Source organism: Chelonoidis abingdonii, chromosome 5 (genome assembly GCF_003597395.2).
Source record: "Chelonoidis abingdonii isolate Lonesome George chromosome 5, CheloAbing_2.0, whole genome shotgun sequence".
Classification (NCBI taxonomy): domain Eukaryota; kingdom Metazoa; phylum Chordata; order Testudines; family Testudinidae; genus Chelonoidis; species Chelonoidis abingdonii.
In genome coordinates, this window is record NC_133773.1 from 107,572,115 (window position 1) to 107,644,203 (window position 72,089).

Here is a 72,089-nt window from a genome sequence, read left to right on the forward strand (position 1 = left end):
AGGTCCATCAAAATAATCAAAGAAATCCCAGCCATAAAAAACATGCTTATCCTCCACTCTTACAAAACAGGAATAAAGCAAAAAGCTAACCTTTAAATTATCCTCCTGTACCCCCTTACTGCTGTTCATATCAGTTCTTACTTTACTTATAGTGTCAGCTGGATGTAACACTTTTTGAGAAGCTTTCATTAACAAAGTGTCCTGCCAACACCTTACAAGAAATTGTCAGCAAGGAGGTTCTAAAACCCAGTCCAACTCCTCCCCCTGCACCTCCCACACTTCACTCAATTAGTCTTTCTATCATCAAATTGGCAAAAAGCCAACCCGCAGAGCAAAGGTCTGCAAACACAAACTGCACCTGGATAGCCTGGTTTCTGAATGGTGCTAACCAATCATAACTTCACTGAAGGTCATGGGAGCTGCAGATGCTCAGGAGCTAGTGGACTAACATTTTGTCTTTGGCTTTCTTATTTATATATAGATATGCTCATTGTGCTTACTAATTCTATGCTACTACTGTCAAATTTGAAGTGGTTTGAACCTTCAAACTTGAGAATATTCTAGTAGCAAGACAATGTCTCACTGGTTGCCAGTAGGTATTTTACCTGTAGGATTGTCCACATGTCAGACTTCAGGCTGTTAGCAGTTTTGCGCTTTTATTTAAACAATGAATTGATGAACTCTCATATATCAGTCATGGTCTCAGGAAAGCAGTGTAGCATATATAAGAAGCAATCTGTATTATGCATTCACAGCCAGTTCCGAAAAGCCTATGAGTTTTAACACTTCGCTGGGGCTTTATTGTTTTTATGATTTGTATTATGGTAGTGATTAGGAGCCCCAGGCGTGGACTAGGAACCCATTATGCCACACACTGTACAAATAAGAACAGAAAGTCCATGCCCTAATGAGTTTGTAATCTAAGTATAAGACAAGAGACCTGTAATACACAGACAAATGAGGAGCACAAGGAAGCAATGAGATAATACTGGTCACCTGTTAGGCAGTGGTTCAACCACACCAGCTGCCTAACTATTGACACATAGGGTTTGTGCATGCATCATGGCAAAGGAGATTGTTAAGGAGGGATTTGAAGGAAGATCTTGGGGTGGCTTTGCAGATGTTTACTGGGAACTCCTCCAAGCATAAGGGACAGCATGAGAGAATGTACAAAGGTGCTGGTTTGAAAGTTTAAAAAGAGGATGATGGAAGGATGGCATAACTATAAGTATAAACTTGTTATAGAGAACTGGTCACCATACCAGACCCTCAAAGTTTCTGGAACCTGGGTTGCTATTTTAGAAAAATAAAGATGCATAAGTCACTTTCCCTCAAAATACAGCAGTATTTATTTGAGTACCATTTATGGGAGGACTATGGGACAGTTCTCTCTCTGGACCTCCACTAGCTCAGTCAACAAGAGTTGCTTCTTACCACAGAACTCCTTGGGTGTAGGACTGTGACATCTGGAGAAGAAACAAATAAACTAATTTGGAAAGGCAGTAGTCTTGCTTAAGTTATTAGCTCCCAAAATAACAGGGCATTATCAATTTCAGTGCCAACAGATCTATTTATGTTGCAGACAAACAACTGATACAAAACGGGGCAAATCATTGCATGGTTGAATCATAGAAATGTAGGGCTGGGAGAGACCTTGAGAAGTCATCAAATCCAGCCCCCTGGGCTGAGGCAGGACCACGTAACCCTGTCTCATGTTGAGAATACAGCTCTGATGTCAGCTAAGGCAGCTTGCACCAACTATTAGTGGTTGTTTAATAACCAATTCCACTCCCACCCCCACCCCAATATTTGGTATGTAATACATTCCACTATAATTCAAGATGATGCAAGTTGCTATATTTAAAATTCCCATAACAAATTAAAGTGACATTAACATTATTTCTCAAGATTAAACATACAGTTCCTACAACATGACATATGTATGTGTGAGAGCTTTTAGACAGCAAAATTTATTTAACATAGGGCTGGGTCAGGTACTGAAGAATTATTCTGTGGCTGCAGTTCTCAAGTAAATATTGTCAGTTCTATTCACACACACACACACACACACGCACACACACACGCACACACACCTCTCTATGTGCACACACATACATGCTGTCTACCAGTCATCTAATGGAGTTCAATAAGTACAAGACTGCTGAGGTAGAGACATCCCTCTAGAATTAAAAATTGGAAAAGAAAAGAAAACCCACACAGATTACATTTATACAGGTTGCTTGTTGTGACTTGTGTGGTCTTATTCAACTGCAGGAAGCTGCTATGTGGTTGAAAAGATTAACTGGTGGTCTGACCTAGGAGGAAGCACAAACCTCATTGTCAGGCATGGTGGCATTGCATAGGCAGAGAGCAACAGTAGCTTCAACAGGCAAGCAAGCCAAACAAGCTAAAAACACAGAAGTAAAGGCCAACAATCAGAGTCCTGCCCTTCCTTCAGTCTTTGAAGATGGTGGCTTGGCTAGTTTCACTTCCTTGGAACTCCTCCTCAGGAATATCTGGTGAATCAGAATAGGGCACTTTTCTTTTGAGATCACTGGCACCATCCAATAGAATTTGATTAAGTCAATTTTATGCAAATGAAGAACTTCCCTATTCCAGTAATTTCCTGCTCTGTCAGTCAGTAGGTATGTAGGTATTTTGGGACACTTGAGGTTATGGGTCAGCCCACAGGCATTATCTCAACAATAGGAAAACACCAATTATATATTCATTCAGCCATGCACATAGTGAGACAATTCGTGTTCTATGGAGACTTATAACTTCCCCTTTTATATTTCTGTATTCAGCAGATCAGCTTTGAACAGTATTTTTGACATTCAAAGTCTGAATGAAAGATCAGATTTTTAACTCAGTGAGAGTAAAATGTATTTTCCTTCTAAAATCATAACTGTAGGATTAATGTTTTATATTCAGGCAAACTTGGCAGAGTGGAGGCAGAAGTCAACATCTCAGTAATATAAGGTAGGTTGTGAAGGGCTTTGAAATTGAAAACAGTTAGCTTATGTTTGAAGAGAGGCAGAATGGAGAACCAGTGTAGGGATACACAGAGAGTTGTGATACTGTCAAAGAGATGAGGTAATGGGGTAGTATTGATTTATATAATGATATTATAATAATAATATTTTCTATATACTTTTTTCTGTTCTATGCAGGTTCTATACTACCTCACTGTACACCTGAATATCTTCTTGTAATGCATTAAGGATTATGACTATTCTGTTCTATATAGGTGCAGACTCTGCAAAATGCTTCCCTGTGTCCACCAGCATCAGTTCTGTCTTGCTTGAGATTAGCTTCAGTCAGATTAAATTGGAGAGAACAAGAGAGAAGTTGGACAGAACAACTTAGAAAAACGAAGAGTAGATTGTGAAAGGAGTGAGACTAGGGAGAGGAGAGGAGAGGAGAAAGAAAGAAAGAAAGAAAGAAAGAAAGAAAGAAAGAAAGAACAGTTCTGTACCATAAAAGAAGAAAATGGAAAAAAAGGGAGAAGTATATTTTGGTATATATCTCAACTGATGGAAAGAAAAAAGGAGTGAAGGAAAGGAAAGGGACAGAAGGAAATGCCAACACAGAGAAGACAGAGTATCTATCTATCTAAAAGTTACTTATTCAAAGTTTAATGTTAACTTGCTAGGTTGAATAATAATAAAAAAGCTGCCTGTAAAAGAGGGAACATATGAATGGCTGGACACGATGGGGGTGGGTTTGTTTACCTGCCAGAAGGGCACCAAATCATTAGGTGCCAGCCTGGTTAATCTATCCAAAGCAGAGAATAGTGGAGTGGAAGGAGCCAGGCTGACACTAACAGGTTTGTTAAAAGAATGGAGCAGAATAAATGAAATACTTTAAAAAATACAGTTCTTTCAAGTAATCTGAGTACTTTTCAGGCCAAAGAAGAACTTCAATTACTTTCAGTTATTTTTCTTGCCAATCTTGTCTTGATTGTGAACAATATAATGGTAGTCATGGTAGCCTGCACAGCAACAGTCTTACTGAGCAAAGTAATCAGTAATCAATTACTTCCAAGTAATCAGTATTATGTACCTGTAACACATTATTTTTCTGATCCAGTAATCAGTAATTTGTAATAGATTGCTTTTCTCAAAGCAACTTTGACAACTGTTTTAGTTTTTCAGCTACTATCCTGCCAGTGTGAAGTTTCATTCTGTAATTCTGGATATGAATATACATCTCAAAATCTATTCATGTAGAGAACCAGTGAATATCTCTTGTAAGTATGTATTGGGTTCAGGTATTGTGATTAACACAGCAACAAGCATGTACTGCTGTTATACTTTTATATTTAACTGTTACTGTGAAGCAGCCTGAAAACTGCTAGAAACAAAGTTGCACAACTAGGATGGGTTGAAGTATTTTCAACTGACCAGTTTTCTGTCAGAAAATGTTGTTTCATATAAATGGAAATATTTTGTGGGAATATGTCAAATTTTGACACATTTTTTTCCAGTGGAAATGTTTTGAACTGGAACATCAATTTGAAATGAAAGTGTGTTTTATTTCATTTACTCTTTTATTTTGTATGGACTTCATGTTAAAACATTTTGTTTCAATGGTTGGTCAGTTTTCCTGTGTGTTCTTTCACTGGATGAGTGCACATTGTGAGGGTGTCAGGTTGGTTCAATGATGTTACAGTGAATGTAGAAGCTCTCTGTTAGTGACCTGGCTGAGTCATTGGGAGCAACAGTAAGGACATGACTGTATGACTATGAAACTATCTTGGGCAAAAGGGAGCAAGACTTACCAGGTTTTCTCTCTGTTTGACCCCTTCAGAGGCTGAGTGGAGTTATGAACCCATGATTTCACCTCGTAAAGCCTGGCCTTCTGGTAAGGATGGCGAGGAAGTGTAAGCAGTTTAGATCAGACTCAGCATCTGTCTAGTGACTCCCAAACAATACCAAAAAAGATCTTTTCTGGACACTGCTCCCACTACAAGCAGCATTACATTATCTCTCCCACAGACCCCATCTGACAGCTTTGTTACTGAAAACAGGAAACTTCATCATAAAGTTGCTTGGAAGCAGTATTTTGCCATGGGGAAACTTAGACTGGAAAAAAACCCAGCTCTTGAGACTTAGGCTTGCCCAGCGGAGAAGCTAGTATGGAAGCTCTGCACCATGAATCTCAGAAAGTGAAGAAAGGGAAACCAGATTGCCAAGAGAAGAAGTCAGCAGTATCCACTTTGCCTGAGGGAGAAAACTCTGGAAAGAAATGTTTGCCTAAAGCACAACTGACCAATCAAGATGCTGATGTTAGTGATAATGTTGATGAGGAGGAGGAAGGTAGCAAGCTCCAGTTAGTCCAATAGCACATGAGGTTGATTCTCTCTTAGAGGCTGACCGTCAGCAGACCAGCACTATTCATCAAGAAATATTACTGTCTCTCTTCATTCCACAGATACATCATAGACAACTTTCTGCATGCACAGGGAGAAATCTAGATAGTAGAATTACAATTATATTAAAATATTCTAAACAGGATTCTGTAGATCAGATCCTCATCTGGTGTAAATGAGTATAGCTCTATTAACTTCAGAAGAATGGTGAAAATTTAGAGCAGCTCAGGATCTGCCCCTTCATTACCTTCTAGAACACTATGCATAATATATTTTACATAAATATATTATGTAGCTCTTTCTCCATATCCATCTCTGGTTTCATCTACATCCAAATAGTAATTATCTACTGCTCCTCCATGCCAATAAATGTTTAAAAGCGTAGGAGGTAAAAATCACATCTCACTGTGCAGACTTAATGTTATGTGTTATTAGGCGGTTTAGCTCCTGCAAATTAACCAACATGGTACATGTCTCAGAAAATGTGGTTTGAAATGAGTGGCGTGTTTTAGTAGTGCCTGGTGCTTTGGAGATGATGTGCACTAGCTACTTTAAACAACAGGTAGGGTAAGGCCTGGTCTACACTAGAAACTTAGGAGGACATAAGCCGTGTTAAGTCAATCTAATAATCATAGAATCATAGAATATCATGGTTGGAAGGGACCTCAGGAGGTCATCTAGTCCAACCACATGCTCAAAGTAGGACCAATACCAACTAAATCATCCCAGGCAGGGCTTTTTCAAGCCAGGCCTTAAAAACCTCTAAGGATGGAGATTCCACCACCTCCCTAGGTAACCCATTCTAGTGCTTCACTACCCTCCTAGTGAAAAAGTTTTTCCTAATATCCAACCTAGACCTCCCCCACCACAACTTGAGAACATTGCTCCTTGTTCTGTCATCAGGTACCACTGAGAACAGCCTAGCTCCATCCTCTTTGGAATCTCCCTTCAGGTAGTTAAAGGCTGCTATCAAATCCCCCCTCACTCTTCTCTTCTGTGGACTAAATAAGCCCGGTTCCCTCAGCCTCTCCTCATAAGTCATGTGCTCCAGCACATAACGTGTGTTTTTATACTAACAAGTCCATTTGGCTGACATAAGTGCCCTGTAAATTAAATTCTGAACTCTGCCTCCATGAGAGGCATAGCTCTTGATTCCGTGGGTCAACATGCGGATAGCACAGACACTGCATTGTGTAATTCGAATGAATTGGCCTGCAGGACGTGTCCCACAGTGCTCCGCTGTGACTGCTCTGGAGAGTACTTTCAGCTCCACTGCATGTCAGCCAGGTATACAGGAAACAGCTGTGTGGAATTTTCATTTCCTGTTTGATCAGCATGGAGAGCTCGCCAGCACAGCTGATCATGGAGACTCAAGGCCAAAAATGCACACCAGTATGGACTACACAGGAGGTGTTGTATCTTATTGCTGTGTGAGGAGAAGAGTCTGTGCAGGCAGAGCTCCAGTCCAGTAGAAGAAATGCTGACATCTATGCCAAGATTGCACAGGGCATGGGGGGGAAAGGGCTACATCAGGGGCACACAGCATTGCCGTGTGAAAATAAAGGTGCTTTGGAAAGTGTACCAGTAGACAAGGGAGGCAATTAGTCATTCTGGCTCTGCTCCACAGTCATGCTGTTTTTATGAGGAGCTGCAGGTGATTCTTAGCAGCGACCTCACCACTACCCCAAAACACTCCTTGGATAACTCCCAGAAGCCACGGGCAACCTTGAGCAACAATGAGGATGACATTGTTGACAAGGAAGAGGAGGAGGAAGAGGAGAAGGAGAATGTGAGGCAGGTGAGCAGAGGATCCATTCTCCTCGACTGCCAAGAAATGTTTTTAACCTTGGAGCCCATCTCTTCACAGGACTAGTTGGTGGCAGAGCATAATGCTGTGGAAGGCACCCCTGGGGAGTACACATTTCCAATATAACTGTAGGGTTACATGCTATTATTTTTTATGTTTAATCTGAACAAAAAAGTAGGTGTAGTGGGTATTGGTTGCCACTCCAGTTATACAGAGGGTGCTCTCAGAAAAAGACTGTTTATCTGCATTGAGGTGACCTGGGAATCCTCCACAGAGATCTCTAGGAAGCTTTCATGGAGGTACTCTGCAGTCCTCTGCAGAAGGTTTCTGGGAAGGTCTGCCTTATTTTGTTCACCATGGTAGAACACTTTCCCGTGCCGCCCCAGTATTAACTCTGCTGGCAACATTGCAGCATAAGGACCAGGTCTGTACCCAGACACTTATATCTGCTCTCTTTCTGCCTCTGTTACTCTGAGGAGAGTGATATCACATACAGTCACCTAGGGGAAACGGGAAGTTTTCAGTGCTAGCCCTTAAACCACAAACAATTCAACAAATTATCCACCTCCTGTTTGCTGAAATCTGGGTCACAAAACCATGCTTTCTTAAATGTGCCATGGTTGTGATTGGAAGGTATCGCTGTGTATTACAAGCAGCATTGAAAAAAAAGTGGGGGAGGCTTCCTGTTTGTCTCCCTTCAGCTCCAACCTTTGTAAAAAGCACATGACACATACATATAAAAAGAACATGACACATAGGAAGAGATGCTGCGGATTATGAAGGAGCAATCAGACATTTTGAGGCATCTCACTGAGGTTCAAGAAAGGCAGCTGGATGCTGGAGTCCCTCTGCAGCCTATGCTGAACCTGCTGCCATCATCACTCAGTTCTACATCCTCCTCCCCCAAACGTCCTATGAGTCAGTATCCCTTGCCCTCAACATCAGGGAAGGGTACAAGGGCAAAAAGGGCATAAAAGTCTTGGTTTGTTTGCCATTGATTTCGAGGAGGAAGGGATGGAGGGACGGAGGGAGGGAGGGAGATAATTGCATCATGGGAAGCTAATGCCATGTTCCCATAACCACCCAAACTAATATTTTGGTCCCATAAGACACTGCAAGCCCAACCCAAAATTCCAGTCGACTTTGTGCACTGTAGGATAGCTATCCACAGTGCAGTGCTCCATGCATTGATGCAAGCCCTGCTAATGAGGATGCACTCCGTCGACACAATGAGCATCGTGTAGACACACAAGATAATCTTGCTTAAATCGGAGGTTCAGTGTCGACTTACATGAAGTCGACTTAACTTTGTAATGTAGACATAGCCTAAGAAACATCCACCAAACTGTCTTCCTGAACTCTCTTCACAATGCTGGCTTCATTATTTTTAACAGTGCATCTGGTCAGTTCTTACATGTATTATAAACAGTGAACCCAAGCCCCTTAGTTATAGATTTTCTACTTTTTATGATGTTGACTACAGGGAAATGATAGGCATGCAAAAACAATCAGGGATGTCAATCAAGTGGTCTACTATGTGAGAACCAGTCCAAATAACTATAGTGATTGCAGTGGCTAATAATGCTGACATATTATGCCTCTCCAAAATCTCATATTTCTTCTGATATTTCAACTGCTGCTAATTTAAGAGAAGCATCTATATTTGAGTCCATCTCTAACAGGAGTTTGTCCTTGGGTGAAAGATGATTAAAAAGTTCAAAAAGTAATTAATAATAGAATAATTCTGTATCATTAATTGTATTGAATGTATGTATTTATTTAGAATGATAAAGATGCAAAAATTTTAAATGTGATTTTTTAATAAATATAAGAAATAAGGCATTTTTAATGAAAAAAATCAAGAACTTATACACTAAAGATCCAAATTTAATGACAATACAATTGTGCTTAGTGAAAATTATACCTTCTTCATGGATAGTCAGTAAGAGCCTTGGATGGCAATTAATAATTCCTCTTCAGAATTCTAACTTGATGTTCAAACAAATTGAAAAGTAATATAGTACAAGCAGCCTTGATAGTCTGCTTCAGAAGTAGTCCATTTCCAGTACCACAGTCCAACAGCAAACACCGTTAGTAGTGCCATAAAGCTGCAGTGTTTTCGAGTTATACAAAATGTCCATATTTCTTACAGCTGTGTATGCATACAAGAGGCAACATTTGTAACAACCATACAGTCTGCTGGAGGTCATAAAATATTTTGGGTCCTGATGTGGAAGAACATTTTGGAAACCACCTGCTTCATTTTATTACCAGTTGCTCACCCAGGCTTTGTTTAGTGTTATGGATACTGTAGATATGCTATGCTTATGATTTCTGATATTTTTTTAAAAATGGTTATTTTAGAGTCCAAAGGTCAGATTCATCCCTGAACTCAATGAACATTAGCAATGAATTCTAGGGATAAAGCCTGCCCTTACTTGGTGAAGTTGCACAGGTAATGTGGGGAATAAAAACAACAGCAGGTTACAGAAGATGATCCACATATCTGTGATGCACACCATGACAGGGTTACGTGTTCTGTGGGCCATTCTGTTGATGCAGGATAGAACTGGTCAAGAAAAGCAGGAATGGGGAGAAGGTTGGGGTGCAGAGTGAGTAGCAGGTGTAAAATGCTTCATAATACTCCTCTTTTAGAAGGCCACTGTCATCATCCTAGTTAAATCAATGGAAACACTCACAATGATTTTAGAGAGAAAAGAATCAAATGCTAAAGAGCAATGTGTGTCCCCAGCTTGTACATGGTGTACAACTTATGCCACAAAGGTCATGCTAAACCATCTGAAATATATATTTCATAGGGACTGTGAAGCACTGATGGATCTGATAACCAGCATCTCTCCTGGTATGTATTTAAATAATAGACATCCTGCCTTGAAGCTACACATGCTTTCTTTCCTTCCAGAACACCTGTGTAAAATGGGACAAGCTTAGTCCTATCTCTCTTACATGTGTTTCCCATTTCGTATATTATGTTTCAATGCCTCATTATTCCTTATCCTCTTCCCTGAGTCCTTGGTTTTCCCAGATGTTCATCCTCAAGGTCATCCTGTGGTGAGACATCTTTGCTGAATTAATTATCTGGATATCTGTTCAAAACAATCTGTGGAATTTAATATTCTGGTATTTAATAGATCCAGTGTCTACTAAAACATTTATTTTGAACTAAGCAAGGTTCTCGTTAGACTGATCCTAATTATATTTATTCGTGCTTCAGGTTATGTCACATCACATTCATCCACAATGAAATGTGGAGGAACTCCAAGTCAGCAATGTAGGGTAATGCAATGCAACTGAGATGGCTTTTCTTTTTACTTCTGACACACTGGGGTTTTTTTTGTTTTGTTTTTGTTTTTGTTTTTTTTTTGATTGGTAGCCAATATGTAATATTGTTAACAGAAAGAAAGCAAAATGGAAATATCCCAGAAATCTCTGAAGCAGCTGGAATTATTGATCTTAAACCTCTCCAGTTGAAGTTTGAATTCCTGGTATTTTGATGTGACTATACAGAAGAGTTCCATCTCTTATCTTTATTTTTCTTTGCTATCACTGAAGTTTCGAGGGTGTATGGGTAGTGTTATTAGGATTATTTACTAGCATATGTATGATGTACTTTGCTTTTTAAAGTTTCTTTCTTCCAAGGGAACTAACTTCGCTTTACTACCATTTTGTCCCTTCCAAGATGCTGAAGGTCTAAAAGATATCAAATAAAAATCAGAACAGTCTTCCCTCTATGTTATAGTATAATCAGTGCTGCAGCCTGGGCTGGGCTTCTAGAAATACTACCTTTTCGACTAGATGCAAAAAAGACAAAATATAACAATTTTAAAAAAAATATCCTACACCTTGTTTGTTAAGGGCAGAAGTTCAGACCCAGTATCTTGAATTCAGTTCTTGGCGGTTATGCTACAGAATTCCTGTCTTACTTTGCATAAGTCAAATAACCTTTCTAGGCCTCAATTGCCTCAGTTCCAGAAGACTTCATTAGTCTGTCTTGTGTATTTAGACTACACTTTTTTTGTGGCAGTGTCCATCTCTTACCATGTTTATGTTCAGGCTACAGCTCCTAGCACAGCAGGGTTAGGCTGAGGCCTCTAGATGCTACTCTAATATAAATCAAAGTAAATATTAATAATATAATCTCAGAATTAATAACTTCTAAGGAAAGTCTTACTTATGCAATGACTAAAACCAGTGCTTAATTTGTAACAAAAGAAATGTCAGGGCTCAAACAATTTTTTCACATTGATAGCTGATGTGGCAAGACCAGAGGTTCCGGGGCTCAGCCCTGGTAAGCCCTGACACAAATTAATCACTGCCTAAAACTAACATTGAACTCCTGAAATTATTTGTTTTATCAGAATATTTTCTCATTTTAATTAAATGTAACTTGTCATATATCCTCTTTTGAAGTTTCACACTAGTATTCCTTGTAGAGAATAAGAAGTTGTAGAGCAGGGGTCGGCAACCTTAGGCACACAGCTCACCACGGTAAGCACCCTAGCAGGAAGCCACGGCCAGCACATCCCTCACCCGTGCTGCTTCCCACCTCCCCCATTGGCCTGGGATGGCGAATCGCGACCAGTGGGAGCCACGGTCCGCCGAACCTGCCAATGCGGCAGGTAAACAATCTAGCCTGGCCCGCCAGGGTGCTTACCCTGGTGAGCCGCGTTCCAGAGGTTGCGGACCCCTGATCTAGGGCTAGAATTCATGAAATAATCATTTCTAATGAAAAAAAAATCCTTTTCAAACATGCTGTACCTGCAAGATGAACTTGTAGTACACAGTAACTTTGTGCTTTATCTTGTGTTTCTCACAGTGTTTTGCAATTGGCGTTCATCAGCTATTAAGGATACAGAAAACTTATGACTACTGAACAGACACAGAAATGAGAGAGCCTCTTTTCCAGCTAATGAATTCATGTAACTCTGTGTATGTTAATAGGAGTTACACATGTACATCAGTGGGTGAACAGAGCACAATAATATCCCTAAATATTTGTAACTGGAGTTGTAAAAGGACAAAAATATGCTGTTCCTGGATAGTATTTTTGGAAATGTAAAATATAATAGAACAGCTCACCTAATAGTTACCACACATTACAGGAAAATACATATCTGGAATCAGATATTTGATATAACTATACATCTTGGTGAATATGAACTAAGAATGGGTCACACAAGGGATAGTAATGAATTCAGATTAATCCTAAATAATTTTACAGATTCATATATTCCAAGGCCAGAAGGCACCATTGTGATTATCTCGTCTGACCTGATGTATAAAACAGGCCATAAAACTTCCCCAAAATAATCTCTAGAACATATTTCACAAAAAACATCCAATCCAGATTTTTAAAAAAAGAAAAAAAAAGTCAGTTATGGAGCACCTACCACAATCCTTTCAGAAATAAGTCTAAGATGGTGTCCATACAGAGTAACAATAATCATCCTAAACAGCATATATCATCTGCCAACTTTAGTTTAAAAAGTCTTAATAAAATGGGCCATATTATATTGTATTGTACCAATAGTTCTAAAATTAAATCAAGGAGGAGTTCTGCTTGAATCTAATAATACAAAAAGACCTCATGAAACGTAGACAGTGTTTTCCATTCTCAAATGCTTTACAACTATTAATTAAATACTACTCAACCTCCTCATGAGGTAGGTAAATATTATCTCTATTTTAAATGGGAAACTTTGGCAAATTAATATCTTCAGGGTCACCAAGCAGATGAATGGCAGAATAGGGACTAGACATCAAGAATTCCTGGGTTCTCATTGCATGTTCCCTCCTCTAGAAAATGCCACTTTTCTCTAATATTATACTGGGAGTTTAGAGTAGTACAGAGATTTCACACCATGTAAATGGACATGTTGCCCAAACAATATTAAGTGGAAAAATGAGAACAGAAAAAAATACATAAGGAAGTTTTAAAAAACCATCAAGAAAATAACACCTGAGGGCTTGTCTACACAGTGGGGTAATGTATCCTAGCACATTAATATATTGTCCATTAATTGGTGCGCTTTAGTATAGCACTGTTTGAAACAGGACTGCATTAAAGCATACTAGAGAACCTTTAGTGTGTTCCTGCAGAGTCTACTCAGACCAAATAATGCACAATACACTACTGTGCTTTAAAAATCGAACCCTGTACACCACGTTACCCCACTGTGTAAACAAGTCCTTTGAAACAAGGGAAAGCTCTCCAACAACATGAAAAGATTTAAAATCAAGGGATTATCCCAACTATGAATGAAATAACAAAGAAGTCAGAGTTCTAGCCATAGTAACCAGATAATTTAAAAAAGGCTAATTCATTATTATTCATATTAAATGAATAAAGAAGCCACAGAATATCTCCTAAATGGAAGGAAAAGAATGAGTAGAGCATAAAGATGAAAAATGATGTCTAAAGACTTTCCATAAAAGCAAGTAAAAGTATTGTAGGTAAGGGCCCCAGAAATACATGGGGACATTTAAATCCAGTTGCCTTAATAAAATGTCTTAGTGATTTATGAAATATATCTAGAAAAAATTATGAATTCCACTTTGAGTTTTATGAACTGTCTCTACATAGCTTTATCGAACTGCAAACTCTATTTTGATTATAATGCTAGCCTGCCTTTTCTGTTGTCTTTTTATCCATTTTGGGATGAAATTCCAAAGGGTGGTGACACAGGTTTAACAGCGAAGGATTGTTGAACCTTGATTGTCTTCTATTCAAATAGAAGCCCCTTGGACAAAGAAGATGGCTAGTCCAAGAAAACCTGCTCACCCAGGTAGGCTGGTATTACCTGGTGGATGACTTGGATGATCTGATGAGGATGATCAGAGAGCCACCTGACAAAGGGGTTGGCAACTTTACAGAAGGAGGGCTTTTTTATCAACCATCTTAAGGAAACATAAAAGAGACCAGAAGCAGAAAGCTAGTTTATGCGAAAGGGGGAAGATCCTGAATACCCCAGAGGACTTTAACCTAAGCTGAAAAAATTTTCCAGCGTGGTGAGAATGATGCCCAGAAGGATATGTAGGTGTTTCATTGTTTTGTCTGTACCCTTAGATCTCTTGTGCCAGCTAAAGTAAAGAGCGAATCTTTCAGAATCCCTTTAAATTTGTATTATACGCATCAACTATCACATGTCCTTGGAGAAGTAAACTGTAAACCACAGTGCACTGAAGAACTCATTTTGTTTAAAATAAACAGAGCACTGCTTAACTTCAATTAGTCAGTTTATAGACACAAATCTATTAATACCATTTTTTTAGAACTAGGAAGATTTGGTTAAGCCACCTTCTCCCAATCTCCTATTTAATTAATTGGATGAAGATTAAGGATTCCTCATATTGCCTGTATACCCTTAGACTGTACCCGCTCCAAACACACACATTGTTTACTTGTTGGTCATCTTAGATGGGCTTCTTTTCACTGCTCAAGTTGGCCCAAACATCAATGTAAGTTTATGTATTGAGCCACTCTAGATATATCTACCAATGACACCCATTTTCTTAAGTGTTTTGCTGAATTAGAGCTGCAGTTCTTTACAACCTAAGAAGGCAATATGGTGTGTTAGAAGGGGAGGAGAAAATAGAGTCAGTGGATGAAGTGGCACAGTTATAGCAGATTTTGTAACTTAGTCTTTGGAAAAGTGAGAAAGAACTTGAACAGAAAGGGAAGAAGGAATGGGAAGAAAAGCAATACTTTAGAAGTTAGTCCAAGGGGAGACACTTCTTTGCAGAAATAGCTAGGTTCTGATTTCTGTGGAACTGAACAAACACGATGAAGATCAGCTGACCAGCATTAAAAAACAGGCATTCTGACAACCACACCATTAATTACATACATCAAAAATGTTGAGTTGCATATATATACACACACGTTTTGTAATCAGACATCATTTCTTTCTCTTCTCCTTTCATCTCAGGGAGGAAAGTCACTATATGTTTCCTAAAGGCATGAGGAATTCTCCTTGACACTGTATGTAGGCGGATTTCAAACACGTTCACTTCAGTTGTATGCAGCATTATTTTCTGGAACAAATGATTCTCAATTCCTTTCTTAAATGTTGATGAAAAATCTGAGGCATTCAAAAAACTAAAAGGTGCAATCCTTACTTACTTTGGTGAAGACTACTCATGTGAGTAGAGTCTCATTCATGTCAGCAAGTGCTGATCAATATAATAATGATTGCAAAACTGAGACACAAATAACGTTGTAAATGAATGTCAAGACTGTACTGCTCAGGCAAAGCCCATAGCATTGATTGATGTAAAGTCAAACATCTTCAGGAAGAGAAGGGTGCATGCCTATTATTGCATCCCATTCTGGGATATATTTTATTTCACCTGAACAGCTTAATTAATTAAGCTTCAGTCTTGATTAAACAGTGTTGACAGGTTTAATGTACAGTAAGGGTTTTGATCTCTTTAAATTGCAAATAATATTCTAAAAGACAAAATATATCAAGAGGAAGGCCAAAAGTGCTTGTATCCTGAGCTCTGAACACTTGCGTATTCCATTGTTGTTTAAGCAATTCTACTGCACACACTCAATGTGCAATTTTTGAAATTATCCTCACTTTGTTAAATGAAAATAGGTTGTTTCCACTCCAAACCTCAAATTAAGTAAAGGTTTTGTTCCTAATCCAGGACTGCATTCATGCCAGCTTTCCACTTTCAAACTTCAGCTGTTTTTAATAGCCTTTTTTCAAAAGAAAATGTAGTTAGAATTTTCCTAAGTGAGAAAAATATATTTTCTCTTCATTCATCTATAGTACAAAAACAGGCAAAAGGATTTCATTTGAACTTTTCAAAACAATTTACCTTCAGGCAGAAATCAAACAGGGAAAATGTTAGCCCAAAGCTGAACATTTTAGAAAGTTATAAACAAGTGAAAATAAGCAGGTTATAACAAACATTTTGCTTTATTAAGCATATCTGTCAAACTGCTGCAAGAGCATGAATAATATTGAAAGAGTCAACTTCCTTGGTTTAAAATAAGTTTTCCTCCCATAACTATGATAAATACAGAAGTTAAATTAAGTAATGCATTTCTAAACAGGTGATAGTCAATAGTTAACTTGCACATACATGATATACAGAGAATGCAGTGCTCAGTCCATTATCAAAAGCTGTTGTCAAATAGCTTAAGCCCAAGAATAAAACAGTGTGGATATAAAATAGACATCACAACTATTTTTAGTGTGACTAGGTCATTTTGAGAGATGCTTACTGTGGCAAATTGCCGGTACCGTTCTCTGGGTCTCGCGCTTTCTCTTCTCTGGGGTAGGTTCAGGGCGATATTGCTTGCCTCTGAACCAGTTCTTAATCACTCCCCTAGTGTCCTTGGAGGAGGGGAGTGGAGAAGGGAGGGACTGGGGCCCGCCCGTCTACTCCGAGGTCCCAACCCAGGGCCGCTGGGTTGTGGTGAACCACTTGACTAGCCGTTTCTTCCCCTGGAGTTACTTCCCTCTCATAACCCGTCAGCTTTGTGAAGGGCTTCTCTGCCTCTCTTCTAAATACAAGCCTTGGTGCCCCTTACTAGGTTTATGTTGGGCTTCCCAATCCACCGCAGCCTCCTCCAAACCTTCTATTTCTCTCTGGACAAACTCTTCTCTTCTGCACAATCTGCACTCTGCTCAAATCAACCTTATCTCCTTCAACTACCACACCTGTCTGACTGAAGCAGGGGTTTATATCCCATGACTGGAGTCAGGTGCTCTAAGTGGAGTCAGGTGCTCTAACTGGAGTCAGGTGCTCTAACTGGAGTCAGGTGCTCTAATTGGCCACAGCTGTTCTAGTTAATCTAAAGCAAACCTTCCTCCCTTGGCAGGGAATAAGGCCCCCTGCTAACCTCTTATGCTGCCTTCTGGCCATGCTGTATCACATTACATAGTATGATGATGATGAAGGCTGTATAAGTACCTCAGTATGGCTCCAAGTACACGGAAAGGCAAAGAATCAGGGACATTGCTCCAGACCTGGAAGAATGCCCTTTTATACCAGACTTTTTGTTTCTATTTTAAAATAAACATAGCATTATATTTCCTGTAAATCTGTTAATTTCAAGCATTTCATTGTGGATGCCTAAGAATTCAAGATGTTCTTGGGTAAAGAGACTACCCAAAGGACTCTACAGAAATCTTGGCATCATCATCCCCTCACTGTCCTGATTTTGTAACAAAACAACAAGGACACATCTAGTAAAGCCAGTAACTGCAAACTGTGCCTTTACGTCCTGAAGGCAAACTAATTAACATTATTTGCTTTGATCACCATGAGACTGGATCATTCCATTCTTGGGCAGACTATAAAGGCCACCCAAATACAAAAGGTAGATTAATACACAATGGCATATGGTAGGAAGAAGAGCACATCACACCAAAGCTCCACATTCTACTCTAGCTGCTAATTCAATATTAAGTCATTGATGTTCTCTTTAAAGCCCTAAATAGGTTTTGAGTTTAACTACTTCAGATCTTGTCTCGCATTACAGACAGTTGTGATTAATAAGTGAAGGTGCCTATGTTTGAATTTACAGGGGCCAGATACACAAAGATACTTAAGGGCCTACACCTCAGATTTAGATACCTATGTCTCAGATTTAGGCACCATAGTGATCCACAAAACCCTTGCTTGTCTGCCACCTAGCCCTGTTGGTGTCTAGGCTTACTTGGTGCCTAAATATTCAGGAATATTGGAAAACACAGACAACACCAATGAAGCAACTCTCACACACATTTATTTCTACTTACAAAACCACCAGTAAGCACCTATCTGGGGCTCTCAAGGTCATTACTAGAAATTAATATTTAATTAACATTTACAATCAGACTAACTGGATGCTTATCATATACTGATAGCAACCTACCTCACAGCAGACATCGTAATAAATAAAACCCGGTGTGTAGTAGCCATGACACTAAAAAACAATAAGACTCAGATCCAAAAAGGGATTTAGGTTGTTGTCTGATCTATTGACTGTATATTGATTATGTTAGTTACTTAAAAATCCCCAATTAACAAAGTAATTAGACATCTGATGTTTGATAGGTTCTAGACCCAGAATCAGGCTCAATAGTATTAGCATTACTGTTTGGCTGGGAACCCCAAAGTGCATGGTCGCAACACTCATACTTAAGAAAAAGTTGAGTTTTCAACAATTTTAAGAACACTTAGTAAATGTAGCAATCTGAACAAGAACGTAGCAGTAGTGCAATATTAATTTGACCTCCTATATCATATCAGGTGTATATTCACACAATTCTTGTAGAGACCTATAGGTGGAAAGGCAGGGGGTCGTCCATGGAGCCCTATCCTGTCTCTGGCATGCCAGCCTAATCCAATTGTTGAGATCTTGGTGGCCTAGATGATGGTTGGACCTATTATAGGTTCTGATAGCAACCTTGAATATTCATAAGAGTGTTCTTCCTCCTTTGCCCATAATTAACTGTCTTATCCTAATAATGTTGGGGTGTCCACATCCTATAGGTTAGTGTATTAATTATCTCAAACTTATTAGCATATGCCTCAATTGGTTACTATGGCAATCTTGCGCTTATACATCTGTTGATGTTCCTATTCTAAAATACCCAAAACTGGTGTCAACTGACTTCTTGCAGTAACTAGTCAGTGTTTTATGAAAGATTTCAGCAAAATTGCATATTACAAAATAATATCTTATGCCATCTTGTGACCTAGGGTCACTGCTGGCCAACTAAGGCTCATAGGCCTAACTGCCTTATGCTAAATACTTAAGATAATATTTAACAGTTTTGAGCCTGTAGGTTCCTTGCATTACTGCCAAACATGATACATTGTTTTAAGCTAACTTAGAATCTATAATGTACCCCAAGATGCTACAAGGCACTACTACAATGCCCCAAACCCCAAATGTCCAGCTGCTGTCTAATTGTGTAGGTGCTAAAACTCACCTGACACCTACATTTCTACTGTAAAATTTTCTACATGCTTAAATGTCTGCCTCTGGTCATGCACACTGCTGCCTGGGGCAGGCATCTAGGAGCCTTTCTCACGCCTAAACTCTAGAACAGCCCTCAAACCAGGTGAAGATAAGTGGGGCAGAGCCTAGCTTATCTGTGCACTCAGAGCATGCCTAACTACATACAAAACCAAGAGGGAGAGCAGAGAAGGAGGTGGTGACAGCTTTCCTTATCACCTTTATCCCAGTGATTAAGGCACTCACCCAGGATGTGAGAGACCAGAGTTCAATTATTTCACCTACATGAGGAGAAGAGATTTGAACAGGGGTTTCCCACTTTTCAGGCCTGTGCCATAACCATTGGGCTATGTGCAAAAGTAAGTGACTCCATAGTCTAGTGGTGAGGGCATTCCTCTGAGAGGTATGAAAGTCATATTCAAATCCCATTTCCTCATCAAGCAGAGCTGAGAATTGAAGCAGTGAATCCCACATCCCAGATGAGGGTTCCTGACTATGGATCTCAAGCAGAGATAGGCACCTCCCTCATTCAAAATTTAGATACCTAAATCACAGGTAGGTTTAGGACACACCTCTTTTGCCAGTATCAGCTACTAGTTAACATAGGCAGTTCTCCACCTAACACGCTGGCTTTTGTGGATCCCATTTTCAGGTGCCTGTCTTTCTCCATGGGTATTTATGGAACCTAGACTACTGACCCAGGATTGGTGGAGTTCATTGGATGGCCTAGGTGTCTAAAGGTTAGATGCTGCAATGCTGAGCATTGTGATGCCTAAACCCTTTTGTGGATTTGTTCTTGTCCCTTACAATTCCTAAAGCTCTTGAATAGATTCTGCTTCTAAAGACACAGTCTCTCTTGCATGTTGTCCCTGGAGAAATCTACTTCTTTACCCCTCGGCCCCTTTACTTATAACTGAGAGTCAATTGCACCATCTGGTCTTAATACGAAAAATATGGTGGTCCTTCTTAAACATGCTTATTGCTTTAAATACCAAGTTAGATATGAAATAACTTTTACCTGGGGATTTGCAATATTAATGCTATTCCTTGCAGTAAGTTTGCAAAAGTTTAGGCAATTCTGCAAATACTAAGGTAAAGGCATCTATTTATCTAAGGCAAAATTGGCATGTTCTTAAAAGGCAACCTCTGTAATTTTAAATTAATTATTAGCTTAGTATTGGGTGACTAAAAAGGTAAGCATTCAAAATACAAGTACAATTCTGTAAATGCAGGGCTTGGAAGCGGTGGAAAGACAAAATAGTGTTTATTGAAATAATTATGTGTACAGCAGTTTTTGACATTATTTCATCAGGCCCTCAGTAGCCTGAGGCATACTCCCACACAGTGTTTGACAGGCAGAATGAATACTTTTGAGTGATGAAACACCACTTTTTTAGCAAAATACCATGTTCAGTTATTTGGAGGAGTGTGTGTGTGGTGGGGAGGATGGTTCAATTAGATGCATAATGGATGATGCCAGAAATTAAACAATTTGTTAAAAGGAGTTCAAACCACCTTTATGCTCTGACCTTTTATATTAACTAGAACTAATGCGTAGTTTTTGGATAATGTAGCTCACATTTTCATCAATAAGGATACATCCTAGTAGAGAAAGTAACTAATTTTTATTTGGTCCTTTACAGCAGAACTTGCATACAGTAATTGCTTGCACATTTCCCAGTGCTAAATTTTCCTATCTTTATGAGTGAAGCTATTTTTGTGGATGACAGGATGAATTTTTATAGTCTCAGGTCATCTTTGCTGAAATGCCAAAATGTTATTAGTTTCTGATATTTTTGACATCCACTTTCATTCTTTCATTAACTCTTCGTACACAGTTATTCATTTTTCTGCCTTAAATTTGTATATGCATGAGATCCATTTCTGTCATTATCTGAAGTTTTATCTTCCTAGTAAAACTTAGGGGTGTCACAAATCTTCAGTTCATATGTGAATCTTTTTTGTGTATTTGTCTTCAGCTGAACACAAACCTTAAAACCATTCAAAAGAACTAATATTTACAACATCTGGGGGTCCTGAAGGATAATCAACTAAAAGAGCTGATCTTGTAGCACTGTGGCCAAAAGAGCTAATGTGATCCTGGGATGCATAAACAGTGGAATCAAGTAGCAATACAGAGGTTGTTTTACCTCTCTATTTGGTGTGGTCCAACCTCTGCTAGAATACTGTGTCAGGCTCTAGTGCCCCCAATTTAAGAAGGATGTTGATAAATTCAAAGGGTTCAAATAAGAGCCATGAGAATGATTAAAAGATTAGAAACCATGCCTTATAGTAATAGACTCAGAAGAGCTCAATCTATTTATCTCAACAAAGAGAAGATTAAGGGTGGATTTGATTAGTCTGTAAGTATCTGTGTGGGAACAAATATTTAATAATGAGCATTTTATTATTATTTATAATAATAATAAATAATAAATTTAATAATTTCAATCTAGAAGAAAAAAAGTATAACATAATTCAGCGACAAATTGAGACATGGAGATAAGGCATTAATCTTTGACAGTGAAGGTAATTAACCAATGGAACAATTTACCAAGCGTTGTGATGGATTTTCCATCATTGACAATTTTTAAAACAAGATTGGATGTTTCCCTGGAAGATCTGCTCTCGGAATTATTTTGGGAAAGTTCTATGGCCTGTGTTATATAGGGAGTTAGATTAGATGATCACCATGTTCCCTTCTGACCTTGGAGTCTATAAAAATGACTGCCACTACTTTTAGTAAATTTCAGCTCCTTGAGAAAACAACCTGCTAGAACCAGAAACCTCCCTCCTACTGCCCAATTTCCTTTACAGTGCAGAGAATTCCTTCCTTTCTCCTACGGCTAGCCAGATTCCCTCCTCCCCAACCCAGTCTTCCACAGTCTCTGCCTTGCTGCTCTCTAATCCTGCTGCCAATCTCTCTGCATTTATTTTCTCTATGATCTTTTTACACCCCATATTTCACTTTTTTTTAAACTCTGTCCTTCTGTGTTGCTTTTTCAGGTTCTTTTAAGCAGAATTGAAACCTAACTTTTGAATCCAACAGGCCCTGATCCTTGACCACATTCTGACAACTTTGTGTCACTCCATTAGTGTTAAGTGGCCTTAAACACCGTGGCTCTGGTTGCTGTAGAATCTCTTCTATGTAGGGAAATCCTCAGCTGATGTACAGGCTTTGTAGCAGCTCTTCTACCACACTCTAGGCTGCAGGTGTAGGTGGGATTCTCCTATGGCCATCTGATCAGTGGCTGTTCTAACAGTTCCTTGGGGTCCTTGTCAGCTGATGCAGATTAAATCAGCCTTCAGACTACTCTTTTGTGTTAGAACAGCTCAGGGAAGAGCACTGTTATAATTTCCTCTCCTCAGAAGTGCTGAAAATCTTTGCAGCTGTGAATCCAACAATAAATATTTAAGTGGGTTTGACATTAAGCTAAACACATTTTTCTATTCCTAATTGTCATAATGCTTATTAACTAGGGATAGATTTCTGAATAAAAATGTGAACTGTATTTTTTCTAAATAGCATCTGTTTGCCCTCTGAATTCTACTTTTGAGGAATATATAAGTCCAATTTAATTTATTTGTTTGAGGACTTAATGGGCAGTGGCACTGACTTCCTGAACTCCCAGCAAGTGCTCAACCTCCACTCTGCCCGAGGCCCCACCTCCACCCCTTCCCCCCAAGCTCCCACCTCTGCCTGCCTCTTCCCTCTTCTGCTCTGCCATGCCCCTTCCCACCCCTCCCCCACCTCTTCCTGCTCCCACTCCTCCCTCCCCAGCACCTCCTGTATGCCTTTAAACAGCTGATCACAGTGGGCAGGAGCTGCTGGGAAGGAAAGGGAGAAGCAGATCTGCGGGGCTGCTGGTGGTTGCTGAGCACCCACTACTTTTTTTTCTGTGGGTACTCTGGGCCCAGAACACTCACAGAGTTGGTGCCAATGCTTATGGGGGACTTCATAATATCTTTCTGTTAGTTCTCTGCCTAGAGAGAAATTTCACTCCATATAAAATAGATATTCAAAAATGATATTTTATATTTTTAAGGGCTCGGTCTAGACTATAGACTAATAAGTGTATTCTATCACCTTGGTCTGTAAGCGTTTATATTTCCATAAATGAAGAATAGATTGTTACATATGTGGGAAAAATTCAAATTATCTCCCAGACTTATATCTTGTTTTACCAATTTTAGTCCAGAGCAACATTTCATGATAGAACTAGAAAACTCTGTAGAGAAGAATCTCTAATGGAAGTACAGCTTTAACAGAATATTATTATTAATTTGTATTGCAGTAGCATCTAGAGGGCCCCAATCAAGGTCTGCATCCCTGCTGTGATGTGCACTGTATACATATTACAATACTATAGTCTTGAGTCTTGGCCTCAAATAATTTGGTCTAAGTAACAGTGCAACTGGGCTACACTGATTGTTTATATGAAGGATACCAGTATGCTATTCTCTCTCCTTTCATTGTTTGTTTAGATATATGACAGTCATTTGTAGTCATAAGAAAGAGTTATTCTTATTCTCTTGACTCTAAATAAAATGTGTTCAGGACATTTTCTGAGGTTGTCTAAATCCTAAAGAAATTATGCATTCATTTTTCATGAATTTGGATCTATCGTGAATAATTTATTACTTTTTCACAAGGTCAAGAGATACAATGCAATCATTGGATGTGGTGAAAGGATTAAAAGTGTGTCATGTCTAAAAATGTTTTACTTCTTTGGCTTAAAACATATGGCTTATTCATTTTTTATGTGAGTGCCTGCTCACTCCATTAGTAAATATATACTGTTCCATATAGCTGCACATCTCTTTATATGTTATAATAAACTATATTTCCTCACATCATGATCAGTTTGTGGAAACCAACATAGTTACCAAAATATTTCTTTTCATACTAATCTGATCTGCAATGAAGTGCAGTACAGAACCACTGCAGTGCAAAAAGGAGAACAAAGTCTAATATGATCTGATGTTCCCTATCACAATAAGATCAGTGTTAATTATATCTCATATTAGCAAACATTGTATTGTATTACATTATAATACATCAAGTCCTCTGAGGGACCTTATTATCATACTTAAGGAAACAAAGATACATAAATTAAAAGAATAGCCCTTATTTGATCCAGACAAAATTCTTTGTTTGTAAGTGCAGCTCTTAGATGCATTTTGGGCAACCACTCTGATCTTCCTTCATCATCATTTTTTCTTTCTTTTTTTTTTTTAACTTGCCAATTAACAGGCAGTTAATAAACTGTTATCAACTACATCTGAAAAATATTAAGAAATCACAGTTCTATTGGTAGCAATTCCTTCTCTCTGTGGGTTAAAGAAGTGATTTGCTTAGTCACTTATTGAGTGGAATAGGACTGATACTCTGGAAGTCATTCGGACCTTAGAGAGCCCAGAGCAGATTATCATGAAACAATATTGATGGTGGGTGTCTCATCAGGTTCTTTATTCTTCCCTCAGTAATGAAGGTTTACACTATTCACTGTAGGGAATGAAAGAGGGAAACCAAGTAGTCACAAATGCGAAAAGGTGAATTTAGATTAAAATTTTGTCAAAAACCAATGGGAGTGCTCCAAAGTTCATGGAAGCCAATTAGATTATTTCCTTTGATTTAGTGGATTTTGGATAAGGTCCTAGATATAGGTATCTGATGTGTAAATTGGCCCAATTAAAAAAAAAGATAAAAAGGATACAGTGGTCTGAGAAATGTATTCAAAATACTAGGAAACAGCCCTATTTGTCTTTGACTAATCTGGTCAAGTAACTAAAGAATCAACAAAAATTGCTAACAAACCTCTTCTCAGTTCCCAAGCCCTGTTTGTGCTCTAACAACAGTTTTAAACATCTGCTTAAATCTACAGGCTAAAATGTGTATTGTATTTTGTTAAGTCTGACTTCACTGGAGAAGCACATTTCTTGAAATGCAATAATAAGTATAGGGAAGATGAAAAGAAGAATGTTCATTTTAAAGTTGGATATTTCATGAAACATCTAATTCTTCTCTCCTTACATACTCAGAGCTTCAGTGGCAATCAACAAGTTGTTTGGGTGCACTGGGAATGCAGAATGAGCTCCAAAGTTTACTCCAAATAATAGATCATTTTTTCCTGCTAAAACTGATTTTCCACACTTCAAATTCAGCATTCCTATAACTGTTTTAAATGTAGCAATAAAACAGTTTGAGTGAATTCCTTAAATATTTCTTTTAGATCAAGTTTCAAACTAAAGGCCTGTTCCTTGAGGTCACTGGCAAAGCTCTAATTGTTTTCAGTGGCTGCAGTATTAGACCTCTAAATGTTATACCTCAAAACTGCCAGAATCTAACCCAGCCCAGGTTGGAGAAATGTGTAGATTTGTACAGCATCCAGCACGATAGCTCCCAGTTCTACTGGGGCCTTGACATTTTGCCATTTCCTCTGTTTGTGTATCAGTCTATAACCAACCACAACTCCTGGCAAGGTCTTTTGCTTTTGTAGTTCTCTAATAGTCCTAATGTAATTCCTGGCATACTAGTTTCAATTGTGAAAAATGAAGCTGAATGCAGATTAAGTTGGACAAGTGAAACTTTATTGAATCCTTTAGCTCTGTTCATGTTTCTGAGTTACTTCCAACCTAAATTCCTGCATTCCCTCTTTACCCGGTGACCCCTCATATCAGGAATATTGCCCATCTTCATAATCATGCTGCAGCTATTAACAGTATCCCTTTCTTTGGATTAAGAAAAAGAAACCAGAAGTTGATGTTTTACAGGCCTTTTGGTATGTTCTTCCATCACATATGACATTACTGCTCCTATTCCACATGGGGAAGCATTACAAACTAACTTGATGGGCAAAGATGCATTGTAGGGTGTAAGAAAAGTAGTGGTGTCAAGTGGTCCCTCCTGGTGAGGCCACCAGAGGGAGGCCACTCCATCTCACTATGCCACCTAACAATCAGTAATCAATTGGTAGGGGATTTGCAAGGTACAGTAGAAGTCAATGGTTTAGGGCCCCTGACCCTTGTGGTGAGATCTGGTAACCAGCATTCTGTCACCCAAATTCCCTTGCTTGGGAAGTGAGCAAACACAGTCAGGCTCTATTTCTTTGGGCAGGGCAGAGCAGTTATCAGTCTTTAACCCAGCCTCCCTGGCTGGAGCAGACAGCACACAAACACAGGTCTTCCAGCCTCAGGCGGGTAGGTTGCCCCCAGAGGGGTGTGGTCAGCAGCAGAAGGTAGGGGGACCCAGGCCCACCCTACTTCACTGAGTCCCAGCCTAGGACTATAGCAGTGGCAAATGATATCACCACTGAGTCAGCAGGGATCCCACCACAACATGCTAACTCAACTCTCAGTACCAAAGCCAGACTAATATCTGGTTTTCCTGAGCTACTTTCTACCCCATCAGTTTGTAGGGTTCCATTGTTCACAAATCCTCTGTCTCCTCTGGGTACTCAGTGGACAGCAGTCCCAGCAGCTGCTCTGGGTATACAGGGAATGACAGGGGCTTCTGGCTCCCACACAACTGAGCTGGAATCCCCACCTCTTCTGCTTCCTGTCCCACTCTTCTTCTGATGCAGGAGGCAGGCCTGGCCTGACTCCTCCCACCTGGGGGCAGGGAGTTGTTCCTGCCAGTCAGCCGCAGAGGGAGACCACTCCATCACACTACGAGGAACTTTTCAGATGATTTAATTTAGCTTCTTGGCCTTATCAAAGTCCCGGTACAATGTGTGGACCATATCATTTCTGTCCACTATGAAACAGTTTATTTGGAGAATGTAATTCTGTTTTTGTTTTAAGAAAAAATCTATGGTAGTAACTGACCACCTCCAGAAAGGAAGTAACTATAACCCTTTTTTTTTTTTGGTTGGGGGTGCCCTATCAATAGTTCCAGCTATGTGATTTATGGAACCCATTTTTATCAGAGGTATAGCAAATTGAATCTTTCCAAAAGTCACATTTTTGGCTTATTTTCTCTAATAACTTACTCAAACAGCCTTGCAAGTACCTTTTGTGGGATCTCAAGGTGCTCTTCATCACTCACTCCTGTCACCAGTATATTGTACAAGCAACACTGAATACCAGAAATACTCTGTTAACACCTGGTCCATGACTAGCTGCCAAATGCTGGGTGCAGATGCTATTCCAGACTCTAGTTTGTTATACTGAAATATTCCCTTATGTGTTAATTGTGAGGTTAATTGTCACTGTTTGCAATCTCCATTTGGGCTAGGTCAAACATGGAGAAATGCTTACCACCTCCTAATGAGATAAGCAGGAGGAGGAGGAGCGCCTTCATAACTTTTAGTCCAGTGACTAGAGTACTCACTCGGGATGTGAGATCCCTGGTTGTATCCCTTCCCCGTCCCCTGCCCTCCCCTGCCTGAGAAGGAAAAGGGATTTTGAATTAGAATCTCCGACCTCTCAGGTATGTTCCCTAACCACTAGGATGAAAGAAATGAGGGGGGTCCTCTTGCTTCCCCCTTCCCGTTTCTTGTTAAAATATCATAGGCACCTAACACCAAGAGAGGGTTTGCAGCTAAGAATCTCAATCAAGGAGAGATCCCTTCCTGAAGCCCGAACGTAGGAGCTGGGTTCCAAAGGGGAGAGTTTAGCACACATAACTTGACTTAACATTCCCAGTTAGCTAAATTAGGTGAGGCACAGCCCAGCATGCTGGCTTTTTGTGACCCTCATTCTGAGGTGCCTGTCTCTCCTCCTTCACTGTATAGGGAGCCTTGATGCCAAATTCATTGTTTCTGAATCCCAGTAATTTGCTAGGCACCTAAAAAGTAGGGGTGGTGACTTGCCACTCTCTTTCAAGAAAACCAACCTGTGTTCTTACAGCTGGAAACGTTTTAAACTTTTGCTTATTTCATAAATGTTGATAGGGTTAAATCATTTATGAAATGCAAATATTAGCGAGATAAGGTGAGTGAGGTAATATATTTTACTGAGCCAACTTCTGTTGGTGTGAGAGACAAGCTTTCAAGCTACACAAAGATTTTCTTCAAGTCTGGGAAAGGTGCTAAGAGTGTCACAGCTAAATACAAGATCAATAATTTAGCATTAGTAGTTAGCACATATTCTAAGATGCCATTATCATGATCTGTGGTGTAATCCAGACTAGTGAGGGGTTGTGTCATCACCTGTCCTGCAACCCTAGGTGCCTGACAATGCTTTGCTGCTCTAGCTCCCCACCTGGGACTCTCACAAACAGCCAAACAATACCATATTTGTTTTGATTAAAGGACAAAAGAAGTGTATTTAACTACAAAGAGAGAGATTTTAAGGAAGTACAAGTGTAAGGCATTAAAGTCAGAAATGGTTACAACAGAAATAAAGATAATGTAATAAGCCTCTGTCCCAAATCTGGACCTTAGCGTCCAAAATCTGGGGGCTTAGCATGAAACTCCCCCAAGCTTATTACCAGCTTGGATCTGATATCGCTGCCACCAATCAGGATTCAGAGCTCCTGATAGCTCCCAGGTCTCCCCAAACCTTTTCCTGGGGGACCCCCAAGACGCAGAAACCCTGAGTCTCCCACCAAAAGGAAAACAACTTTCTCCCCTTGTCTCCTCTTTATCTCCTCCCCAGCTCTCCCTCCCTGGGTTAGCCTGGGCAATACTGTACTTAAACTCCTTGAATGCAAACCAGAGAGGGCAATTTACCTTCCCCTCCTTCTTCCTCCCCTGAGGCGATGCATTCAAACCTAGTCAAACTAACACAAAGAGATTTTCCACCTCCCTTTGTCCCCTAGCTTTAACCAGAGAAAAACCTCAACCAGGTTTTAAAAAGAAAACTTTATATAAAAAGAAAGAAAATACATAGAATATAAACTCTGCATTCAAGAATCAAATACAGGGCTATTGCTTATAAGAAAATAGGAATAAACAGTCTGATTCAAAAGATATCCAATTTAAACCAGTCCAGCAAAGTACACACATGTAAATACAAACTACAATATCAACCTATTGCTTTTCCTTTTGTACTTACAACTTGGTAACAGCAGGGTAGAAAGAAGCTTGGAGATAGAAAGAAAAGCTGTTCTCTCATAACCGAAAGAAACAAAAAGAAGAAAAGAGCAAAGCCAAAACACACCAGAAGTTCCCACCTTCACTTTGAAAAATCCGGTTTCCTGATTGGTCCTCTGGTCAGGTGTTTGGTTCCCTTTGTTAACCCTTTACAGGTAAAAGAAGTATTAACCCTTAGCTATCTATTTATGACAAGCTCCCCACCTGGGACTCTCACAAACAGCCAAACAATACCATATTTGTTTTGATTAAAGGATAAAAGAAGTGTATTGAACTACAAAGAGAGAGATTTTAAGGAAGTACAAGTGTAAGGCATTAAAGTCAGAAATAGTTACAACAGAAATAAAGATAAAATGTTTTCTGGTAACTAAAACTTAACAAACTAGACTTGGTTCAAGGTAAAATTCTTACCACATATTCCCCACAATAGGGCTGACCTAATTCTCAACTCATAATCTACCCTCAAAGTCCTGAAGGATGATTCCTTTGTCTTTTTAGGTGAGAGAGAGAAAGAGAGAGAGAGAGAGAGTATCTCCATGTCCTGGGACAGACATGGGTGTGTATTTGCACATATGGTAGATAAATGCAAAGAATCATAGAATCACAGAATATCAGGGTTGGAAGGGAACTCAGAAGGTCATCTAGTCCAATCCCCTGCTTAAAGCAGGACCAATTCCCAACTAAATCATCCCAGCCAGGGCTTTGTCAAGCCTGACCTTAAAAACCTCCTAATATAGCTCCTATATCAGGGTGATATAAATTACAAATGTTTTATGTAGCAACATGGAATCTAATGACCTCGCAAAACTAGCCTAAAAGTAATTTATGTATAGAATTTTATAAAAATAGAGAATTAATTGCTGGTCATGCACAAGTAAACCCTCACCCAACTAAGGAAGATAAGGGAAATAATCTTTCCAAAAGTTTCATGTAGAAATTAAAACTTTCTCTAAAGACTTTCTAAAAGTTCTTTAATTTTAAAAGACCATTTTGAGAACTCAAAACTTTTATATAAAGAACAGGAATGTTTGAAATTTAGAAAATAGAATTTCATTTCCTGCCAAACTCTAAAAAAATTGAAAGAATATCTCTGAGAATGGACTGAATAATAAAAAAAAACTTTCAAAGTTTGTTTTAACTTTATTTTCACTGTAAGACTCTTTCCCATTATGAAAAAACATAGCCTTTGAGTGCTGTCTATATTGTGTTTTCTGCTTGTCCCTCAGTTTATTTTCTGCACAGATTACGTGAAGCTGTTGCGTCTCACTGGCATCTTGTGGAAGCTATCTCCACTGATATAGCAATTTAACATGCATGCTTTAGGCTCAAAACAGCCTCATTCAATAACCATTTGTAGGTTGTATCATTTTGCATACTACACTTAAACTAGTTCCTTAGTGCATTATTTAAAACTCTCACCAAACTGACAGTGCTCTGTTATTTTCCTTAGTTCAGCCACATAATTGTTCCATTTTATTTTTGTGCTGTTTATAAAACCAGAAATGCTCCACTAATCAACAGTAGTTTTGGGGATAGGTGATTTTGCAAAATCTCCACAATATTAGAAAATGATTTGCCTTGGTGATTTAATAGGAGCTGTTAGTGCAGCATGTTTTAAGTTCTAGTAGCCCAACTGCAGTCAATACAACCACTATCATTTTCTCTACTATACCAGTTTCTCAATATAGGTGGGCCAATTCTCTACTGAACTATCAAATAAAGCCATTTTCCCAAAACAAGCTTAAGATGGTAGAACCACATAAGTCAAATAACTGCATTTGCTGAATATGCACACAACATGAAAGGTCTAGCTATACATACCCACCCTTCTGCTCTGACTGGGTTCTAGTGATTTCTAAAACAGAATATGGTGAGCACCACCAGAGGGCTCACAAACTACTTAAAGGGATACTACCCCATTCTTATGCATTAGATTGGCAAAATGATCAGGACAGCTTGGTGAGTTTTCATCCTCTCTGCACCCTGGCTGGGTAGTAATTTCATGTTGTTGCAACTTTTCATATACCCAAAGTTGGTATTTGTTCAAAAGGGTCCAGTTGCCTTGTAAAATTGTATGAGAAAAAAGAAGAGAGGAGAGTATCCCCTAAGAAATTAGAGGTAGGGAGATGACTTCAGTAGCTGTGTAGATGGGGGCTATCCCTACACTGATTGCAGGAAGATTGTGGAATTGCAGCAAGAAAGGCTGGAACCAAATTATTGGACTGAGAGTCTTAGGTTAGCGATCCTCAGGTGGTCATGTTTATTAAGGGAAGCTTGGTACAGTTACTAAAGTTGGAAATCTTCAGCAATACTTTAATAAAACTGCAGCCTAATTAAACCGCATTAATGTATCATTATCTGTCTTCCTGCTGTTTCCAAAAAAAAAGGGTCTGGTATTAAAAATCTGCCCTCAAACTTCTCAGAAAATAGTACTCAGAAAAATTAATATACCAGTATTCAGTTTGCTATATGGGAAGAAATTTTAGTAAAAAAAAGTTCTCTTCACTACACTGAACATGGCTTCCAAACTGACTAGTTTTGCTTATGTACCAAAACATCAAGAATATAATTGTAGTGATGTGCCATTTGGGATTTTGATAGACAGTTTAACATTTAGGCTCTTGTTCTAGAATGTCAGCTGATAGCACAGACTCCTGTTCTGCGTAAATTCAGTGAGACTCAACTTGGGGGCAGGGTGTGCCTTGTGGATCAAATTGCCACATCCAGGCCTTACTCTGCAAATAAATATACCATTGGCAATGAACACAATACTACACCTGAACATTGTAAACATGAGGGTTTCCCTTACTCCTACACGGAAACCTTATGACTCCCAGAGACCTCCCAGGGTCTAGAAATAGAGACACAAACTATCTGCTACCCATATGCTTAGGAATTATGATATGGTCCTCTGGAATTACAACAAAATCAATTGGTTTAGATGGATTTACTTGAAGTAAGGGGTAGTTTAACTGGGAGCAGAACTGGAGTAACCATAGTGCATGGGCTCGATATTGTGCAGTGATCCATTCACTGAAGAGTGATAGTAACGGTACAGTAATACACTAATGTGTGTGTGTTGTTACCCACACAATTTAGGGCTCTCAACCTGTATCCTCCTGGGGTCCAGGGTTCCAATAACTCTCAATGAGTTAATGGGATCTTTTCCCAGTGAAAGAGCATTTATTACATGATGAATATTCTTAAACATGTACATGTATTTAGTAGTAATCAACAATTAATCAGCAGAATACACGCGCCATACATCTAATGCTCACCCCTACCAATGACTCTGACTTCTGCGTTGTCAGGTCATGCGGGGGTTAAAAAGTTCTAGCAGCTTTGGTCTTGAGCTGTATCCCTCAGTTAAGTTCCAACAAGTTTATCTTCTGACCCTCATATAATTAAAATGAGGATTTCTTTTATCTATGTCTTAATCAATTATTTTACTTAAAACATAGCTATCCAAAACCACTAACCAATCATTGTACTTCATATAATACTATGCAAGGGTTCACACACTGAAGACCGCCTACTCATTAACTTTTGTGGTTTTCAAAGTTAGTAAAAAAACTTCTCAAATTCTGCTTATCTTTATGCTTTGTTAGTGGGGTATGCTGTCAGGGTAGCATTGCTTAATCAGCAATAGACCGTGAATTTTTGCTTCTGTAAAGTACACTTTCTAACTATTTAAAATTTCTCTAGCAACAGCAAAACCTCATATATTTTATTATCAGAAAGAAACCGGAGAAACTGAAGGTTAGCTTGTCCATTTTCTCCCCATTCTCATGACTTCATGAACATATATCTATCTTCTGTTTGTAATGCTGCAGTTGCAGCTGATACTTTTCTATCTGCCTAAGCCAAGACAAAGTTCTCCTGACTCTGTAGTTTTGTTTCCAGCTTATGGTGGCTGAACATACAAGATGGCTGTGGGTTATGTCAAGTCCAGGCCTTTCATTACAGTGTACATGTGTATATCCTCTCATGGATTGATAACTGGTTAAAAGATAGGAAACAAAGGGTAGGAATAAATGGTCAGTTTTCAGAATGGAGAGAGCTAAATAGTGGGGGTCTCACAGAGGTCTGTACTGGGACTAGACCTATTCAACATATTAATAAATGATCTGGAAAAAGGGATAAACTGATGAAGCAAAATTTGCAGATGATACAAAACTACTCAAGATAGTTAAGCCCCAGGCAGACTGCGAAGAGCTACAAAAAGGATCTCTCAAAACTGGGTTACTGGTCATCAAAATATCAGATGAAATTCAATGATGATAAATGCAACATAATGCACATTGGAAAACATAATCCCAACTGTACATATAAAATGATGGGGTCAAAATTAGCTGTTATCACTCAAGAAAGAGATCTTGGAATCATTGTGGATAGTTCTCTGAAAACATCCACTCAATGTGATGTGGCAATCAAAAAAGTGAATAGAATGTTGGGAATCATTAAGAAAGTGATAGATAATAGGACAGAAAATATCATGTTACCTCTATATAAATCCATGGTACGCACACATCTTCAATACTGCCTACAGATGTGGTCACCCCATCTCAAAAAAAGATATTTTGGAATTGGAAAAGGTTCAGAAAAGGACAACAAAAATGATTAAGGGTATGGAATGCTGCTATATAAGGAGAGATGAATAAGACTGAGACTTTTCAGCTTGGGAAAGAGATGACTAAGAAGAGATATGATAGAGGTCTATAAAATCATGACTGGTGTGGAGAAAGTAAATAAGGACGTGTTATTTACTCCTCATGAACGCCAGAACTGTATGCATCAAAACATTGAATGATACGGCAGCAGGGTCTATAACAACAAAAGGAAGGATGTGTGAAGGCTAAGACTATAACAGGGTTCAAAAAAGAACTCGAAAGTAATGGAAGATAGGTCCATCAATGGCTATTAGCCGGACGGGCAGGACGGTGTCCTAGTTTTTGCCAGAGGGGTGGGAATGAGCAAGGGAATGGATCACTTGTGATTACCCGCTCATTCTCCCTGGACACCTGGAACTGGCCAGTGTCGGAAGACAGGACACTGCGGCTAGATGGACTTTGGTCTGAACCAGTTGTCATTCTTATGTTCTATTGAAAAACCTGCCTCATTCAGTGTGCACATTCCAACCTGCACACTGATTGAAAAAGAAGGCCTTGAAAATAACAGAGTGCAGTTAATGTTATTAAAGGCTGTTTAAACACAAAGGGAAAGCGCTAAGGTTGCATGTGCAACCTGAATTTGCATTCTTGACTCTCTTAGTCTTCACTAAGGAACCTTAATGTTCTTTCTTATGGATTATTCATTACCTGTTTTACATTTGATGGGAAGTAAGCAACTCTGTTTGCAGTCCTGTGCTTTTGATAGGCAGAGTATGCTACTGATGAGTGGTTTAATACTCAAGGGCACCAAACAACTTCATGAGAATGCTTCTTATCCTTGCATATTTTGAAATATTTAAAATACATGTCAAGTGAAGGAAATTGTACTTGGGGTTTCAACTTTGCTAGGCAAGGGGATCCCCAATTCTACTTTATTATTTTATTTTTGTGTTTGTTTGGCTGGTTACAGGCCCGGAGAAAAATAAGATGGTGGATGAATATCAATGGGTATACATTTGTAGTCTCATATTTCAGAGGTAATGAGTATCAAGTCTTAGTGAAGGCAGGTGATTGAGTTTCTTGGAGTGTTAGTTTCCAGAACGCTTTCTAGGTATCTGTACAGGCTAGACACCATTATCATTCCAGATCAATCAACTCCTACACCATTGATGATTTAGTTAAAAATGAGAATTCAAGATTCCAATAGGAGGTATACAAAACATGGTCTTCTGTGAATGTAGTCATCTGTTTATTAACAAATTGGGTATTATACATAAGAACATAAGAATGACCATACTGTGTCAGACCAAAGGTCCCTCCAGCCCAGTATCCTGGCTGCCACAGTGGCCAACCAGGTGCCCAGAGGAAGTGATCTAACAGTATATGATCAAGTGATCTCTCTCCTGCCATCCATCTCCAACCCTCTGACAAACAGAGGCTAGGGACACCATTCCTTACCCATCCTGGCTAATAGCCATTAATGGAATTTAACCTCCTAAATTTATCTAGTTCTTTTTAAACCCTGTTACATTCTCTAGCCTTCACAAACCTCGCCGGGCAGGCAGTTCACCATAGGTTGACTGTATGATGTGTGAAGAAACTTCCTTTATTTGTTTTAAACCTGCTACTCATCTAATTTCATTTGGTGACGCGCTAGTTCTATATTATGGAACAAGTAAATAACTTTTCCAATTCTCTTTCCCCCTACATATCATGATTTTTATATACTCTATTCATATCCCCCTTTAGTCTCCCCTTTTCCAAGCTGAAAAATCCTACCTTCTTTAATCTCTCCTTCTATGGATCGTTCCAAACCCCTAATATTAGTTGTCCCTTTCTATCCAGTACCGGCCAGATTTTTTTGAGATGAGGAGACCACATACTGTACACAGTACTCAGATGTGGGCGACCACGGCATTTATATAGGGCAATAAGCAATTCTCCGCTTATTCTCTTCCCTTTTTTAAGATACTGGGCATCTAGTTTGCTTTTTGACTGCCGCTGCACCTGTGTGGACTCTTCAGAGAGCGATCACCGATAACTCCCAAGATCTCTTTCCTGATTAGTTGTAGCTAAATTAGCCCCCATCATATTGTATGCTTATAGTGGGCCGGTTATTTTTCCAATGTGCATTACTTACAGATTAATCCACATTAAATTTCATTTGCCATTTTGTTGCCCAATCACTTAGTTTTGTGAGATCTTTTTGAAATTCTCCACAGTCTGCTTTGGTCTTAACTATCTTGAGCAGTTTAGCATCATCTGCAAACTTTGTCATTTCACTGTTTAACTCTTTCTTTAGATTCTTTATGAATAAGTTGAATAGGATTGGTCCTAGGACTAACCCTGGGGGAACGCCACTAGCTACTCCTCTCCATTCCGAAAATTTACCATTTATTTCTACCCTTTGTTCCCTGTCTTTTAACCATTTCTCAATACATGAAAGGTTCTTCCCTCTTATCCCATGATAACTTAATTTAGATAAGAGTCTTTGGTGAGGGACCTTGTCAAAGGCTTTTTGGAAATCTAAGTACCCTATGTCCACTGGATCCCCCTTGTCCACAGTGTGTTGACCCCTTCAAAGAACTCTAATAGATTAGTAAGTCATGATTTCCCTTACAGAAACCATGTTGACTTTGGCCCAACAATTTATGTTCTTCTACGTGTCTGACAATTTTATTCTTTACTATTTTTTCAACTAATTTGCCTGGTATTGATGTTAGACTTACCAGTCTGCAATTGCTGGGATAACCTCTAGAGCCCTTTATAAATATTGGCGTTACGTTAGCTATCTTCCAGTCATAGGGTACAGAAGCTGATTGAAAGGACTGGTTACAAACCAGAGTTAATAGTACTGCAATTTCACATTTGAGTTCTATCAGAACTCTTGGATGAATGCCATCTGGTCCTGGTGACTTATTACTGTTAAGTTTATCAATTAATTCCAAAAACTCCTCTAATGATACTTCAATTTGTTACAATTCCTCAGATTTGTCACCTAGAAAGTTTGTCGCAGGCTTGGGAATCTCCTTAACATCCTGAAGACTAACATCCTCAGCCCTGAAGACTGAAGCAAAGAATTCATTTAGTTTCTCTGCAATGACTTTATCATCTTTAAGTGGTCCCTTTTGTATCTCGATCGTCCAGGGACACCACTGGTTATTTAGCAGACGTCCTCCTTCTGATGTACTTAAAAACATTTTGTTATTACCTTTTGTGTTTTTGCCTAGCTGTTCTTCAATTTCCTTTTTGGCTTTTCTTATTACATTTTTATACTTAATTTGGCAGTGTTTATTCTCCTTTCTGTTTACCTAGGATTTGATTTCCACTTTTTAAAAGATGCCTTTTTATCTCTCACTGCTTCTTTTACATGGCTGTTAAGCCAAAGTGGCTCTTTTTTAGTTCTTTTACTGTTTTTTTTAATTTGGGGTATACATTTAAGTTGGGCCTCTATTATGGTGTCTTTGAAAAGTGTCCATGCAGCTTGCAGGGATTTCACTCTAGTCTTTTAATTTCTGTTGCACTAACCTGCTCATTTTTGCACAGTTCCCCTTTCTGAAATTAAATGCCACAGTGTTGGGCTGCTGAGGTGTTATTCCCACCATAGGAATGCTAAATGTTATTATATTATGGTCACTATTTCCAAGTGGTCCTGTTATAGATACCTCTTGGACCATAACCTGTGCTCCACTCAGGACGAAATCAAGAATTGCCTCTCCCCTTGTAGGTTCCTGTACCAGCTGCTCCAAGAAGCAATCATTTAAAGTATCAAGAAATTTTGTCTCTGTATTTCGTCCTGAGGCGACATGTACCCTGTCAATATGGGGATAGTTGATATCTCCCATTATTATTTAGTTCTTTATTTTGATAGCCTCTCTAATCAACCTAAGCATTTCATAGTCACTATCGCTCTCCTGGTCAAGTAGTCAATAATAGATCCCTACTGTTATATTCATATTAGAGCATGGAATTACTATCCATACAGATTCTATGGAACATGTTGATTAATTTAAGAAATTTATTTCATTTTATTTTACTTTTTCTTTCATATATAGTGGGATTTCCTTCCCCCCTCCCATGACCTGTTCTGTCCTTCCGATATATTTTGTACCCCGGAATGATTGTATTCCACTGATTGTCCTCACTCCACCAGGTTTCTGTGATCCCTATTATATCAATATCTTCCTTTAACACAAGGCATTCTAGTTCACCCATCTTATTATTTAGACTTCTAGCATTTGTATACAAGCACTTTAAAAACTTGTCACTGTTTATTTATCTGCAGCCCAACACTTTTTTTGATGTGTCAGATTCTTTTTTATGTGAATGTTTCTCATCTGATCTGGCTCATACTTTATCCTCTTCCATCTTCTCCTCCTGACTAAAACCTAGAGAATCTCTATCAATAGACTGTCCTCTAAGAGAAGTCTCTGTCCAATCCATGTCCTCCTTTGCAGCAAATCGGCTTTCCCCCATCTCTTAGTTTAAAAACTGCTCTGCAACCTTTTTAATATTAAGTGCCAGGATTCTGGATCCACTTTGGTTTAGGTAGAGCTCATTGTTCCTGTATAGGCTCCCCCATCCCCAAAATGTCCTCAGTTCCTAGTAAATCTAACCCACTCCTCCCTACACCATTGTGTCATCCACACATTGAGACTTTGAAGCTCTGCCTGCCTACCTGGCCCTGTGCATGGAACTGGAAGCACTTCTGAGAATGCCACCAATAGAGGTCCTGGATTTCAGTCTCCTTCCTAGCAGCCTAAATTTGGCCTCCAGGATGTCTTTCCTACCCTTTCCTATGTCATTAATACTTACATGTACCATGACCACTGGCTCCTCCCCAGAACTAAACAAGTCTTTCTAGATGCCTCAAGAGATCTGCAACCTTCACACCAGAAAGGCAAGTCATCATACAGTTCTCCAGGTCATCACAAACCCAGCTATCTATGTTCCTAATGATCAAATCTCCCATTACTAACACCTGCCTTTTCCTAATGACTGGAGTTCTCTCCCCTGGAGAGGTAACCACAGTGCAAGAGGATACCCATCCTCTGGAAGGAGGGTCCCAACTGTGGGAAGGTTTCCCTCTGCTCTCGTTGACTGCTATCCTTCCCTGAGCCTTTCATCCTCCTTAACGGTGCAGGAGCTGTATGACCAGAGGTCGGACAAATCTACAATGTCCCAGAGAGCCTCCTCAACATACCTCTCTGTTTCCCTTAGCTCCTCCAGTTCCACCACTCTGGCCTCCAAAGCCTGTACACAGTCTCTGAGGGCCAAGAGCTCCTTGCACTGAATGCACACATATGCCACCAACCCACAGGGCAGCTAATCATACATGCTACACTGAGGGCAATAAACAGGCTAACCCCCACTCTGCTGCTGGGCTTCTGCCTGCATTCTCTCCTACAGCTACTGAGCTTAATAATACATTGTTGTTGTTGTTGTTTTTAAATCGAGAAGTTTTGATTATAGTTTAGTTTAAAGGTTTTAAAGAATGGCGAGTGTACCTAGCCCTCTTCCCACTCCAAACTCCTCAAAACTGCCTGTTAGTGGCCCCAGTTCGTAAACCTCCCTGGTCGCTGACTCACTGCTTTATAAATCCCTGGCCTTCCTGATAGTCCTGCCCCTGACTAAGGCTCAGCCAATGAACAGAGGCTTCTACATTTCAAACTTTGTTTATAAGCTCACAGCTTCCAACTGCTGGCCACAGCACACTGTCCTTCAAACAAACAAACAAACAAACAAACAAAGTAGTTTTCGCACCACTTTATGACCCTTGAAAGCTTAAGGAGGTTAACAAGACCCAAGAAGAATGTTGAAAAAGGATGAAAAAAAAGTAAAAGGTAAATACTATGATGTGGGGGAACTAGAGTGGGTGGCAAGAATGGGGAAAAAACAACAAAAAACGCAAGGTCTTGTCCGTTACAGCTATCCCCCTATTCCATTTTGTTTTCTTACAGCTGTCCCCATACTCCATTTTGTTCTCCTCCTGTGGCCGCCCCTTCCCTGGCTGTTAAGTTGTTTAGCACGGCCACTGCCCTTCTCAAAGGGTGGGCCCCTTAAAGTTGTTCACCAAGAGCCATTGCCCTTCTCAAAGGGATGGCCACTTGTGCTAAGTGGGACCACTGCCCTGTTCAAAGGGTTAGTCCTGTTATCACCTTGTTAAACCTGGGCTTGGTGTAGGGTAGGCAATGTCCAGAGCTGCAAGACCTATTGTGTTTTTAAGATCTTGGGCATGAGTCATAGGCCTCATGTGCTTTTGAGTCACCTACTGCACAGGACTCTGCCCAGACATGTCTCTGTGCTCACCTACAGTTTGTCCCTGCCTCCTCTCCACCCCTGTGACAGAGGGAGCCTATCAGAAGTCCTGGCGGGAAACTGCCTGAGTTTGCCTTTAAAAACAGACATTTTTAAAACTAAGATCAGAAAGGTTCCTGCATTGCTGCCTGGTCTGATCAGCCAGGGGTTCTGGGGGGTCCTTTCTCCGCTCTCGTTTTATTTTTGAGCATCCCCCCGTTTTTTGAAAACCCCCCCCACGAAGAACGAATTGCTGCCTGAGAGATCTCCTGATTATTGAGACCGTACCTAGCCTTCTGATGTTCTTGCTGCTTTTACCTCTGCTGCTTCCTTTGGGGCTGGTAAGAATCCCTCTGTGAAATTCTGTGAAATTCTCTATACTTTTATTTTATTATCTTAGCTGCTCTCTCTCTTTCCCCAGCACCCAGACTTAACCAGCACCCAGCATAGCTGTGGTTAAGTTAGGTTTAGAGAATTGTTTGTATTGTGTTCTGTAAGTTAGGTATAAGAAATTGTTGCATTGTGTTCTGTTACTTGCTAATTTGTGTAGTCTTGGTTAAGTTAGGTCATAGATAAGATTTTGCTGTGTTCTGTATAGTTGTGGTTAAGTCTGTCTTCCTGCTGCCCCCACCGAGCTCTCCAGTCACCCCATACCCCTCAGTCTCTCTGCTGTTTAAACCTGCAGCCTGCCTGCCCTCTGTCTCCTGAAGTTTAAATCTCCCTCTGCTCTCTGCTGTTTAAAGCTGCAGCCTGCCTGCTCTCTCTCTCCTGAAGCTCTCTCTCTCTCTCTCCTTTTTAATCCCTTCCTCCACACTCTCCTATTACCCCCAAACCTCAATTGTATTACTGAAGTCTAGCATAAAACCCCATTGGTTACCCTTTTTCTCTCTAACACACCTCACATTTTACATTTATACCACTGTGACACATTTTTACCTAGAGTTGGTTACTTACCACATTTTCCCATAACTGTTAGTTGGCTATATGCTGCTGTGACACACCTTTTACATAGAAATTGTTAGCTACTTGTTACATTTATACTTCAGTGTTAATTGGTTACCAACTGTATTGTACCCCACTGTATTGTACCCCACTATTGAAACCCCCTATACTATTTGCTAAAAGAAACCCCTCCCCAATTGTCTACCTTAACAAACCCCATACCCCTCACTATTGAATTTTCCCTGTTTTTTGCATTTTCTTAATAAAGTTTATTTTGCACCCCACCTGTGTGGTAATTGATCCCCAAGATCCCATATACCTGCAGGCAGGGACAGGTCTAAAATTAGATACCTGTTCTTAATTGAGTGTAGGTACATACAAGGTATGTGGAAGTTCTCTTTTTTATTAAGAATCTACAAATTAAAATGACAGATAATACCATGTTTGACAGCTTTGCTTTTCAATTGTATTTGAAATGATGCTTGACAACTTCAGTGGATACGATTAAATTGTTGTTGACACATTTTAATTATTATATAATGCTACAGTCATTTCATTGAACTTCAGGGGGTAAAGATGTCATCAATTACTGCACTCAGCTTGAGTTTATTTAAACAAATGATTTTCTATTTCTTTATACATAAACCATATGCTTTTTATTCCTTTGTAATAGACATTTGCTTCCAGGAGGTTCTCATTTGGGTTATAATTTATCCTGCACTAACCATATATATTAAAAATCAATGCTACAAAGGACATAGTGATTATAGACATTCTACAAGTGCTTTAGAAACACATATACATTTGTAGAAAACTCCATGCCACTATTCACAGAGCAAAGCAATATGTTTAACACTTCAGCCCTCAGGCACTGTAAGTCTTTGGTAACAGAACACAGAAACAATTTTGGCTCATGGGTCTTAAATCTCCCCCTAGTGATATAGCTTAGTCTCAATATAATATTTTTATAAAGCAATGAGGGAAAAAATAAAAGCCACAGACATACACAAAAAGAAAGGTTACTCCACTATCTGACCAAAAATATTAACAGTTTTAACTAGTTCATCTCATAGGTAACTTCAAATGCAGAACACTCAGCCTTAATACACATACGCATAAACTTAGACAAGTGAATAAACTTTGGCGCACAACAAACACACGTAGCATACTCTTATTTATATAGCTCTTTAAGTGTTGCTGCTGTGTATAACAGATGAAAATGGAATAAACGATTAATAATTTCATATTTTGCCCTGGATTTTACATACCAATTTCCTGATATTTTTTGTTTATTATTATTCATTAATTATGCATTGATGCTGTGGTAGCATATACATTCTAAGCCCAATGAAGACATGCTTCCTGTCAAAGAATGTACACTCTAAAAGCACAAAGGCGAGTGGGATGTAACACATTAGCACACATTTCTTGTTTGCTTTCTCACTTCTGATTGTTTTTTCTTGCTTATCTCTTTAATGATGAATATATGAATAATACAACACATCTTCTACACAACTAAATGAAGGGATATGGATATTAAAGTGCAACATCTCTAGTATAGTAATGATTTTTTATTAGAACTAACTTATAAAACACAAATAATATATGGAGAAAATGATTACCTGATGCTGAGCAGAAGTATACACAGGCTGAGAGTTTCAAAGCCACCTAATTCCCAATTCCCACTGAAATTAATATATTAAAATGAATTGGAATAGAGTTTCTATCACCCATGGGCAATGTTTAAAATTTCAGTCTTTCTGCTAAGGCTGAATTGCTCTCAATTATGTAAATACAAGTTTATTTTTGTTTTGTTCCTACTGTTTATATATATAAAACAGTGCTTATGATACCAAAGGTGCTTTGAGCATTGGTCTTCTAAACCCAGGGTTGTGAGTTCAATCCTTGACAGGCCATTTAGGGGATTGATCCTGCTTTGATCAGGGGGTTGGTCCTTTCCAATCCTGATATTCTATGATAGATTTCAAAGACTATATGCTTTTTTTTAATCTGGAGAAGGCATAGCCTTTCCAGGATCTGTGAATTGTCTTTGGCTTCATGAGTGCAAGTTTTCTACCTTTACAAGCTATTCTACCCAAGAATATCAGAAATACATGGACATATATTGGCAGATAAGAGGGTTGTACACCTTTTAAATGTGTTTAATAAACAAATTATTACTATAAGAAGCTTTGTTATAGTCTATATTTAAGAGGTTTTGAAAAAAAATCAGGACATTTGTCAGTACTCAGTCTGACTCAAAAGGTTAAAGAGATAGGGAGGGTGAGGTAAGATCTTTTATTGGGCTGACTTCTGTTGGTGAGAAAGACAAGCTTTAGACCCACACAGAGCTCTTCTTCAGGTCTGGGAAATATATTGAGAGTATCACAGCTAAATACAAGGTAGAATAGATTGTTTAGCATGAGTAGTTAACACATATTTCAAGTGGCCCATTAAGACTTCTCCAGTCATGGGAGGAGAGAAGCAGAAAGGAAAGGAAAGGAAAGGGAAAGGAAAGGAGGAGAGAGCTCTGGGGCAGGGGGTTGTTAGTGGGTTATAGACTGTTTTTAAGCCATAAATCCAGTGCCTCGATTTAACTGATGATTTTTATTGTCAAGCAAAGTTTTGAATTTAAGCTCCAGGTTAGTGTTTTGAAGGTGTTAAAACATAATGCCCTCCAGATGGGGTATATTATTATTTATTAAGACTAGACTCAAGCAAAGAATCAATGAGATGGCAATGGACTGTAATAGATACCTAACAAAAATATTGACTAGAGAGACAAATCAGTATTCCAAGCCTTCCTCTCAATATCTAGTCTGCCCACTAGCATTAACATCAAAGATGTTGCTTTGGAAGAGTCTTGCTGACAGGTTCTTGTTACCATTTTCTGCTGAGTTATTGACCTGGCAGGTCAGTCTACACTTGTCTTTGCTTCTCTGGCCGTACAGCTACCAAAGTGATAGAAAAAAAATATATATTGAATTACTGCTTTACATGCACTAACACAGAGCCCTCACTATGAGTGGATCACCGTGGTGTGCGCTCACCAGGCTCCTTTTTCATTTATTCTAATTCCCTGGACCTGAAAATTTTTCCTGACTTATCCTTGCTTCATTTTTCTGGCTTTTTACCTAGGTCTGTTTAAAATGTCATCTCTTGCTAATTCACTTTCTTTCTTTGTCTTTTACATGGATCTCAGATAGATCTGAAAACTGTATAATAACTAAGGCTAGGATTTTGTCATGGTTAAACAAAAATTCACAGAAGTCATGTACTGTCTGACTTTTGCTGCTGTGGCTTCATGATTTCCCCCACCATCGTGGTGTCTGGGAGCTGTGGGGTGCCCCCACTGCCCACAACTGCAGGGTGACCATATTTTCCAAAAGAAAACAGGACACCTCTAGTTGTTCCTGGATCTTTGCATGTGGACTCTCTGATGATATCACTGCAGTATTAGAGTGCCTCACAAAGGTCAATGAATGGATCCTCATAATAATTTTGTGAGTCAGAAGAGTGCTACTAACCCACTCTTTTACAGATGGGGAATTGAGGCCTGTAGCAGGGTGGTTACCCCACTCCGGCACTGAAGGGCTTAAAAAAGCCCTGGGAGAGGGCTGTGGCAGGGAAAACAGCTAATAGGCCGATTGGGGAAGCAATCGCAGCTGGGCCACGCCCCAATCAGGCCTCAGCTGGCCCTACATAAGAGGCTGGAAGCCAGGAGCTCAGAAGTCTCTCTCTAGATGTAAAGGGAAATGGACCTGGCTTCAGAGCCCTGAGCAGAGTACCTGAGTAGAGCAGGGCTGAGGAAAGGCAGAGGAGCTGGGGAGGCTTCAACCTAGAAAGCCCCAGGCTGTGGCCTAGCAGAAGGCCAATGGGTAGTGGGGGTTGCAGAGGGCAGCCCAGGGGTAGACAAAGGCAGCAGATCCAAACCCAACCTTGCTGGTGATGAGTAGGCTGATATTGCAGTCTGTCCCAGGGCGTGGGAGCTAGATGATGACTGGCAGTAGACTTACACTGAGGTGAGGTGGGGATAGTGGGTGGGTGCTCCCGGGGGAGGGGAGAACCTGAGACAAAGGGGTTACTGCCAAGGGACAGCCCCTAGGTAAAGGGGCACTGGGTGTGGGAGGGACATGAGGGCCAAGCGGCAGCAGGACACTAGCCTGTAGAGGGCGATCCAGAGGCTGGATAAGCTAATTCCTGTAAGAGACCAGCCGGAGGAGACGCGGGGTGAGTCCCACATCGCTACAAGGCCCAAGATTAAGTCACTTGCCCAGACTTTCATAGGAGGCATGTGGCAGAATCTGTACTCTCATCTCCTAAGCCCCATTCTCAAGAGTTGAAACAAAGGGGAATGTGGTGGGAATGCTAATACAGCTCTGTCCCCATCTCCCTAACTTGATTAAACATTAGCCATAGCATTTCCTTTCCCTTGGCTTATGCACTGAGAGTTGCCCAACTGGTATCAATCCAGTGTAACCATCCCCTATTATACTGTCTTTACTACAAGCCTATCCTTCTCCTATTTGCCTTTTTTTTGTAGAAATATACATCTGATTTACCTTAACTGGAAAAAAATTGAAAATAAATTTTAAAAATGTTTTGAAAAATCCTATTCTTCACCTTGAAAAGGTTGTAAGAAGGCTGTCAATCATTTCCAGCCATATAGGTCACCTTAATAGGTCCCTTACGTGCACTTTAATTTTTTTAGCTCCCTCAAACCTCTTCTATTCTTGGAACTCTCTCAAGAAAAATTACTAGGAGCTATTAAAACTAGATTTACAAATATGTCAAAACAAACGGACCTTGCAAGAGGAAAGTCTTGTAAAATGTCCTCATACTATCAACAATTCAAATCCTCTCACCAGCAGGTGACATGTCTTTCTCAGCTCTATAATGCTAAAATCAGCAAGTCTTATGACTCTGCATTTCCAGCTCATGCCAACTGCAATTACAATTGGTAGACATTGAGGTATCCAAACAAATCTAAGACTGGGTACAGGGACTGGAAACTCTAGATCACTATATTTTTGTCTGCTTGCTTTGTAATAAGTAAAGAGCTATATGGTTATAGCCCTTGTTTAATAAAGACTCCATGGGTCAGGTGCATTATTTTGACTCCTGTGTACAAATAAACTAGTTTAATATGTTATATAAAATTTTCCTTTTTCTATGAGAGAGCTAGTGAAACATTTTTAACTCATTAACTTTTATGTAAGAAACGGGGTTAGGTTTTTTTAATCTTGGTTTTCTTGGTTATGGAATATTGCATAGTACAATGAAGCATTTGATATTCTTCATCTTATTCTTTTTATTAAAATGGCTGGTGCCACTATTAAGCTAAATAAAGACCTAATATTTCAAACAGCTTAAACACACAATTATATGTGCACAATGTGTCCCTAATTTATGTGTCAATTATTTATCACAATTAGATGTCTCCACATATTGGTACCAAACTGTGTGCAATAATGACTAGCTCGCAGAGACTGCCTGTGCAGATTTGGCATCCAGTGGCATACATTTGCAAGTTTAACTTGTCTGGCTTTTATAAGATGACAATAAGTATATATTGACATATGATTCTAAAAGAATTGTCTTAATGTTGATCACACAAGTCAGAAACATTTTTTTAAAGCCCAAACTTAACAACGCAAGTGCAAGTGCAGGCTGGTTCTTCGGCCTGGTGACTATAGGATCCACATATTTTCAGTGTTCTCTCTCTAGTTTATACAGTATACAATCTGTTAACAATTATCACTTTTTTAAAAGTAAGCAGTGGAATAATTCATGATAGTCATCCTTGAATCAATCTATCTCTCCCTCCCTTTTTTTTTTGTAGCCTGAAAACGGATGTAGCACAAAGTGAAATTATCTTACAGTTCTCTGCTTTGCAGTCTGTAGAATGTGTAAATTATGTGGTAATAATATATTAAGTCCTGAAGAATTTTCATGGTGTTTCATCTAAATGAGAGCTGATTTATGAGGCAATACAAACCCGGTCTTGTGCAGCCAGATCTAACTTGAAAAATATAGAAAGAAAAAATACTGAACACACTGAGAGCTGATAATATCAAATACATAATCTTAAAGACCTAGTTTTTATTTTTCCTAGGTAACAAAAAGCTTTCCTTTCTGTCTGGTTTTCTGAGGAGGGGGAAAAAACACAATGCATGTTACTTACAGAATTACGCATGGTAATAAATATAATGCACGATAACCACAGTACAAGATTGATGTTTTTCTGATGATGATTTCACATGTACGTGAATAGCTTTGGCCAAATGTTCCTCCACCACTTCTACAAACAACTGAACCCGGTGCGTGCTGGGCCAGATCTGAAGGATGTTCCCCATCTCCTGCAAAAGACTTCTTTGGATGTTTGGGGGAAATGAGCTCTGAACAAATAGTGAGCCTGGGAAATTTCAGAGCATTCACCCCAACTTTACTTTGAATTAGTATGGCTTGTCTGAATATTAGTATTATTATTGTTGTTGTTATTGTTATTATGATGATGATGCTTGGAAAGATTAGATTTTTCTTGGTAAATGTCAGAAAATGTTGATTACATTGTACACATACAAACCAGCACAAGAAATTCTATTGATAATAATAAAATTTTACAGATAGGTAAAGGAAGAAAATGCTGCTTGAGAACTGAAGTTTGATATTTATTTTGTATATTTTGATATGTCATGCTGACAATTTGTGTTTTAACCATTATAAATCTTTAATTCTTTGCATCTCAGTGCCTACTTTCATTAAATAATTATTGTCTGACCCAGTGCCCCATAATTTCCCATGACTGTGAATATTTTAAATCAGGGATCGGCAACCTGGTGAGCCGGGCTGGTTTGTTTACCTGCCGTGACTGCAGGTTCATTGCTCTAGGCCAACGCGGGCTGCGGGAAGTGGCGGCAAGCACATACCTTGGCCCGTACTGCTTCCCACAGCCCCCATTGGCCTGGGATGGTGAACCACGGCCAGTATGAGCCACAATCAGCCAAACCTGCAGATGCAGCAGGTAAACAAACCGGCCTGGCCTGCCAGGATGTTTACCCTGGCGGGTCATGTGTGAAAGGTTGCCAATCCCTGATTTAAATACATAAAAAAGAAAAAATGCTTAAAAAGAAACATTGGCATTATTTGTCAAAATTACCGGTATATACTATAAAAGAAAATTAATTTGGCCAAGCCTGATTGTTATTTATATTGCCTTTGCCTGGGTCTCGGGGATTGTTGCACGTTGGTTTCTCTTGTTCTCTGATTGTAGCACATAATAGCTTAGTCTTCTGAGGGCTGTCATACAGTGGTCTGTCATAAAGCTGGTTGCTGGGCTCGGTCCAGCGGTGTCTGGTGGCCTGTGTTATACAGGAGGTTAGACTAAATGATTTTCTGAGGATCTTCTGGCTTTGAACTACATGTTGCTATGTTACAATAGAGCTTAGGGATTCCGCTCAAGGATCAAAGCCTAACTCAGCTATACAAACAATCAACAAAAAAAGGCAGTCACTTTACTAGAGTGCTTACAAACTAGGTTTATGACTTGACACAACATATGGATGAAACAGACAAAGGAAGTAACAGGAAGTTGGGAGAAGGAGATAGCAATAGCATGAATGGAAGTGATTTATTTTATCTTTCACCACAATGAAGAGTACGCAGATGCAAAAGCTCAGTTTGGTACATTAAATATAAAAGTCAATACTTTATTGAGGATTCAGTTCCTTTATTGATAAGGTATCCGATAACGAGGCTCATTCTATTAATCAAAAATAGATCAGCACAATACAGATCGGAAATGTATTATCCTATCTGGCAAACAGTCTAAAAGCAGTTACATTGTCACTCTTCCCACATTATGAGCTCATTTCTGCCCATATTTATTTTCCCCTTGTGTCTAACAGGTAGAAAATTCCAAGGATTCTATAACCCTTACATACCTTTTTCTTATTTAGGTTTTATACATTTCAGAGTACAGAAATCTGTTCCAACCTTGTCTGGCACACTGCACCAACCGTACCTAGCACACAGTTCATATTTGGTAAGCCTCAAGAGAACATATGTATTGTTTCCGACAGATTCAACATAGATAAACTGTGTATGACCTCTTTCCTTAACTACTAGCAACTTTCCACAATACAGCTTAGCATGAATACAAAGTATTCTGGGAGTACAGTATATAGCCTAAATACAACACATTTTGGTATTATATGATATTGACTAACTTAAATTGGATTATTTTCTCATATTATCATGAGTAAATAAAATGCAAACTGCATCACATAGTTTTAGAAACAATTACTAGAATACATCTCAATTAGCAGGCATTATTTATGGGCAAACTACACAGTCAGATGATCTTACACAACTCTCCTTGAAGTCCAAGATAATTGTGTTTACAGAGCTGAGGGCAAAATTTGACCCTTACAAATTTTAAAACACCCTTCAAAATTATTTAACTGCGTAAATGAAGGTAGGATCCAAGATAATCTCTTAATTTTTATTCTTTTCCTGAGTTTTCATAGCTAGTTGTAATATACCGATTAGAGCAAATATTTCAGGTTGTTTCTTTGCTGAGAAAAGTCAAATGAAATGACCTTGTTTTATCTTTTTATACTGCTTTTGAAGCATCTTCTTTTTGAACAGAAGATCAATCCATTTACCCATCGTAGCTGAATGAAAGTCACAAATCTGTTCGAGTAAAACTTCTGGTACTATGTGGTAATTCTGAATATACAGCATGCTGTCATTTACAACATTTAATGTTAAAGAAATTAATAGGCATTTTAAAACCAGAAAGATTAACGGCAGTACAATGTCTAGATCCTCAGCTGTTGCCAAGGAGCAGTGAGCGCTGCTGAAAGGTGAATGGGATGAGTACAAAGGAGACTTTAAACCACTTCTTCATTCCCCATATCCTGAGTTTGCTCCCTGTCAGGCTTCTCTAATTTTTACCAGATGCTTATGACCTCAAGGAGGTATTATAGAAGCTGGTGTTCAAAAGGGTACAGGGCCACCTCTCACATACTAACCACAGGAAAGGGGATAGTATGGAAGTTGCTTCAGAGACTCAATGCCATCTGGTATTCCCCCTTACTAGATAAGCTAGGTCACATATAAACCATTCATCAAGGTGAGTAAATATGGATTTAGTAGCCTACATTTTTCACTGGCTATTTTTGAAAATCTTAGCCCAGTGGTTTTCAAGCTGTGGTTCATGGACCCATGGGGTCCACAGACTATATCTAAGGGGTCTGTGAAAGGTTGTTGTTATCATAGAACAGTGGTTTTCAACCTGTGGTTTCAGTATGTGTTAGGTTGCCAATATCCATTTGATATTTTTTAGATGTTTGCAAATGAAAAAAGGTTGAAAACCACTGTCTGAGCTTAAACATATTTATGGCAATCAGTAATAAATACCTCTTCATTTAAATTCCTATTCAATAGATAATTACAGATCAATAAGCAAGAGTATTAAGAAGGAATGAGAATGGATAAATTATTTCTGATGTCAAAAGCCTGCTGGTAAGTGAGAAGAAGTGAGAGATGTGGCATGAGCAAAAAGGAAGAGACTGATGGTTGGCTGATTTACCTCTGACAGCATGATTCCAATGCTACCGATTTCCAGGTACCCAGGCAAAAGCAGTAACATAGTAATGAGGAGGTGGGAGGATCTGCTATATTTCTACCCCTTAAATGAGATTTCAGCCTCTGGAGCCTCTGCTGCAATGAAAGACCCTGGCAGTGGGGAAAGACTGGAGGAGTGGCTGGATGAAATTCTGTGGCCTGTGATGTTCAGGAGGGCAGATTATATGATCCTGGTGATGACTCTGGCCTTAAAGTCAAGGAGACTCCAGCAGCTGGGAAAGGCTCTGCCAGCTTCCCACTGCTGGAGCCATTCCCCTGGCACAGGGAAAGTCTCCGGCAATGAAGAAAGGCTCTGGCAGCAGAGAAAGGCTGAGCCTCCCTCCTGCTAGAGACTTTTCTCACTGAAGTGAAAAGCCCTGGGAGAAGGGACCTGCTGAAGTCATTTTGTTGTCTCCTCTCTGACCCTTTCACTGACATGTGCAGCCACATGCACAGATATGTTTTTACTGCAGCATGTAGCTACATGTAGACTACACACTGCCTCCAATGGCAGGTAATATTACACATAGCCTTATTTTAACTTATAATTATTAGTAAATTAATTTTGAAAAATGTGTCTCAGGTATGGAATCAGGGTATACCATAGGTGTGCAGTAGATTATTACTTTATTTGTACCACAGTAGTATTAGAGGCTCCATCAGAGATTGGGGTTCCATTTTACTACACACACGATGTAAGTAAAAATCAATTCCTGCCCTGAAGAATGTACAGTCTAAATACACGTGACAACAAAGGGGAAAGAGATGGTTAGGAGAAGTGAAATGATTTGCTTACGGTCAGACAGAAGGTCAGTGTCAGTGCCAGAGATAGTGTCAGCTTTCCTTTCTCTTCCCTAGTGCTCTATCCAGTAGGGCCTGCTGCCTCTTGAGTAGGGTTAGCTTTTGTATCTTGCTTTGGATTTGTTTTCCTCTACTTCTTGAGCTATTCTCAGTTATGTAACTAAATATCTCATTAGCATTTAAAATTCAAGCTCCACCTGAGGCCAGAATAAAGACGTGATAAAAATAAATGCAACAAAGCATGTAATGTGGGTTAAGGCAATGGGAAGTCACCCATACATTTCTCTTACATCTTTGGGGACTATCAAAGCTGAGCCTCACAGACTGTAAAATCAGTGCTCCCAGCTCAGCAGTGACAGTAAATCTTGAATCTAGAGCTGAGGCTTGACATGACAGGCATGCATGTAAATAATAATGAGAAAGCTAGTGTATGACAAATTACCCAGAGAATTTAAATGATAATCCCTCTGCTAGATGTAAGCAATGGAAGCATTTACTACCTTTGAAATGAAAAGGTGAAAAAGCATACAGGCACCGAATGGCTCAGGGGACTGGAAATGAGATGCAGAGCTTTTTACTAGTATCTCACTGGTCTGAAGATGGCCAGATGACCACTGAATAACTGTTTGCTGCCTAGGGTGAGTTATCTTACTTGTCAGCTCTGTGTTCTTGAACCAGGGTGCAGTATCCACCCTGCCTGACTCACGAGTGACACCCCTCCCCATCCCTGCCTGTGCTTGAACCAAAATCAATCAGAAGAAAGACTTAAAAAAATCAATGAAAAAGCAGGGGGATACATACCTAACCCTCTCTGGACAAGGGTGACAGGATTAAGGAAACTGCCCTAGCCTCATTTGCATCAAAGATGGGACAGGGAAGCATCTCCATTAGCATACAGAATGGAGAACAGAGATTCCAAGGCAAGAACCACGCTGAACCCTGGGACCAGAAAAGCAGGGAAATACTGCATGATGGGGGATCTCTGCTCCAGATGCTAGTGAACCCATGCCTGCACACTTCCAACTCAGTAGTTATCAGACCAATTCTAGTAATAAATCCTTTTTTGGAGTCCAAAATACTGAAGCTGCCTAATTGCATTGTGAGTTCCCTCAAAGGAACACCGTCCATACCCAGAAATGATCAATTCCTATTGTCTAGTCTGGACAAAACAACTTTGGTATACTTCCCTGAGCCATCAGTTTACCCATAAACAAATCTAGGTTCTCCCTTGAACTATTGTTGTTTTCCTACAAAACCCCCCAGTAAGTGCTCTGATGGCTGGATCCAAAATCTGCATCAGTTCCATTGGGACTTCATCTTCTCCTGACTGATCGTGCTGGGGGCTCTGCCTGTCCACAGCACTCAGGACCCTCAGCTACCACCACCACCTGGATGGCAGAGGCCCTGGGGGGTTTTCACCTTCCTCTGCAGCGTGGGGCACGTGATTCTCTGTACCTTGAAGTCTTTAAACCATGATTTGAGGACTTCAATGTCTCAGACACAGGTTTGATAGAGGAGTGGGTAGGTGAGATTCTGTGGCCTGAATTATGCAGGAGGTCAGACTAGATGATCTTAAAGGTCCCTTCTGATCTTAAGTCTATGATTCTATGAACTGATGGGTGACGGGTGAAAGTTGCAAGTGAAAGCAGCTGGTGGAGCAGACAGGTGGTGAGGAACAGCGACTGGCAGGTTGGCCAGATGGCATGGAACAGCAGCTGGCAGGGAGGCAAGCAGAAAGGAGCCATGACTGATGGGACAGCCAACAGAGAGGAGCTGCAGGTGATGAGCAAGTGCTCAGATGGCAAGGTGCCTCCTTTCCCAGTGTGACAGGTTTGGGCCCTTTAGGGTATCATCTGATGTGCTGGGATGCCACTGAGTCAACCTATTCTGTCAGCCTGGGTCCCCTTTCTCTGGCTTTGCTGGGTTAGGCTCACCAGTCTTTTCCAGCCAAGCACACGAGTAGGGCCACACCCCGCTTCACAGAGATTCAGAGATCCACTTTGAGAAGATTCAGCCTTAGGGGCTTGCCCCAACATTCTGGTGCCCACTCCCTTTAAGGGGTACAAACCCAAAGGTTTTATAACATTCACCTCCTCCCTCAATGTGGAGGGAGATATGCACAACTCCCTCCTCCTCCCCCCAGTTACTAATTACATAAACGGGGATATATTATAAACAAGAAATAAGTTTAACTACAAAAGGTGAATTTTATCTGAATATAAGGGATAAGAGACAGAAAAAAGCCAATTACTGACCAAATAAAGTTAAATATGCAAGCTAAGCTCAATATACATAAAAACTAGGTTACAAAATGTAAATCCTCACCCTAAATGTTATTTTAGGCAGGTTGCAAAGTTTCTGTGGTTTAGAGTTCCAGTTATATTCATTTCCAGACTGGACACCGGTCTCTGTCTAGACTCCCCCCTTGCTTTCCCTTCAGGTGGCTTTAGCAGTCATTCTTCTTGGGCAGACAGGCCATGGAGGAGAGGAGTCCTATTTGCCTTCCTCCCCACCCTTAAATACGATTTACATAAGGTGGGAATCCTTTGTTTCCAAAACTTTACAAGACTTCCCTTCCAATTGAAGGTTGCAAGAAGTCCTAGATAATGTTTAGTATCAGGTGACAAGATCACCTGACTCTGTAGTATCTCAGTGTCCATGAGTCAGTGGCAGTATGGAGCAGCCGGAGAAAGGCCAAGCCTTTTCACAGTCCATTGTCCTTGCTGATGGGTCATCAGCCCCGTCTGGCTTTTCCACTATTGTACCTGAAGTTTTAGCAGTGGGTGTCACCCAAAGTAACATAGCTGAAATAGATAGTCCATATTCCTAACTTCAGATACAGAAATGATACAGACATACAAATTGGATAATCATATTCAGTAAATCATAACCTTTCCAATGATATCTTACAAGACCCATATTTTATAAAATACATCTCAGTTATGTCTTATTCATGTCATAAGCATATTTTCATAAATAATATGGAGTGACCTGTCATACTCAGTTAGGAGATGAACTCACACAGATGCACCTCTGAACCCTGGGTCCTCAATGAACAAGGACAACTATTGTGAGGTGGATATGGTGAGGGAACAGAGGGGGGCACAGTAAAGGAACTTTTGGTTGTAGAACTCAAGAACATGAACCAGAAGACTCTGTCCCATGCACTTTGGGGTGGGTGTCCTGCTCACAGTTTTATGTTTATGAATCCTGCTTGTGGCATTTTCCCTAATTAGTCTCAGGTGACTTCTTGCCTTTCATTATGTAGCCCTTCTGCCCCTCTGAGTTGGCAGCAACAAGGACCGGGTTCAGTATCCAGGGGTTTCGTTTCAGTAACACAATGCTTAACCGGCTCGAGCCCCCACCCAGTGACCTGGGACACTTACATACCACACCCTCCTGGGCGCCTCTAGGAGGCAATACTTCCCCCCTCGCAAGCACGGAGTCTGAGTGTAGCAAAATCTTTTTAATAAAGGAAGGAATCAGTGCGGCATCCCATTGGAGAAACACCACAAACAGAGTTATAACACAAACCATAAACAAAAACCCACCCCCAAGTACATTTGGCAATGTCCTTTTCCCCTTGCGTCTTGAGTCCAATCACTCAAAGTCCAAAAAAAAACAAAAAAACTTCCAAAAGTCTCTGGTCAATGCACCCAGAATTCAAGAGTCTATCTGTAGAGGGGTCCTCCCCAGCCTGGGTGAAAGGGGACCTCTACGTGGGTCCAGGGACAACTGCCTCCTCTCGTGGGTTCTGCTTCGCGCTTCTCCGAACTGCTCGACTTACCCGCCACGCCTCTGCTCTCCAGCCTCCTACAAACTGCTCCTCCACGCTGCCGTCGAGCTGCTTCCAGTTGTCCCTGCAAAACTGCTCGGGCTGCGCTCGCTCTGTGGCGCCTCCACCCATCCACAGCTACTCCGCTCTGCAGCGCTGCCCGCTCCATAAAAGCCTGGGGGGGTTTTTTTTTTCCTGTCGGTACGTCAGCCATCTCCACAAAACTGCTCCACTCGCCAGCTGCTCTGTTTCTGCAAGTATATGCTTCAAGGCCCCCACTAGGTTAGCAGCTTCTCAGTGGACTCCCAGCTCAAGTGATTAGCTCTAGTGAACTCCAGCACATAGAGGGGAGCCCAGTGCTAGTGCCCACTTAGATCAAGTGGTTACAGTAAGCAACCTGCATCTAGATTCTTAGGGAATTAAAAAATCATCTGACATTCCAGTAGGAGAGCTAGTGAACCAGTGGCTTCTGATCCACAAGGCAAACTGCACACCAGGCAAGATACGTCCCCATCTCTCTCAATTCACTGGGTTTGAACCATTCCCTGTCTAGCAAGTGTTCATTTAATTTATATTTGAGACATTCTGTTATAAAGCAGGTCTTGTAGTTTCCTCAATCACATAATCAGGGTGGCAAACACTTTATTTATCTGCCAATGAAAGAATTGGGATCCCAGAAATGTCAATAACCAGTTGCCACAGCGCTCTACCGTGTGGCTTGGGGCGTGCCTTGCATATGTTGAGATTTACATTCCGACATTCTTTCCACCTTCCATATTCACCACCAGATGTCAGGTATAGCTCATCCTGACTCTGCTTACAATTAAAAGTTTGTTTTCTACACTCAGACTCTGTGCTTGTGAGTGGGGAAATATTCCCTCTCAGGCAGGGTGTGTGAAATTTTCCCAGATTACTGGGTGGAGGCTTGAGCTGGTTTTTTTGTGTTGTACTTTGAAAGGAACAACTAGATATTGAACCAGCCTGGTTGCTGCTGGTCCATCTGACAGAAGGTTACTCTCAATAAATGTTCCATTTTAAATGTTAGAAGAGGCCTTCATACTGTGCTTACTGTATATTTGTATTTTTTTAAAATCAGATAAATAGTTAAATTTGCCATATTATCTCTCATATTTGGAGACTTTCTACATATTTGATGTATGTTTTAACAGTTGACTGAAATCTCATATTCAGTCATAGAAACCTAGGGCTGGAAGGATCCTGAGAGGTCATCTAGTCCATTCCCCATGCTGAGGCAGAACCAAGTAAAATACTAGTTCAGAGGTAGCCGTTGTTAGTCTGGATCTGTAAAAGCAGCAAAGAATCCTGTGGCACCTTATAGACTAACAGACATTTTGGAGCATGAGCTTTCGTGGGTGAATACCCACTTCGTCAGATATATGTCCCGTCTGACGAAGTGGGTATTTACCCACGAAAGCTCATGCTCCAAAAGTCTGTTAGTCTATAAGGTGCCACAGGACTCTTTGCTGCTTTTTCAAGTAAACTTAGACCATCCCCAACATTTGTTTGTCCAACATGTTCTTTAAAGCCTCTAAATATGGGGATTCTACACCCTTCCTTTGGAAGCCTATTACAGAATTTATAGTTAGAAAGTTTTACTAATATCTAACCTAAATCTCCCTTGCTGCAGATGAAGCTCGTTGCTTCTTCTCCTACCTTCAGTAGACACAAAGAACAACAATTGATTCCCATCCTCTTTATATCAGCCTTTAATGTATTTGAAGGTTGTTATCAAGTCCCCTTCAGTCCTCTTTTCTCAAGACTAGACATGCCGAGTTTTTTAAACCTTTCCTCATAGTCAACTTTTCGGAATTTTTTTTAATGATTGCTGCTCTTCTCTGTACTCTCTTCAATTTGTCCAGCTCTTTCCTGCAGTGTGGCACCCAGAACTGGACACAGTATTCCAGCTGAGGCTTCACCAGTGCCAAGTAGAACAGGAAAATTGCCTCATCTGTCTTACATAGGACACTTCCATTAATACACCCCAGAATGATACTAATCTTCTTCACAATTGCATCACACTGTTGACTCATATTCAACTTGTGATCCACTAGAACTCCAGTTCATTTTAGAAGTAATATCACGCAGCCAGTTTTTCCCCATTTTAGAGGGATGCATTTGATTTTTCCTTCCTAAGCATAGAACTTTGCACTTATCTTTATTGAATGTCATCTTGTTGATTTCAGGCCAATTCTCCAATTATTCAAGGTTGTTTTGAATTCTATTACTATCCTCCAAAATGTTTGCAATCCTTCCCAGCTTGGTGTCATTTGCAAATTTTGTAAGCATACTCTCCACTTCATTGCCAAATTCATTAATGAAAATATTGAATAGTCCTGGACACAGCACTAACATATCCCACTAGATATGCCCTCCCTGTTTGACAGTGAACCATTTATAACTACTTTTTTAAACATGGTCTTACGATCAGCTGTGCACTCATCTTATAGTAATTTCATCTAGACCACATTTCCCTAATTTGCTTATGTTACATTTATAGAGCTAAATTCAGCATGATGAGAGTCGGCATTGAAATGTAATATAACAATATTAGCCTTTTTAAAATATTTTTTTCCGCCATAAACCTCAAAGTGCTTTCTAAGAAGATGAGTATCACTATCCCCATTTTAGAGATGGTGAATCTGAAGCACAGGAGAGAAGTGACTTGCTACAGTTATCCAGCAGGTCGGGAATGGATCTGGGAATAGAGCCCAGGTCTCCCATGTGCTTATCAAGTGCTCTATCCGCTAGACCACATTGCCTAATAATGCATAAATAAACCTAATAAAACACATTAATACTTACTCATCCAAGTTTATTTATGATATTCTTTACTTTCCCTAAGTTATTTTGTTTTAGCACTCTTTCATTATTTCATTTATCACTTCAAGATTCCAGACCTTCATACACTGTTATATATGGAATTTATCTCTCAGATTGCCTCCAATTATTGTAATTCACAAACAGATAAATCAAACTCTCATTGAAACCAATGAAAATGTTTCCATTGACATGAGTAAGTGAAGGAAAGAAATGTAGATTCCTGACCTCCTTGAAGTGACTAGTACAGTGCATTATTTGGTGCTACAATACAATACAATACAATATCATGTTGCATTTTGTTCTTTTTAACTGGTACAGTTGCATTTATTTCAGACACTGCTTTCTGACTTGTAATTAGCTATGCATGAAAATAGCTGGTTTGCTTTAGCTAAAGTTCTTGATAAAAATGAGAAGTCTTTAATACAAATATCCTTCTTAGCAAAACCTAAGCTCTCTTTTCAAATCTGGACTCTGACTTAAAAGGAGTAGAATTTTGGATTTTGTGTGGATTTGTAATTTAAGGTAAATATTTAAAGGAGACTAAAATGTGTAATATTGGAATTTGCATGAGGATCTTAGCATTTCATTCAATAATGCATTGACAGAACCTGTATTTTGAACTAGAAAAACTCAAGATAACTGAGTTTTTCCCCCTCAAATATTTGGGTTTCAGATATTTAAGGAAGTAACAACATTACAAATGGTGGCTATTAGTATTTTCTGATTAAAAAAATGTTTTGTTAATATAACTCTAAGGAGAATCTTCCTTGGAAATAAGTAATTTGTTTTTTGTGAAGTTAGAAGCTGATGGTTGTAAGAGAACTTTAGGTGTGGAGGGGAAAAGTTTTTTTAAAAAGTTAAGTCATTTTCACCTGGGGCTGTGGATCTCAAAAAGAATATATATAGAAAACACAAGTCTGAGAGATTCAGAGAAGGTGACATAAATTAGAGAAGTCATTTTTGTTGGCAGTAGTGTCTTTGACAGATTCATGACAAGATGGAAGAATAATTTTTGTTAGGAACAGTGGGTTGAAAGATTCATAACAAGAAATAGAAAAATCATTTTTTATTTGGAGATATGGGTGTAAGAAAGTTGCGATTTAAGACTTCTTGAGGGGAACTTTGAGTCTGAGAGATTCATGCTAAATATAATTTTAATTGCCAACAGTGGCTCTTGGTAACAACAACTAATAATTTTGTTGAAGCTAACTTCTTTTTAAAAAGAAGATTGTCTTAAGGCTCTCATGTCAAACTCATTCTTCTATACATGCCTTCTTTTCTCTTTCCTACCCTGATTAAAATTTAAAAATACAAAGAATGAGAGGGGTTTAAAATCTTCAAAGGTCAATCATAAATTGTTTTTCCTTTTTGCATTTACTATATCAGTGTTATTCATCTGGACTTCTGTAAGATAAAAGCATTCGACTGTTGCACAAAATATTTTGTTTGTAAATCAATATCCTCATTGGACTTTTCCTATTGGTCATCTCACATACTAGATAAATGCAGTTGTTCAACCCTATATTTTTTAATTTTGTCTTAAAATTCAGCACCAAGACACTTTTTGACAGAATATATTGTTTTCTGCTAGTATTATTAATTAGTACCAAAGACATCAAGCAGGATCTAGGCACTGTACAAACACACATGATGAAATAGTCCCTGACCTAAGGATCTGACAACCTGATTTGAAACAAGATGCAACAAGTAAGAATCACTTATTTAACCTCTCTGTTGTCACCTTTTTTCTCTTTCACTTTGTCTATTTAAATTGCAAAATCTTCTGTGCATGACTCTTACATTTTAAACTTTTCTGACTTAATCATAGAGGCTTTATTCCAGAATGTTTCATAAAGAAAAGTGTAATATTAGTGGATCTGGCTGGTGCTTTAAAAGCTGACTGACCATTTGCAAAACAGAGGGTACACAACAGTAAATTTAAAGCTGTATATTTTCAGCACTTAAAACTTTTACAAAAGTGCTCTGGTTCAATTATAAATATAACATAACTGGAAATGTTAAGACAGACACACAGGCTAGATCTGTTGTCACAGCAGGAAATTTCTTATTTTAAAGCAAGTGCCACAGCAGGACCTTCTTCAACTATCACAGAAACATGTTTGGCTTCTAATATGTAAGTGATTTTTTTTATGTTTTCCAGCAGCAGTTCAGTTAATTTAAAATTCACCATTAAAATTCTTATTGTTTGCAGAAATGTTTAACATAACACTGCCACTACAGTGCAAGAAATGAACAGGAAAAATCAGCAATTAGATGACGCCAGCAACCCAAAACACGTTAAGATACAGCAGTCATTTCTTCAGGACAGAGTAAAAAGAACATGAGCTGGTTGGATTCTAGCAGACTACATTTCAGGTATTTAAACTGAAGGTACAGGTCACAATCAGAAAACAGAGATAATTGTTTAAAGAGAAATACATACAAATTTTAACCATCCTAACTTTGCACATCAGAAAATCCCAAGACTGAATTTATTGTGTCATCACCAGTTCACTGAAGTACAAAATCCAGCACACTTGTTTGATTAATGGTGCAATAGCAGTCTTGTTTTGAAAAAAAAGATTTAGGACTAAATTAAACAAATTTGCCTTGGCTGCTCTTAGGCCTGCTAGAGTAGGGGTAGTGTGGCAAAAAAAGAAGAGTGAGGTATAGAAGAGACACCAAGAGAATAATTCCTTAGTTGATGCCATGCCCTGCAGTAAGGAAGGAATGGAGGGCCGGAATAGGTGGAGCTATGCAGTGTGCAGTGCAGTGCAGTGCAGTGCAGAATCAGGGGCGGCTCTGGACATTTTGCCGCTCCAAGCATGGCGGCATGCCTCGAGGGGCACGCTGCCGGTTGCTGGGAGGGTGGCAGGCAGCTCTGGTGGACCTGCGGAAGGTCCTGCGGGAGGTCCACTGGAGCCGCGGGACCAGCGGACACTCCGCAGGTGTGCCTGTGGGAGGTCCACCGGAGCTGTCTGCCACCCTCCCGGCAACCGGCAGAGCGCCCCCCTGCGGCATGCCGCCCCAAGCAGGCGCTTGACGTGCTGGGGCTTGGAGCCGCTCCTGTGCATAATGATTAGCGAAGAATGTTTAACACTATTATGGGACTGAGCAGCTATCATTTTCTGCCATGCGGGTGTTGCCTTGACATAGATGACATCAGTAGAGATGGAGATGATCTGAATACTTGCTTCAAGTAGTGCCCCAGCCAAAGCAATATTTGTATGCATCTTTGGTGGATGTCAGATGTCTTAGATGAGCTGAAGGTTTTATATGTTGTAACTACTAGACATAGAAACTTTATTTTCTCCTGCTGTTATTACAGGTCTATTTTTAAATCAAGACTGGATTTTTTTTCTAAAAAAATATGCTCTAGTTCAAACAGGAATTACTGCAGGCCTGTGTTATGCAGGAGGTCATACTAATACTTCTGAGGAAATTCTGTCCAAAAACTAAAACATTCTGCACCAAAAAGTTAACAATTCTGGAAAATTCTGCATATTTTATTTGTTAAAATAATGAAATATAATTATACTAGTTTCACGTATTCTGGTAATTTATTTAAACTTCCATAGGGAAAAAATCATAATAAGTGTTCAGCATTTCCTAAACTCATGAAAGTTAAATTACAAATACTTGGTAACCAATCCCCTGCATTCCAGTTATAATCCTGGATTTTCATTTAAATTACATTACAGAATACCAAGCACCAAAATAAAAGTGTTGTTAGATGCTACCAGTGTGGTGCTCTGCTATGTTCAATGTTGATATCACTCGGCTGCCTGCGTGTGTTCCCTCTGTGTGCTGTCCCAGCTCTGCGCAGATAGCTGACACAGCAGACCCGAAGAGAACCCCGAATGACCACAGAGTCTAGTAAGGTACGAAGGCACGTCGGACAGGTTTATTGCCGTATTGGGCACAATAATAGTTCCCTGTAGATTTCTTAGTCTAACTCAGGGCATACTACGAATATATGCCCCTGGTCAATGGACTTAGCTCAGTCAGTGGCGGGACTTTCCACTGCCCCCTCAGCTGGACAAAGACACCGCCCCAGGTATGCATTCTTATACACAGGTACAAACAAGTTACACATCACTCCTGACATATTGAGGTGCAACCCCTCTACGCAGCAAAGTACAACCCTTCTACGTAGCAAGCTACAACCCCTCTACGTAGTAAGGTGCTGCCTCTCACCTTGTACTTGTTGGTTCTAACAAAAGAACTCTATCCATTATATTACCCTTTTGCCCCTGTCATTGGGATGGGTTAGCCTGTTCCTTGTTATCTGTGTGGAGTGTAAAGTATGCGAATGTTCTGATATGTGGTGTCCAGTACCTTTTAGGTATGTCTCTTTCTGCAGCATCAGCCCTTTCCTTGCCAGCTTCTGTGAGCAGGGCCTGCCTCTGGCTCACATCTTAACTTTGCTTTATATTAGCAAAGTCTTGACCATTACTTTAGTTCAGGCCTCAGGCCTCATCCTGGGCCTTTGATACCAAGGTTTCTGTCTCAGGTCCTCTACTTACTACAAAAAGTAAAGTAGAATGTCACTTTAAATTGCTCAGACTTTCACACATGAAAGTCATACAGATTTTCTAATTATTGTCCTGCATTTTTTTTTAAAAAATGGTTAAGTAAAATACATCCTGAGCTGTAATCTAACCCCACTGTCCCACTTTGGCATAGGAAAAGAGGGGGAAAGCACATAGATCTCCCTTGCTGAAGATTCCCTTGCTGTCATTTACAGTAAGGCTCCTTTACAACACTCTGGCAATGGAAAGGAGCATTAATTGACTAAAAATGGGAACAATTAACTGACAATAGGAACATTAGCAGCCTGCCTGCTTAGTTGTTACATTTCTGCTCTACCTCAGAGACAGACTCTGTCTCACACTACCCTACCCCTCCAAGCCTGGGATGCCTCAACAGTGAGAGAGACAGAGTAAGGGCTTGTCTACACCTGCAATGCCAAAGTGCTGCTCTGGCAGCGTTTTAATGTGCCTTGTGTGGTCACGGCGCAGCACTGGCAGAGAGCTGTCCCAGCACTCTAAAAATCCTACCTCCACGAGAGGTGTAGCTCCTAGTGCTGGGAGAATGGCTCTGAGGACTGGTGCACTGTGTACACTGGCGCTTTACAGCACTGAAACTTGCCGCGCTCAGGAGGGTGTTTTTTCACATTCCTGAGTGAGAAAATTGCAGTGCTGTAAATTGCCAGCGTAGACATGCCCTAAGTCTCTCTCACTGATTGGCATACTGACATGCACCCAGCCCTACCCCCTGGCGTCTCTCCATGGACACATACATGCCCAGCCTCCCCTCACCCCCTGTGGATCTGTGTCTTTGCCTGCTGCTCCCAGCAGACGCGCTTTGGCTGCCAGGGAATGAATGCATGTTCTCCATAGATTTCTTTGCTCCCTCATTTTTCTGTGGGGGGAGCAAAGAAATCTGTGGACAGTATTAATGGATGCTCAGAATTCCCCCAGGAGTATACTAGATCATCTCAGTGGTCTCTTTAGGCCTTGGAATTTATGCCGCTCCATGTGTAGTTGGCAATTCATTTATAGTGATATTACAAAAAGAGAAGTATAATGTACGACAAAGGTAGTAACACATTTATATTGTGTAGTGACTTCCACATGTATTAAATCAAACAAAGACAGTGTGACTAACTGAATTAAGGATAACAACCTGAAAGATGACTGTTTTATTAATGGCTTTAGTCTATTTAAGCTTAACGTTTAGAGCTATCAATCTCCCAACTATGCTGTGGATATGAGCACCCATTTTTCAGATCATCATATAGGTTCATGCTAAATTTATTTTCAGTCTGCTGAGGGGTACTCAAGTTTTAATTTTTTCCCCCACTCTAGAGACACAGTATCGTCACAGTGAATGTCATGTAGCTAATTCTACATTTTCCTAGCTAAATATGACTTACTATAATTACATCTTATTAAGGGTGTTGAAAATCTGGATTGCTGGTTATGAGTACTATACTTTGCCAGAGATCATATCACACAAGGTCACAGATTTTTATGGATTCATTTAAGAGTAATGAAATATCTGTGACACTGAATGATTTTGCTCTGGTATTTTTAGATAACTGAGTTTGAAATTAAATAAATTTAAAAACCTGCATTTCATGTAGAGCCTCTTGAACTTAAGTGGGTGAGTCTGGGAGAACAGAGAAGTTTGCTGTTAAACTATGTAGACCTTGAGGTGGGTGTTTTAGCTCACAGGATGTGGTAAAAATGCTTTTGAATCTAATTATTTTTTTTCTCAAAGGCTGTTTAGATTAACAAATATGCATAATAGAAATCCAAATACAACAGCGACTGCAATAATTTCCTTTTTTCCTATTGGGAAATCTATCACTCTGTTGAGAGAGTTTCCTTGTGCTTTCAGGAGAATGCAGATCAAACCAGCAATATCTTTCATAGTGTAAATAATAACTGTGACTGCTGCATAAGCTAAAAAATGCCCATAGAAAGTTCAACTTTTCTATGGCCAAGGAAGTTTTGTCTGCTGCACACACACATCTCATTCTTGGGGCTGACAATTCCATTATTTCAGTGGAATGTAGCTCAAAGCCTTCTGAAATATAAAAGGTGGGCTTGTTCTTTAAAATGTACTTATCAACATGGAGGCAATCCTTCAAATTAAAGCATGTGAGAACAGAGAAAGAAGAGGGTGAGGAGGCCTAAGAAATGTAAGGAAAAAGCCATGAGTTTGTGCTTTCTTTGTCTCAGTGTTCAAATGTCTGACATTTGGAGATAACGTAGATGAGATGTCAAGGGAAGTAAACTAAGATTTAATACATCTCAGTACTGTTTCCTACTACAAGTTCTGCCAAAATCACATAGGTGTTGGTAATGCATTTACTGTATAGTACATTTATATTTTTGTGGTGTACTGTGTTTAGACTTGTACAGCATGTAAAATTAGTTAAATGACACGTGGGGTGAACAGGAATTAGGGGAGTATACCAGGTCTTGTTTTTCAATAGTCCTCCATTTTCTACTTGACCCTTATCCAATGGCCTGGGTCCTCCATTGCCAGAGGTAGAAGTGAGCTGCAATGACCACCTCAGAACAGTTTTTGCTACACTCTGGTCAGTACAGAGTTACATGGATCATGTTCCTAGAGCAGCTGCCTGGTCCACTGAGCACACCGGGGTCCTTATCATTGTGTAGTCAGGGTACACCATCAGGAGGTACCTTCACTTGTACTGGGAGATTTCATGGTGGCTGAAGAAGCTGGGCATTTATTGGACTGCAGTGCACTGCCAGAAACACAAGAAGCACCTCGAGGTCCTGTACTGGAAAGTGAAGAATTTGCACAAACACTCTAGGAGAGAGTTCATATATGCCTGTGATGCAATAGGTTGGACTGGGTGCTCTCCAGAACAACCAGGACAGAGTCTGCAGTGGTTCATGACCTCCTTTTCAAGCCTGCCAGCCGTATCATATGATGGGGTATCCATGATGGGGAAAGCAAGGAGGAAGCCCTGGGAGACCTGAAGGAAGAGGAACATATGATTCTTCCCCTTTGCCCAGAGGGAGCTGATTGAGCTACTCCCAAGAGGACTGCAAGCCACAGCCAGAACCAGAATCCAAGGTGTCATAAACAGATGATAAAGGGTTAATGTCTCTTGTATCTGTAAAGGGTTAACAAGCTCAGTAAACCTAGCTGACATCTGACCAAAGAACCAATCGGGAGACAAGATACTTTGAAATCTGGGTGGAGGGAAGTCTTTGTTTTGTGCTGTTTTCTTTGTTCTCTGTCTCTCTGGGGTCTGAGAAGGGCCAGACATATATACAGGCTCTCCAATCTTTCTGAAAAAGTCTCTTCTATTCAATATTGTAAGTACTAGATAGCAGGCGGATTAGGCATTTGCTGTTTTCTTTATTGCAAATGTGTATTTTGCTGGAAGGATTTTAATTTTGTTTGCTGTAACTTGTATACTTAGGCTGAGAGGGGGAGTCCCTCTGGTCTAGGTGAAGCTGAAAGACCCTGTAACATTTTCCATCTTGATTTTACAGAGCTAATTTTTTTACTTTTTTTCTGTCTTTAATTAAAAGCTTTTCTCTTAAGAACCTGATTGATATTTTTTTTTATTCTTGTGTGAGACCACAGGGGATGGGGTCTAGACTCACCAGGGATTGGTGGGGGGAAAGGAGAGAAGGGGGAGGGAAAAATTAATTTCTCTCTGTGTTAGGATCACTGTCTCCTCAGGGAGAGACTGAGAGGGGGAGAGAAGGGGGGAGGAAGGTGAATTTCCTCTCTGTTTTAGGATACAAGGAGTTTGAATCACAGTGATCTCCCAGTGTACCCAGGGAGGGGAAAATCTGGGAGGAAGAAAGGAGGGGGGAATGGTTTATTTCCCTTTGTTTTGAGACCCAAGGGGTTTCGGTCTTGGGTTCCCCAGGGAAGGTTTTGGGGGACATGGAGTGTACCCAAACACTATATTTTGGGTTGGTGGCAGCGTGATAAGATCTAAGCTAGGAATTAAGCTTAGAAGGAAACAGGCAGGTTCCCACTTTCTGGACACTAAAGTTCAAAGTGGGAAACAGACCCTGACACAAGGTTTATACATTTGATGATGCATCCCAACCCTCCCCACCAATATCTCCTCTAGGTCTGGTGCTATATGCCCAAAGCCCAGTCCCTGCTCTACTCTACCCTAAAATGGTGCCAGAGCCAAACAGAGGTTTAAATGAAAGCTTTTATTGAAATCCCATGAACCACTGTTATACATTTACTGGAAGTTCTAACAAAGGTTATTAACAACCTGTATCATTGTCCTCTTCCCCCCTGCCCCCTGTCTTTGCATTTCTTGGCCAGAACACTGCCGGTGCTAGTCCAGGGTAGCGTGGACTGGGAGAAAGAGAGGGTTGAGGTGGGATTGGAAAGGGATGGCTGTGGTAGGACAGTTGTAGAAAACATAGAGCAATTCACAGATCCCTGCAAACGCCCTTCCCTGCCCCTGGTTTTTCCACCCCATGAATGGAAGCCACATGGAATGCAGGAGTGGGATGGTGGTGTTTTTTACGTACAGGAATACTTAGGTCCAAGAAGGGAGAATTTACCTTTGATTGATTGTCCAAAGACCATCAGAGCAGTTCTTTCTCCCTGTGAATTGGAAATATTTTTAACCATTTCCAGTCCCTGATGTCTGGCCTCTCTCTGCTCTGAGGCACTCTGCAGGACCAGGGAGAAGTGGAGGTGGATGATGGATCTGCTCTGGCAGCTGCACAAACACAGTGCTGTGCCCCTTAGCTCTGGAGTCAACTGGCTTGCAGAGTTAATTGGCACACTCGGAACAAAATTAAGTTGGGGTATGTCTCTTTCTTCGCTGTCCATTTCATTGCTGTTCAGTGGACAAAGGAGCTGCATATTCTGAAGATGTCGGTAGGATGTTAGGAAGTGTGTTGCCATCTTCAGTAGTTCACTTTTCCTCTGCCTTAGGAACTCCATCTGCTATCATAGAATACTGTCAATTTCCTTTAAAAATTCTTCCCAGTCCTGTAGATATATTTCAGCAATTTTTTTTGGTGTAACAGAAATTCAGACTGCTTCTTAAGGTTTAACAGCAGCACATATGTGCTTGGTCCACTTTCACAGCTGACTAAACTCCTCTATTCAGCAATATGGAGAGGGGTGACCATTAGCAGAAACATTGCTTTGGCATAGATTGTTGGATCTTCTCCAGAGGACTTATCCGTTCTGGTACCTTGAAAACTGTTGTGTTCTCCGGATAATGGCAACCCTTTACAGAAAAATATAGGTAACAGTTAATGTCACCCAGTAAAAAGACAAACCCTACCCTAACTGGGCCCTTGATACACTGAAGGCATTATATATATACATATATATATATATTTAAAAAAAAAAACAAGTACATCTATCTTACATTATTAGCTTCTGCTCCTTTCCCAGGAGCTCCTAAAGGTATCTGAGAATGAAGGAGAAAGTAAAAATTACATTCCTAAAATGTATCAATGTTATGGCCTTTGGTATCACTGTTATGTTATGTGGGAGGATTCTTTGCTTCCTTCACAGGGAAAAATATATAATGATACTCTTGTCTTTCCTCTGCCAAGAGGGAAAACAATTCCACCAGGAGGGCAGGAACAGCACCCCAGAGACAGCAAATGAAGAAGGACCATGGAGAACCTGCTAATTGGCATGGACAGACGAATCCACGAACAGTTTGATTTCCTCAGGGCACAGGAGGATCATACTGTTCAGCAGGAGAAAGCACTGATGAACTCGTTCCTGGAGCAGGAGACATGCCTCGGGTACTGGGACTATGCCTAGAGTGAAAGGGAATTTGCCCAAAGGGAACGGGATCATGTATTGATGCAATCATGTATTCAACTGGTGGTGAAACACATTCAGGGGCCACCTGCCATCATACCTGCAGTCCCTCTTTCAGAACTTCACCACCTCCTTTTGCTTCTCCTCTGCCCCACCCCCATCTCTGGTTGCTTCTCAGAGTGTTGCTGCTCAGAGAATCCAAACCCAACCAGTGACAGGAAGGGGTCTGCTGGAGAACGGGCAGAACACCAGCTGCTGGCACCTGAAACCCCTTGCAGAGGAAACCACCATAGCATGCAGGTAGGAGAAGATAAGCCCATGGCTGTCCACCAAGCCCAGTAAGTGTCCGGTCCCCAAACTCCACACAGGAGAAATCCCTGTTTGTCCCATTGGGCAATTTTCCACAGCCATTCCCCAGGTGATGGGCAAGGAGTTGGGTTTAGAAACAATAAAATGTACACATTGCTCAAGGAATCTGAACCATTGTGTTTTCATTTGCATTTTTTTTAAAGTTTTACCAATATGTTACATGGGTCACTTTCAATAAATATTACCATTTGATTTACTTCTGTGTGTACACCCTCTTTGCTGACTATGATCAACAAGATAATTTCTCAAGGTGTAGCATGGGTTCTCTTGATTCATAGCACAGGAATTTTATTTCTGTAAGTGTCTCTTACCATAAATCTGGAACGAGTTCTCTGTCTCTCCCATGCCACCTTCCTTCCCCACCCCGCAAGTCCTAAACGTTTAATTTAAAAGAAAAAAACAGAGAGCTAAGGACAGTGAACTGCACTCACAAGTAACTGCTCCTTTCACCAGCAGCAAAATAAAAAAAAACACAGGAAAAGTTTACATGTATGTCTTTATGGCTTTGGTTATAAATTAACTGTCCATACAGAAGGGAGCAAAACTAAATTAATAGCAAAGACATCATGCAGTGACCAGTGCTTAATCAGACCCCTGCCCTGCTGCCCTCAGCAAACATTCAGAACTTGGGTGTAGTCATGCATAATAGGCAAAAAAGTGCTGTAATCACTGCTATAAGGGATCAGTGTAAAAGAAGAAGTTCTGAAGCCTCTCCCAAACCTTTACAGAACTGTTTTTCTAGTCATTAAAATTGAGTGCTCCAGATAAGGCACTATGAAGACCGGTTTTAACATAAAACAGAAATATTGCAGTATGATGGCAGTGTAATTGTATAGACACCCTGCACAGCACAAACCCACCCCAAAGGTGTCAGCCTTGAGTAGGCACCTGTGATGGGTTAGACCCATGCTTTGGGGATGCCACCTGATGTACTGATGCCTCTTCTGCTTCTCTAGGTTGGATTCCCTCTCCCTGTTTCGCTCTCCAGCCTCTTGCAGCACACACACAGAGGTAGGGCCACACTCAGCTGCAGACACAAATTGAAGCCACTTCTGTGTGAGAGGATTCACCCAGCACTGACGTACACACCCCTTTTGGAGAATAAACCCAAAATAATACTGTCTTGTGCTGTATAGAAAGACTTGCACAGCACAAACTCATAAAAATTCACCCTCTCCATCAATGTGAAGAGAGATATGCACAGCTTCTCCTGCCCCCCAATTATAAATTGCACAAACTGGGTTTAATAATAAAAAAAATAAATTTATTAACTATAAAAGGCAGATTTTAAGTGATTATAAGTGATAACAACAGAGCAAAGCAGATTACTGAGCAAATAAAACAAAACACACATACTAATCTTAAGATCTTAAAGAGACTAGATTCAAGAAATAATCTCTTACCTAAATGTTATTTTAGTTATGTTGCAGAGTCTCAGTAGCTTAGAGTTACAGTTATTTTACTTACAGATTGGACCTCTGTCTCAGTCTGGACTCACTCCTGCCTTTCCTTTCAGGTTAGTTCCCTTGTCCATTCAGGTTTTTTCAGCAGTCCTTCTTCTTGGGTAGGCAATGGAGGACAGTCTCAATCAATTCTCTCCTCAGCCTTTAAAAAGGATTTACCTAAGGTGGGAATCCTTTGTTTTATCCCCATCCCTCTATAGAGGAAAAGTACCAGCACTGTCCAAAGTGGTATTTTGTATCAGGTCATATTATCACCTGACCTGGTAGTGTCATAGCTGAATCCCAGGATGCCTCTCAGGAAGGAGAGAGATTAGTATCTTCACACTCTTATTTTTAATCGGTCATTCAGGAGGATTGTCTACTGTCTGGGGGGCGTTCCCCCCAAGTACACACCCAGTTGTAATGGTTACAGAGTCATTATTCCTAACTTTAGATACCTAAATGATACATGCATAAAAACTGAATAATCACATTCAGTAAATGATAACCTTTCCAATGATATCTTACACGAGTCATCTTGCATAAAGTATATCTCAGTTATGCCATATTCATATAACATCATATGTCATATTCATATCATTTCTATGCAGAATATAGGTGTTACATCACAGTGCCCTCACACTTTTCTAAAGTCAATAGGTACATAAACATCAGCTGCAGGGGATCAAAACCCCTCAAAAGGTAATGTGGGCAGGATAGGGTGACCTAATGTCTATCATGATAGTCACCAAAATTGCCATCTGGCTCCCAGCTCTTCCAGAATGTGTGAACATATTGCATCCTGGATTTCCCTTGTCTCCTGAGAACCAGGACTAGTGCACACATGTGTGGGATTCAGCAGTATGTGCAAAGCTGTTCTGTCCTGTGCTCACTCCGTACAGATGCATTCACCTTGTGCTCTCACAAACTTTATGAAGGGCCAAGTTTGTGAAGGCAGAGGTGAATGTGTCTGTATGGAGCTAGCACAGGACAGAACAGCTTTGCACATACTGCTGATCCCACCCATGTGCACACTTTACTGTTAATTTAGTTTTGTTCCTTTCTGTTTAGACAGTTAGTTTATAACCAAAGCCATAAAGACATGCATGTTCAGAACTTCGGGTTGGCGGAGAGGAAAGAGCTGAGATCCTCTTGCAAAAACAGCTGAACACTTTGGAGTCCATCCAGGACAGGACAGAGTCTCTCTCACACATACTCTTTCACACACATGCAGAGTTGATGATGATACTTTTATCCGGTGTTTATACTTATGCCAAATGTGGCATGAAATGCATTGCAATTCATCACAACATCTTTGCACAATATTTGAACCCTCTTATGTAACTATCAGAAAAATAAGTAAATAAAAATGTTCTAGCTTTTTAACTCCTCCTCTTTTTTATAATTATGTAAACACTGATGTGCCACTTATTTAAAAAGTGAGAGAAATGTTCAAAATTTTAATTCCTTTTTTTCCAGTTGAAGGATGCTACACTGCAGACTTTAAAGGACTGCTGATTTATCTCCTATATCCACATGACCAGCTTTGCTCTCTTCTCCTTCTCCTGCTCCTCCAGTTTACTTTAAGTGTCAGATCCTCACCTGGTGTAAGTCAATGGTGCACTCCTGATTGACATCAGCTGAGGAGCTGACCTTATGCACTAGATTTTTGAAAGTGTTCAGCCAGCAGCCACATTGAGAGCAGATTTTCAAAAGGACTCTGAATGTAGCAACTGTCAAATGCTTTGCACTTTTGAAAATCAGGTCCTAAATGTCTAAAACTTTCAATCTTCTTTGGGTATCCAGGAATTATTACTGGAACTTCACAAATATTTTTATATCTATTGTTATGTATTTTTAA